The sequence below is a fragment of the Coccinella septempunctata genome, chromosome 5 (genome assembly GCF_907165205.1).
Source record: "Coccinella septempunctata chromosome 5, icCocSept1.1, whole genome shotgun sequence".
NCBI classification, from domain to species: domain Eukaryota; kingdom Metazoa; phylum Arthropoda; class Insecta; order Coleoptera; family Coccinellidae; genus Coccinella; species Coccinella septempunctata.
In genome coordinates this window covers 11,854,688-11,926,776 of record NC_058193.1, presented here as the reverse complement: position 1 = coordinate 11,926,776, position 72,089 = coordinate 11,854,688, and the positions used below count along the sequence as shown (strand labels likewise).

Genomic DNA, 72,089 nt, shown 5'->3' with positions numbered 1-72,089 from the left:
GGAATTTTGCATCAGATATATGCGTAGATAATATATTGACTCAAACCTCTCTCTCTGAGGATGAACGAGTAAGACTCGATGAAATGCTGGAGAAGGTATTCAGTCATACTTGACCGGAAATCGGCTTAACGAATCTGGTTCACCATAGGATTCGTCTAACTGATGAAACGCCCATTAAACAAAGATACTACCCCGTATCCCCTCCAGTACAGAATCAGATCGATTCCGAATTAGATCAAATGCTAAAAGATAATATAGTTGAACCTTCAGACAGCCCTTGGTCTTCCCCAATCATTCTTGTAAAGAAATCGGATAACAGCTATAGATTTTGCTAATCATAACTGGGAACAACTAGCGTTAGACAGGTCACAGTGGAGGTCTTTGGTCCACAGTTATAGTGGAGAATCGAGAAGGATACAGCGGCGGCCAGATCTGGTTGGAGACTATCCATGCCCTGAGTGTGGAAGGATCTGCAGGTCACGGTTGGGTCTCTTTAGTCACAGGAGGGCACACAGTCGCAACTAGCACTAAGAAGTTACAAGTCTGTTCGAATTTTTTTTCTTCTTCTTTTGTAGATTTATTCCCGGTAACGGGATACAGCAATGAATGAATGAATGAATGAATTGCGTTGATCATAGACGCCTAAATAGAGTCACCGTAAAAGATGCATACCCCTTGCCCAGAATCACTACAATACTCGATAAGTTGAGAAAGGCAAATTATCTCTCAACAATTGATATAAAAAGCGCTTTCTGGAATATACCGATGGAATCCACTTCAAAAAAATATACAGCCTTTGCCGTACCTAATAGGGGACTATTTCATTTTAATCGCCTTCCTTTTGGTTTTTGTAATAGCCCTGCAACGTGGCAGAGATTCATTGACAAAATAATAACCGGGGAATTAACTGAATATTGTTTTCCTTATCTCGATGACATTGTTATCATTACTGAAAGTTTCGAGGAACATCTCAGGATTGTGAATCTGCTTATATCTAGGATATTACAGGCGAGTTTGTCGATAAATCGCTCCAAATGTGAATTCTGTAAGTCTGAGATAAAATATTTGGGTTATATAGTCGACAGAAACGGTCTGCGAGCTGACCCTGAGAAGGTTTCAGCTATAGTAAATATTTCCCGACCGATTTCAGTTTAAGAGCTCCGTAGTTTATTGGGAATGGTGAGTTGGTATCGCCGCTTTATACCAAATTTTGCCCATATATCTGCTCCTTTGAATAATCTCCTCAAGAAAAATAGTATATTTAAGTGGACTGAAGAGTGCGAAAGCTCATTTCAGGTCATCAAACATGCCCTTGTAACTGCCCCTATATTAGCTTGTCCGAATTTTGATTTACCGTTCGTCGTTCAGTGCGATGCTTCAGGTTTTGGTTTGGGTGGCGTTTTAAGTCAAAAATATCCTGGCGACGATACAGTAATAGCTTACGCCAGCAGATCTTTGTCACGCAATGAAAGAATTTTTACTACCACAGAATCAGAGTGTTTGGCAGTTCTTTTTAGCCTTGATAAAGTTAGTCCTTATATCGAGGGTTCAAAAGTGACGGTAATTACTGATCATAGTAGTCTTTTGTGGCTTCATAATCTCAAAGATCCGAGAGATCGTTTAGCAAGGTGGGCTGTTGCCCTTACTCAATATGAGTTTGAAATAGTTCATGGGCCTGGTAAAGAGAATGTTGTTCCGGATTTTTTAAGTAGGTCTGTAGAAAAGGATATCAGTAGTGTACTATTTCGAGGAAATGTAAGACCATTAGTAGATACATTGTCTACGGAAAATGCTGAGACGAAAACTATCGGAAGTAGTATACCCGACAAATGGTACGCTAGTATGATATCTCGTGTCGAACTTAAAGCTTCTTGTTATCCTAGCTGGAAGGTATTCGATAAAAAATTGTTCAAATATTGCAAGGTAAAATATCCACAGTCGACTTACGATGATAGTGAATATTGGAAGATGGTCGTTCCGAAATATGACCGTTGGAAAATCATATCCTTGTATCATGATGATACCAAATCTAGTCATTTGGGTTTGAATAAAACTGTAGGAAAAATATTTCAAAGATTTTACTGGCCAAAATTGCGAGCAGACGTGTCTTCTTATATAAGAGCATGTCAGGTTTGTCAGAAATATAAAGGTATTCAGAAGGCGCCTGCGGGTTTGATGGTCACTAGGAATTATGTGAATAAACCTTGGGAACTAATTTCTGCGGATATTGTTGGGCCATTACCTAGATCACTTCGTGGGTATAAGTTTGTACTGGTGGTCTGTGATTATTTTTCAAAATTTCCATTGTTCTTTCCTCTCAGGACCACTACTACGGAGAATATAATAGAGAGAATAGAAAACCAAGTTTTCATGTTGTTTGGCGTCCCAAAACCTCTGGTAGTGGACAACGGACCACAATTCAAGAGTAGAAACTTTTCCGAGTTCATTTCGTCGTACGGAGTTCAAATTAAATATACTTCTCATTACCACCCTCAAGCTAACCATACAGAAAGCGTGAATAAAGTAATGAAAAACATAATCTCCTGTTACGTTAACGATAATCATAGGAACTGGGATAAGTACCTCCAGAAAGCTGCATGCGCTATTCGTTCGTCTCCCCATGAAACCATTAAAAATTCCCCATACTTCGTGAATTTTGGTTCGGAAATACACCTGAATGGGGAAAGTCATTGCTTCTCTCCGGAATCCGGTACCCAGGTGGAAATTAAGATTCCCGATAAATTGCCATCTCATGTGTAAGGATTTTCAAAATTGTATAAAGACATTCGAGAGTACATGAATCGAGCTTACGAACGAAGTTCGAAATATTATAATTTACGGAGACGCGATATTGGCTACGCCGTTGGACAGTATGTCTATAGAAAGAACTATGTTTTGTCCGACGCGTTACAGTATTTCACCGCTAAGTTTGCTCCTAAATATTTAGGTCCCTTCAAAATTAGAAAAAAAATATCTCCATGGACATATGAGTTGAGCGATGACAATGATAAGTACCAGGGAACGTGGAATGTTAAAGGTTTGAAACCGGTGTCGAATGTGGAATGTCATGAATAGTAAAAATGTTTTAATTATGTCAGCGAAAAAAAATAATAATAATTCTGTGTTGATAGATTTCATATGATTAGATTTATGTAAGATAAGATCTTTAAAAATTGTATCTTTTGTAGCCCTGAAGAAGTGGAAATATATCCGCGAAACGTCGGCATTAGTTGGGTTTAGTTTTTGGACCATCTACGTTTCCTATATCCTGTCAAAAATCTAGAATAACCTATAGTGTGATCGTCCGATTTTTGGACCATTTTATTTTGTTCTTTTTTATGAACAATTTTTTTTTTTTGGCAAGTGAGGGGTTGTTACGCTCCTTTTCCCCTTTCAATTTATTGATGAGTAGTGTATGTGTGAATTATGTTTATCTAGCGTATATTCGCTTAACTCGCACGCAGCCCGAGTTCGAACAAATCAGTTTTTTTTACCATTTCGTATGTTATTGTTCCTGTTGTACGGATTTTCCTTCTGGGACAACGATTAAAAGAAATGTCATTCTTACGGTAGCTATAAGGCGAGGATAGATATTATATCATTGGATATTTCCTTCGGGGATTTGAAACCCTCACCTTAAAGGGAAATTTTATAATAAGGCATCGTCATTTTTTTTTGCTGAACTCGTTAATCGAGGATTTTTGATATAAATTTCCCGTAACCTTTACGTCAACCCCACTCACCAACAAGGGTAAGACAAATATGATTCTCGAGAAGGAATATTCTAATTATTGTTTTTGTATTATATTTTAGGGTTTTTTCTTTTGTACTCCAAATTCCAAATCCTGCTATTTTATTATTGATTGGCCGTAATTAAAGCAGAGGATCATCGTGTTATACACCTCAACGAAAATTGGGTTGAATAAGTACCCCACAGGGGATTTGTATTATATACCTGTATATAGTAAATTTAATATTGTCAGCAGAACAGGCGAATAGTTAGGATATACTAGGGATAGGTTAAGATATAGGAAATATAAGAAGACTAAGAATTAGAGTAGGTTAGACTAGGTTAGAGTAAGCTATAAATAGATAACAATAGGTATATAGCTTAAGAACGAGGTTAAGAATTAGAGTAGAATAGTGTTCGGAATTAGAAAGTTTAAAATTATAGATTTAAACAATAGGGTTTCTTTTTTTTTATCAATAGATTTGGCAATTTTTAAATACAGGTGGCCAGATATTTGAATTACCTGGCGCCCACAAATTCATTGAATTCTTTATTATTTCCATACTCAAGAGGTAACCCCACCCTGAGTGAGCTGGCTGGTCACCTTTTTGTTACATCGATCCAAAATTAATGAAGTAATTTCTTTTTTTTTTACGTAACATAGTTCCTTAGGAATTGAAATGATATTTTGTCGAATCGACTACTGAAATCTCCATTCCTATCGGAACTATCGATCTGAAATTCAACATGTGCATCTCAATTCTAAAACTATGTGCAGTTTCAAGATTTGGGTCGAATTGTTCCAACAGTTTTTGAGGAATTGATATCACACTTTGCCGAATTGACCACTGAAATTTCAATTCCTATCTGAACTATCGAACTGAAATTCAACATGTGAATCTCAATCCGAAAACTATGAACAATTTCAAGATTTGGGTCGAATCGGTCTAACAGTTTTTTAGGAATTGATATCACACTTTGCCGAATAGACCACTGAAATCTCAATTCCTATCAGAACTATCGAACTGAAATTCAACATGTACATCTCATTTCGAAAACTATGTGCAGTTTCAAGATTTGGTTCGAATTGATCCAACAGTTTTCGAGGAATTGATATCACACTTTGCCGAATTGACCACTGAAATCTCAATTCCTATCTGAACTATCGAACCGAAATTCAACATGTGCATCTCAATTAGAAAACTATGTACAGTTTCGGGATTCGGGTCGAATTGATCCAATAGTTCCTTGGGAATTGAAATGATATTTTGTCGAATCGACCACTGAAATCTCAATTCCTATCAGAACTATCGAACTGAAATTCAACATGTGCATCTCAATTCGAAAACTATGTGCTGTTTCAAAATTTGGTTCGAATTGATCCAACAGTTTTTGAGGAATTGATATCACACTTTGCCGAATAGACCACTGAAATCTCAATTCCTATCTGAACTATCGAACTGAAATTCAACATGTGCATCTCAATTCGAAAACTATGTGCTATTTCAAAATTTGGTTCGAATTGATCCAACAGTTTTTGAGGAATTGATATCACACTTTGCCGAATTAACCACTGAAATCTCAATTCCTATATGAACCATCGAACTGAAATTCAACATGTGCATCTCAATTCGAAAACTGTGTAGAATTTCAAGATTTGGTTCGAATTTATCCAACAGTTTTCGAGGAATTGATATCACACTTTGCCGAATTTACCAATGAAAGCTCAATTCCTATCTGAACTATCGAACTGAAATTCAACATGTGCATCTCAATTCAAAAACTATGAACAATTTCAACATTTGGGTCGAATCGGTCCAACAGTTTTTTAGAAATTGATATCACACTTGGCCGAATAGACCACTGAAATCTTAATTCCTATCAGAACTATCGAACTGAAATTCAACATGTGCATCTCATTTCGAAAACTATGTGCAGTTTAAAGATTTGGTTCGAATTGATCCAACAGTTTTCGAGGAATTGATATCACACTTTGCCGAATTGACCACTGAAATCTCAATTCCTATCTGAACTATCGAACTGAAATTCAACATGTGCATCTCAATCCGAAAACTATGTGCAGTTTCAAGATTTGGTTCGAATTGATCTAACAGTTTTCGAAGAATTAATATCACACTTTGCCAAATTGACCACTGAAATCTCAATTCCTATCTGAACTATCGAACTGAAATTCAACATGTGCATCTCAATTCGAAAACTATGAACAATTTCAAGATTTGAGTTGAAACGGTCCAACAGTTTTTTAGGAATTGATATCACACTTTGCCGAATAGACCACTGAAATCTCAATTCCAATCAGAACTATCGAACTGAAATTCAACATGTACATCTCATTTCGAAAACTATTTGCAGTTTCAAGATTTGGTTCGAATTGATCCAACAGTTTTCGAGGAATTGATATCACACTTTGCCGAATTGACCACTGAAATCTCAATTCCTATCTGAACTATCAAACTGAAGTTCAACATGTGCATCTCAATTCGAAAACTGTGTAGAGTTTCGGGATTCGGGTCGAATGTGCAGTTTCAAGATTTGGTTCGAATTGATAATAATAATAATAATAATAAGTTTATTTCGGAAAATAAACAGAATACATCACAGAGGAGAATTATATTACAACCTCTTCGTGACTTTGAAATAAAAATAATTCTTAATATTGTTTCATGAGGATGAACGTTGAAAGAAAACAAAACATGAATATTCATATTCTCCACAAAAAATATCATGATATCCTAGGAAGGGTAAAAATTCAGTCATCATCGGGTATAGCTTATGTCGCATTCGAGTGAAGTTTCTTGTCATCATCAGGTATATTATTCAGTCGTCGTCGGGCATTTTTTTCTCTAATCGGTAAGTAAGTTTTTTTTTTTATTTTAGGCTATGTGGGAATCGGAGCCAGCTTTTTTTATAGTTCAATCATTATTAATTAAGCTGTGTATTATTTGTCTGTTTACACTGTTCATCCAAGCCTTCAATCGTCGTTTGAATTTCTTAATATTTGATATATTTTTCAGATGATCAGGGATTATGTTGAAAATTTTCGGTGCAAGATATGCAAAACTTCTTTGGCCTATACTTTTGTTACACATAGGTGGTGGGTAAGTATATCTTCCTCTAGTAGCATAATCATGATTAAGCGTTGCGATGGGTATCCTCCCCAAGATGACGTTGGACAGAATTTTCAAAGCATACAATTGCCTTACATCTGGTACTCCTGCCTCCTCAAACAACCTCTGGCTTGAAAAAGTGCGGTTTTTCTTATGGACTATCATCAGTAACCATTTTTGGATGATCTCTAAAGGTTTGATGTGTTTATTATACGTGCCGCCTCATCCCACTATCCCGTAGGTGATCTGGGACTCAACCAAGGCTTGATAGAAAATTTTTAAGAATTTTTTTGAGACCAGATCCTGAACTTGAAAAGAAGACCCCTCAGCTTGTTTACAACATTCTTTATATGTTTATTCCATCTCATTTGTGAATCAATTGTTATTCCTAAATACTTTATATATTCTGTTTCAGCTATACAGATTCCATCATCAAGAACAAGATCTCCCAGATGCGGAAGACTCGAAGCATAAGAGCTGAACACCATATATTTAGTCTTGTCTATATTTGAAGTTAGTTTATTATGCTTGAACCAATTTATTATTTCTGGAAATATCACCTGAACTTTTTTCTCAGCTCTTCCCATGTTTTCGCCTGGTATTGGATAACGGCATCATCAGCGAAGCAAATCGCACCTTGAGACTGTTTCATTTTGAGTAAACTATTTATGTAAATGAGAAATAGAACAGGACCTAATACGGTACCTTGTGGAACTCCGTATGTTATTGTCTCTTCTTGACTCCTTGAGTCTCCAATCTCCACAACCTGCTTTCTATTTGACAAATACCTCTTTAATAATTTATACATCGAACCTCTAAATCCGTAATTTTTTAATTTTTTGAGCAGTCGAATATGGCACACTGTATCAAATGCCTTACATAAGTCCACAAATATATAAAGTGAAGGGATCGTTTTATCCAGACATTCATACAGCTTTCCTGTCAGTTCTCTTATGGCATCTTCTGTTGATTTTCCCTCAATAAATCCGTATTGTTTCTCGTCGATAATATTATATTTTTTCAGGTAGTCCATAATACGTCTTTTCATAGCCTTTTCCACTATCTTGGCCAGGTTCAATATCAGAGAGATAGGTCTATAGTTCGTAACTTCGGATCGGTCTCCGCTTTTGTATACTGGCTTGATAATACCTGTTTTCAAAGTATCAGGAAAACATACCCTCTCAAAATAGTTGTTTATAAGATGAACTAAAGGTGTCGATATTTCCCACTTAATTTCTTTTAGAGTTTCAGATCTAATGGAATCATGACCAGCAGCCTTTCCAGACTTGAGCTGACCTATGATATCCTGTATCTCTTTAGTGTCGACGGGAAGCAGGTAGAAGGAATTACACTGGGAAGTATCTCTTTCTTTATACTCCTTAGGTGGATCGATTCTATCAGCATAAAGTTTTCCTATACCACTGAAATGTTTATTAAATATATTAGCTATTTCTGTCTTATCCTGGTAATAAACTGCTTCATACTTTATACGAGTATGTTGGATTTCCATTTTTGTATCTTTCGGATTTCCGCACAAATAATCCATACTTTTCCATACCGCCTTAGATTCATTTTGAGTTCTATGTACTATTTTCTGTACATAATCTTGTTTTGAACTATTTATAAGTTTTTGAATTTCATTCTTACATTTATTGTATTTAGATTTTAATATATTATATAATAACATTATTAGGATCTTTTTTTAACTGCATGTAGAGGTCATTTTTTACGTTGATTGCTTTTATCATACTAGGACTAATCCATTTTTTACGAGGAGACTCATTATTTTTTATCTTTACAGAATGTGTGTTGTTATTTATATGTTCATTAAGAATTTCAATGAAGCAGTGAGTCATTTCATTCACGTTCTCTTTTTCATACATTAGTGACCATGTTTCATTTTGCAAATCTTCTCTTAATTTTACATAGTTCACATATTTTTTTACTCTTTTTTTTCTTTTTTATGTACCAAAATTTGGTGATCTGAACCCATAGTTAGAATCGTTGAAAAATGATCGGTAATAAGATATTGCAGTACGTATCCGTTTATGTGATCTAATCGATTTTCGAGATTGCCTTTCTTGAGGAATATATGATCTATACAGGAATTTCCTGCAGGTCTAGTGCATTTATTTATGATGGTCATGAAACCGAAGGAATATAAAGTATTCCTATACTCGTCAACAAATTCATCATCTGTGAATAAATTGATATTCATGTCTCCGATCAGTATGTGTGTTTAAGCCTGGCACTTACTCTCCAAATAATTATAAAGTTCTTTATTAAAGGTATACACACATGTATCGGGAGATCTATAAATAGCTGTCAGTGTGAGATTATTTTCACCAGTTAGATTTACTTCTATTGTCATGCTTTCACCCAAAGGTATTAAATTATACGTGAATTCTATGTCTTCCTTCATGTAAACAAAAACCCCGTCATTTCTGTTGAATTTCCCGTCGTTATAAATGGTTCGATATCCAGTAATATTGAAAATTTCTAAGTTGTTTATTTGAAATGTTTCTGATAACACTATTATATCGAATTTAACTGAAAGGGTATCTAGTACTAGTAGTAATTCATCAAGGTTTTTGCGATACTTCTAATGTTCACATGAAATATCTTGAATTGACTCTGCTTGTTTTGTTTGAAAGTGTTAATATTCTCGATAATTTTTGTATCATATTAAACCTCTTGGTATTCTCTTTTGTATGGATTCATGTTCTCTTGTAATTTATGGATAAATGAATTGAAAGAAAAGAAATATTACACTGTATTACATAACTGTATTACATAACCTTAGGATCTTGTAGAGCCAGTTCTCAACTTTCTGCTTATCTTGGGTTCTTTTTTGGGTGGTGATTTCTTCTTAGGGTTTTTGTGAGTTCCTAGATTCAAGATCCTAGATCCAACAGTTTTCGAGGAATTGATATCACACTTTGCCTAATTGACCACTGAAATCTCAATTCCTATCTGAACTATCGAACTGAAATTCAACATGTGCATCTCAATTCGAAAACTGTGTAGAATTTCAAGATTTGGTTCGAATTTATCCAACAGTTTTCGTGGAATTGATATCACACTTTGCCGAATTGACCAATGAAATCTCAATTCCTATCTGAACTATCGAACTGAAATTCAACATGTGCATCTCAATTCGAAAACTGTGTACAGTTTCGAGATTTGGGTCGAATTGATCCAATAGTTCCTTAGGAATTGAAATGATACTATGTCGAATCGTCCACTGAAATCTCAATTCCTATCAGAACTATCGAACTGAAATTTAACATGTGCATCTCAATTCGAAAACTATGTGCAGTTTCAAGATTTGATTCGAATTGATCCAACAGTTTTTAGGAATTGATATCACACTTCGCTGAATTGACCACTGAAATCTCAATTCCTATCTGAACTATCGAACTGAAATTCAACATGTGCATCTCAATTCGAAAACTGTGTACAGTTTTGGGATTTGGGTCGAATTGATCCAATAGTTCCTTAGGAATTGAAATGATACTATGTCGAATCGTCCACTGAAATCTCAATTCCTATCAGAACTATCGAACTGAAATTCAACATGTGCATCTCAGTTCGAAAACTATGTGCAGTTTCAAGATTTGATTCGAATTGATCCAACAGTTTTTAGGAATTGATATCACACTTCGCTGAATTGACCACTGAAATCTCAATTCCTATCTGAACTATCGAACTGAAATTCGACATGTGCATCTCAATTCGAAAACTATGTGCAGTTTCAAGATTTGGTTCGAATTGATCCAACAGTTTTCGAGGAATTGATATCACACTTTGCCGAATTAACCACTGAAATCTCAATTCCTATCTGAACTATCGAACTGAAATTCAACCTGTGCATCTCAATCCGAAAACTATGTGCAGTTTCGAGATTTGGTTCGAATTGATCTAACAGTTTTCGAAGAATTGATATCACACTTCGCCAAATTGACCACTGAAATCTCAATTCCTATCTGAACTATCGAACTGAAATTCTACATGTGCATCTCAATTCGAAAACTGCGTGAAGTTTCAAGATTTGGTTCGAATTGATCCAACAGTTTTCGAGGAATTGATAACACACATTGCCGAATCGATCACTGAAATCTCAATTCCTATCTGAACTATCGAACTGAAATTCAACATGTGCATCTCAATTCGAAAGCTATGAACAATTTCAAGATTTGGGTCGCATCGGTCCAACTGTTTTTTAGGAATTGATATCACACTTTGCCGACTAGACCACTGAAATCTCAATTCCTATCAGAACTATCGAACTGAAATTCAACATATGCATCTCATTTCGAAAACTATGTGCAGTTTCAAGATTTGGTTCGAATTGGTTCAACAGTTTTCGAGGAATTGATATCACACTTTGCCGAATTGACCACTGAAATCTCAATTCCTATCTGAACTATCGAACTGAAATTCAACATGTGCATCTCAATTTGAAAACTGTGTAGAGTTTCGGGATTCGGGTCGAATTGATCCAATAGTTCCTCGGGAATTGAAATGATATTTTGTCGAATCGACCACTGAAATCTCAATTCCTATCAGAACTATCGAACTGAAATTCAATATGTGCATCTCATTTCGAAAACTATGTGCAGTTTCAAGATTTAGTTCGAATTGATCCAACAGTTTTCGAGGAATTGATATCACACTTTGCCGAATTGACCACTGAAATCTCACTTCCTATCAGAACTATCGAACTGAAATTCAACATGTGCATCTCATTTCGAAAACTATGTGCAGTTTCAAGATTTCGTTCGAATTGATCCAACAGTTTTCGAGGAACTGATATCACACTGCCGAATTTACCACTGAAATCTCAATTCCTATCTGAACTATCGAACTGAAATTCAACATGTGCATCTCAATTCGAAAACTGTGTAGAATTTCAAGATTTGGTTCGAATTTATCCAACAGTTTTCGAGGAATTGATATCACACTTGGCCGAATTGACCACTGAAATCTCAATTCCTATCAGAACTATCGAACTGAAATTCAACATGTGCATCTCAATTCGAAAACTATGTGCAGTTTCAAGATTTGGTTCGAACTGATCCAACAGTTTTCTAGGAATTGATATCACACTTTGCCGAATTGTCCACTGAAATCTCAATTCCTATCTGAACTATCGAACTGAAATTCAACATGTGCATCTCAATTCGAAAACTGTGTACAGTTTCGGGATACGGGTCGAATTGATCCAATAGTTCCTTAGGAATTGAAATGATATTTTGTCGAATCGACTACTGAAATCTCCATTCCTATCAGAACAACAATCAAGGATTTATACAGCTTTCATCGATTTAAGTAAGGCATTCGGCACGTCGAATCGGAGAGCGCTATGGAAAATCATGGCACGTCTTGGAGTACCCGAAAAATTCTTAGCAGTGTGTAAAAGCCTTCATACCAACAACATCGCTAGAATACAGCATAATGGTTCTACAACCGACCATTTCTCAACCAACTCTTGAATAAAACAAGACTGCGTATTAGCGCCTTTACTGTTCAATATTTTCGCCATAGCTGTGTCGATGATTGCTGACATGAGTACGCCTGTAAGAGGTGTTGGGATAAGATTCAGATTTGATGGAGGCCTGTTTAACCTGAAGCGCCTCAGAGCAAAAACCAGTACCAAGTTTATCACTGAACTTCAACATGCAGACGACTGTTCACTTATCGCTAGCAGCTCGGAGGATCTACAGATAATGTTGGACACCTATAAACATATATACGAAGCTTTAGGCCTTAGACTCAATATCGACAAAACCAAAATCCTGGTAAGTCCGCCAGAAAGCCTTCCAACAGATATCAGCCTGGAGAATGAAACTCTAAAACAAGTCGAGCAGTTCAAATACTTGGGAAGCTTCATAAATACTAGGGCTAACCTTGACACGGAAATACACAACCGTATCAATTCGGCATCACGGGCATTCTGGAAGCTTAAGGTCAGAGTGTTTCAAAATCACGACCTCAATCTGAAGACCAAGACAGCTGTTTACAAAGCAGTGGTCCTCCCAACGCTCCTTTACGGAAGCGAAAGCTGGACGCCCTACAGGCGACATATTAAACAGCTTGAACAAACGCAACAACGTCATCTAAGACAGATAATGCACATCAGATGGTTTCCACAAAGTTTCAAATGCAGAAGTCTTGCAACGCGCGAGTTGTACAACAATTGAGACTCAAGTAACGAGGGCCCGACTCAGATGGAGCGGCCACATTCTGAGGATGCAAGACACAAGACTCCCCAAAATAGCTCCATATGGCGAATTCACTGAGGGAGCCCGGAAACCATTAGGCCAGTACAAGCGGTTTAAGGATACACTACATCAATCCCTAAAATCAGTTAATGCCAATCATAGCTGGGAACAACTAGCGTTACACAGGTAAGGTGGAGGTCTTTGGTACACAGTTATAATGGAGACTCGAGAAGGATACAGCGGCGGCCAGATCTGGTTGGTGACTATCCATGCCCGGAGTGTGGTAGGATATGCAGGTCACAGTTGGGTCTCTACAGTCACAGGAGAGCACACAGTCGCAATTAGCCCTGCAAAATTATAAGTCTGCACTTTTTTTTCCTTTCTTTTTCTTTTCTTTTTGTTTTTTCCCGTTTTTCGTCTTTTTGTAGATTCATTCCCGGCAACGGGATACAGCAATGAATGAATGAATGTCCGAGAACTTCTCAAGCTAGTTTTGATGAATCTGAATACCAAAAATAATTTATCAACATGTTTTGACAAAATTGAATCACAATTGAGAGCATTAGAAAGTCTGGGCGTAAAATCAGATACCTACGCTGCGATGCTATACCCTTTGGTTGAATCATGCCTAGGAGAAGATTTAATACGAGCATGGCATAGAAGTCAGTTCTATTCATCAGAGTGCAGTTTGAAGAAGCGTCTTGATGCTCTCATGCATTTTCTCGGAGAAGAAGTGATGAATGAAGACAGAATTCATCTCGCGGTGTCCAGTTTCAAAGACAGACGAAAGCCTGAAGATAGGATCATACGTACTAGTTATAATGTACCCACTGCTTCTGAATTGTACAACAAAGGAGTTTCACGATGTGTGTTTTGCAAAAATTCACATTCAACTGATCAATGTAAGGAAGTGTTGAAACTCAGTTTTGCAGAAAGGAAACAGAAATTGTCAGAAAATGCTTGTTGCCACCTATGCACCAAATTTGGTCATATAGCTCGAAGATGCCGCTCTCGAGAAAAATGCTACAGATGTCAAGGTAGACATTGTGTTATAATGCATCTGAATTAATTTGATTATTGTGTTATAATGTGTCCCAAAAACTATGTCGAGTCATCATCGAGTTCTAATGATAGGAATTTGAAACAGCCAAACTTAAAAATTAATGAACACAGTCTGTCCAACCACACTTTTCCCGAAATTTTTTTGCAAACCATGGTAGTAGAACTGAGGGGGGACAAAGAATGTCGCCGAGTAAGACTCTTGATCGATACTGGATCCCACAAGTCATATATTACAAGAAAAATTGCCGAAGAGATGGGGTACCCTCCAGTTCGAGAAGAACAGCTAGTACATTCACTCTTTGGAGGAACCCAAACTGAATCTGTGAGTCATAGATGCTTCAGAATTTCTCTACATAGTCTTACTGAAGACTGCTGTTGCAACTTCGAAGTTTTGGATCAACCTTTGATTTGCAACCACGTAAGCTCAGTGAAGAAGGGACCTTGGCTGGATGAACTGAAACAAATGGGAGTAGAAATTACTGATACTACAGATGGGCCAATTGATGTTTTGGTTGGTGCCGACATAGCCGGAAAACTTTTTTCCGGACGTAAACAAGATTTGGATTGTGGACTTGTAGCGGTTCATACATTACTAGGTTGGACACTCATGGGAAAACTGAAATCAGAATACTCCTCTAAGACATCCCTTCTTGTAACTTCGATGTTTTCGAAAAATGTGGCCATATGTGACTTATGGAACCTAGATGTCCTTGATATTCAAGCTCCTGAAAGATCTGAATCACAACGGGAACAAAAAACACTTGTTATGGAACATTTTCTAACTACAGTTAAACGAAGAGATGACAGGCGATATGAAGTGTGTATGCCTTGGATTGAAGGTCATCCCCATTTATCATCCAATTTCGATTTATCCTATAAAAGACTCCTCGACACTGTGAAAAAGTTGAAAAAGGACAATTTCTACAACGTCTACGATAGCGTCTTCGACAATTGGTTAGCTGAGGGAGTTATAGAATGTTCGTCAGAAAATGAACCTCTTGAAAAATCATCTCAGTCTGGTCATTTTTTACCTCATCATCCAGTATATAAGCCCAGTAGTACCACAACACCTGTACGTCCAGTTTTTGATGCTTCGTCAGGAGCAAAGAATCAACCATCTTTGAATCAGTGCCTTGAGAAAGGAATCAAACTCATTGAATTAATTCCATCTATGATTCTACGTTTCCGCTTGGATAAGATAAGAATCACAGCTGATATAAGAAAGGCATTTCTTCAGATTGGATTACAACAAAACGATAGAAACTTTTTAAAGTTTCTTTGGTATGATAAAAACGGAAAAATAAAAATTTATAAACATGCCCGTGTCGTATTTGGAGTAACTTGAAGTCCTTTTCTATTGGGAGCAGTCCTCGAATTTCATCTGCAGGAAACTCTAAGAGAATCAATTCATGAAGAAAACTCCTATAGTCCCGAAGTTATTTCGAAATTATTGAAGTCATTTTACGTTGACAATATCCTTATAAGTGTACAAAACGAAGAAGCTCTCAACCAATTTATTGAACAGTCAACTAAAATTCTGGCTGATGGAAAGTTCGAGTTGAGAGGGTGGGAGCATTCTTTGCCAGAAAATGTCGAAGTCGAAGCAAAAAGTAACATCCTTGGACTCATCTGGAATCGTAAATTGGACACCTTAGAACTTTTTCTAGAATGGTTTGATAAAATGGATGTAGGACTGATAACTAAAAGAACTATATTATCTGCAGCACACAAACTGTTTGATCCAATTGGTTTCTCATGTTCAGTGACACTGATCCCAAAAATTTTGCTCCAAAGGACTTGGTCTACGAAATTGGGATGGGATTTGGAAGTTGATGAAGTAGTTCAAGAATTATTCCTGAAGTGGTTACAAGAACTACCATATTTGACATCCGTTAAGATTCCTCAGTGGATATCTTTAGATTCCACTATATTGACCACTCAATCTGTACATGTTTTCTGTGATGCAAGTGCAGATGCCTATGCAGCTTGTATTTTTCTCAGAACAGAAACTGGTGATGGTTTTGAGATTAATCGAAGGAAAATCTAGAGTAGCACCTATTAAAAAATTAACCATACCACGTCTCGAACTTTTGGCTGCAACAATTGGAGTGAGAATATTTCGAAATTTCCAGACAAACTATGAAATCAACCTTCAAGCATTTTTTTGGTCAGACTCCTCAACTGTTTTATCTTGGATCAAAAGGAAAGAAAATGGTAAACCTTTCATCTGGAACCATGTTGAAGAAATAAAACGTTTTTCTAAACCTATAGACTGGTATAATGTTCCTGTTGATATGAATTCAGATCTTCCATCACGAGGATGTTCTGCTAAATCACTAGCTGATAGAAGATGGTGGGAGGGTTCAAAATGGTTATGTGATCCAATTTCCCAATCCTAGTGAGAATTTTGATAGTAATGAAGACGAAAATAAACTGCGAAAGAAGAAAAACTGTTGTTTCCTCGTTGTCTGTGTCTGAAGATTTTGTATGGTACTACAAGTACTTTTCGAAATTCAGCAAAATCGTCAAGATGGTCGCATGGATCCAACGATTTGTCAATAATAGCAGAAAGAAAAACACTGAAGATTCAAAATTTCTGACTGTTGATGAACTGGAAGTATCAAGAAAACTAGTAATTCGTTTAATACAAGAAGGAAGTTTTGAGTCTGTAGAAGATCCCAAATTATCATCATTATGTCCCTTTACTGATAACCAAGGACTGATCAGATTGCGAACAAAAATTTCAGATAGAACTGATGCAGAGGATTTTCGTATGCCATTTGTATTCCCCACAAACCATGAAGTTGTGAAACGTTTGATTTTCGAAGAACATATAAAGAATAATCATGTTGGAGTACAAGGATTGATGAGTATTCTTAGAGCGAATTATTGGATTTTTAAAAGTAGACGCACTATTAGATCCGTTATCAGTAGTTGCATCTCTTGTAAGCGATTTAGATGCAAACTTCTCAAATGTACTGCCATAAGTTTACCAGAAAACAGAGTCCGTGATGCTGCTGCATTCGAGATTGTGGGTATAGATTTAGCAGGACCTTTGTACCTTAAATCAAATAAGAAAGTGTGGATTGTTTTATATACTTGTGCTGTCTATCGCGCTGTTCATCTTGAATTAACATCGTCCTTGTCAAGTAATGCGTTTCTACAGACATTGAGAAGATTCATCGCTCGTCAAGGTAGACCTTCAACAATCTATACAGATTGCGGAACGAATTTCATTGGATGTGCAAACGCCTTGCAAGAAATAAACTGGTTGGATGTAGCTGAAAACTGTACGAAATTACAGCAAATAAAATGGAAGCTGAATCCTCCAACAGCTGCGTGGTGGGGAGGTTGGTGGGAGCGGCTTATAAGATTATTGAAAGATTTGTTATGAACAAGTCTTGATTTCGAAGAACTGCAGATTGCTGATGAAGCAGTTTTGAACGCTCGCCCATTGACATACATGTCCGAAGATCCAAACGATTGTATTGTTCTCGCGCCAGCAATGTTCTTACAAGACATCAAAGTTGGAGTAATTGATCTTGATTTAGTTGAAGCCAAAGATCTTAGCAGACGATTCAAGTATCGTTTGAAACTAAAAAATGATTTGAACAGAGAATTCAAGTCAGAATATTTAGGCCGACTTACTCTCTTCTCAAAGAAAACCTCAACTGAAAACAATCGGAATTGGAGACATTGTTCTGGTCTCGGATTTAAAAAAAAAGAAATTGGAATGGCCCATAGGTCGAGTTGTTGAAACTATTTCTGGACGTGATGGAAGAGTGAGGTTGGTCAAGTTGAAAACTGCCACAGGTGAATTACTGAGACCAGTACAACGTATTTCATTACTGGAAATGAAAAGGTCATTAGATTCACCAAGACTAGCAGTGCCAGAAAAGAAAAGCGATAATCATACCAAAGGTGAAGAGGAACAGTTATCAAAAAGATCGTTAACTAGAGATCCGGTAGTTAGAACGAGATCAGGAAAACCTGTAAAAGTTCCTGAAAGATTTGGACATTGATTGTGTCATTACTTCGATGTATGAATGACACAAGGTGGGAGTGTGTTGGAATTAAGAGTTGTCAGGATGTGTGATGTTTTTTGAGTAGAACATGTCATAGTTGTCACATACATATATTGAAATAAAAGTTGTTGATATAAGAAGTAGATTTGGCCCTCAATTCAAAAAGGTACATCCCATATCTGATAGCTAGGGAACTACAGACTGAGGAAACATCAGTTCCAACACCAACATATAGTGATTTTGTCATACACCTTGGATGTAAAAATGAATTGTGTTATTTTTAAGAAAACCACAATTTTATTATTATTTTTTGTGCTCTTTGTTATAGCATTTTATAGAGTGCGTATGACTGACATAATTAATTTCAAAATTGCAATTTTCTGTCATTGAATATTTCATTTCGATTCATTGTATTCAATTCTCACTTAGTAGAAGAGATGGCATTGTTTTTGATTTCATTACAAGTCAGTAATTGGAACTTTGTTTATGCTAGTTGGTAGATAATATTTGAAATATTGTATCCATTACAGGTAATGACATCAGAAAAACCTATTTCTTCAATAAAGAATAAAGAATTGATTAAATTCTTATAATTTTACTTCATGCGAGTATCTATTTATTATGTGAAGTGTTTGATGTACAATAAAGATTTTATTTTACCATCTTCAACTCAATCATTTGGTAACAGTTCACTTTCAAGTAATAGCCAAAAATCTCAACACTCAGATTTTTGAATAATGGTTTTTTTTCCTTCGTGAGGATGATTTTGTTCTAATTCATGATCCGGTTGTTGTTTCAAGTTTTGTACTGTTGAGTTAATCTTAACTTTAACACATAGTGGATGCTGTATTGGACATTGGTCTGTATGCATCTCTGTATTTCCTAATAAATAAAAAATGAATATAATGCCTTACCTAGCCAAGAAACACATGTGTTTTCTGCCTGATCAAATTATACTATCTTTTCGTTCATAGTTTTTTGAAATATGTTGAAACTAATGAAATTTGTTGTGAATATTCATTATTATTCATATTATCATTGGAGAGTATCCAAATAAACTAATAAAAAGGAAATAAATAGGTAAGTGCAATGAAACTCCACGATTAGGAGGAAAACCATCTTATAAACCAATTGGATCACAATGAAGGCATTTTCAGAAATAAACATAATGTAACAATATAATATGGAAGAATCATTCAATAAATCAACTAACACTACTAATTGCAAAATTCTTCATACTGAATCGACAAACAAGAACCATTCCATTTCAACCAATGTTTCGAAAAATCTTTTCTAATATAAAAAAGTTGAAGTCAAAGACATACAAAATGGAGAGAGCTTTTCTTTGTGTAGTTATAGACATGACATGACACGTATTTGTAGTAATAACTATGCATATACATGGGCTCCGAGTATTACATTTATAGACAGAAATGATGATTATATTTACAAGGATATTGAATTCGAACATAAATGAAAAATGAGAGTATGTAAATATAAAGGGATTAATTTATAAAGGGCAAAAATAAGGGAACCAAATGAGGCCACAATTGTTTGAATCATTTTCCAAATATAGTATCGCCATTTGTGAGAAATATTATATCGAAAGGGTCTACAAAGTAATGCAGTTATTCAATTTTGACACAAATATCAAATTGGTTAGTTCTCTTTACAAGCATTATCATCTTTTATGAACTTCAGCACAAAAATATTTCAGATCGCATAAAGTATCAAGAGTTCCTTTGATCTATCGGAAATAAACGTAATTTTGAAAAGAAACTGACGGCCGTTTTCAAAAGCATGATAGAGGAAGCCATTTTGACACCTATCCACATATCAAAGAAACGAAATCAGAAGGTTTTTTTAACTTCTATGGTAATTGAAAATATGGCTGGATAGGTTAATTGAAAACGGCCGTAGATCAGAATTTGTATTATCTCGTAATATGGGATCACAACACCAACATACGCATTACAATAGTTTGTAGACCCTTACATAAAACTGTTTTAGAATTTTTCCATATAAATATAGCCGTACATTATATGATAAGCTCAAATTTTTTTTAATCGTATGAATATGAGTATGAGTATGAAGAATGAGGATGACGAAAGATAGAGCTCCACCTCAAAAGATGCATTGTTTTTTGGTGATTGTAGTAAATCGTTTAAACAACGGTTCAGAGATTCAGTCAAGCGGTGCTTTTTTGATTAGTAAATATTTAGGTTAGTTCCGCGCCTGCGCGGCTAGGGTAGAACGTCAGTGGGGACGACCAGCGTCTCCTACTTGACACGCCACCACTGCTGCACCTTCTCGGTGAGCTTTTTGCAGAGGCCAGCGAATCTCCGTCACATTGGAGCTTCCGAGCTAGCAGAAGCTTCACCTTCGCCTTCTCCCTCACCTTCTTCCAATGTAACCTGTCAAAAATAAGCAATAAATTTGAATTTCATTATAGGCTGTGCCGTATTCATTCACGCAAGTTCGATTGAGGATATCAGTAAATTTTGTTTACCTGAAATCTTATTCCAGGCCTTTGCCCGTCACCGATATCGTCAGCAGGTGGACTAGGTGGTATGGCGGCCTGATAATAATCCCTGTTCTCCTCCAACGTATCTAATATGTCTTGGGCATCTGGATGGACCAGATCAGCCCAAGTTTCCCACAATGGGTGAACAATATAATCTATAAAACCGACCTGAAATAAATGGCTAGATGTTAGAAATCTAGTTTCAATTGAAATGTGAAAATTGTCATGTTATGTTAAGGTTAATTATTTACAAATAATATTGAATTAGAATAATTTTTTGCTTTATGTTTGCATAAAGAAGATTCACCTCTGAAATGTTTGCATCATCAATATTCTGTGGTTGCATGTTAGCGTCGGTTCGACGAATTGTGTCGTTTGATTGGTGTAAATAAAAGGTTAGTTGCTATGGATAGTAGTATTAGTAGTAAACTTCATTGAAACAATGTTTGAAAGGGCTAACGACCTAGGTCTTCCTGCCATTTGCTATGGATAGGTAGTAAAATTAATTTCGAATATAGTTAGTCTGGTCAGAATTGTAATCATGATTGAGTTACAGACAGAATAAAATTATACCAAATATACAGTTGTATTTTGTATTCAGTTCGAAATCCTCATTTTTTCACTGCAAAGCAATAACAGGTTATGGTGCCCAGAAAGGAAGTAGAGTAATTTATCTTTAAAAGGAAGTTGTTGGGTCAAGACGTTGCGGCAAGGTGATGAAACAAAAGAATCGTTCCACCCAGATTCATAGAAGAACAGTCTTGTTCGGGAAGAGGAAATTTTGAGGATCGTCGTCCAGCTACTCGAATCTTCAGGCGTTCACGCAAGTGTTTAATTTTAATAACTAAACATTAGAGTATCAAAATGGATAATATAAAATCTCTAATGGAAATGCTTCTATAAAATTCTCAAGGTACTGTTAACTGTAATTCTTGGCATATTAAGTTGAATCTGATTTTACGTACTAAGAAATTGTTTAATGTAGCCCCTGGGGTTACACAGATGCCTGCAAGTTATGATTCAAGTATGACTGCTCGGTTAGAGAAAGACTTGGAGGCACAAGCTTTAATTGGTTTGAATGTCAGTAGTTAATTTCTAATAAAATTGTGAATTGTTGACAGCATGTAAAATATTTGAGATGGAGGTTTTTAGCTATTCATATAAAGCAAGTATGTCTGCTGTAAGTAATTGTATGGATATTGTGCAGATTGCAAAAATCGATTGAAATTCATTCTGGGAGGATTCTGCATTTCCTGAAACTTTTCAGGGTTTTCACTCCCAATCTTTGAGAGAAAATCAATTGAAAAAATTAAATGAACGATTTGCTCCTGCGTAAATTCTTGCACTTCCTTGTCAGGAGCAAATCAACTAGAAAAAATTTGTTGCCTGACAATGAACTGAAAATAAAGAACTGAAATTATAATTTTATATTGTGGCGATATGTAGATGATATTTTTGTGATTTGGCAATATGGTAGAGATGAACTAAATAATTTTTTTGATCATATCAACAACAAAGAACCTACAATGAAATTCACAATGCAATTAGAGCAGGACAACAAAATTTCATTCTTGGATGTTTCAATAAAAAAGTTTTCGAATTATTTTGAAACGAGCGTATACCGAAAAAAGACACATACTAATGGATATTTGAATTTTTATTCCAATCACCAAGTAATTGTCGAAAGAGGTATTATTAAAACACTTTATGATAGAGCTAATTTAATTTCATCTACACCTGAAATTAGAAATAATGAAATTGACTTCATTAAACATTTTTTTAGGGATAATCAATATCCGATAATTTTATTGAAAAAACAATATTAAATTCAAAAAGAAAAATGACTAACCAAAATCATAATAATGAGCAGAACAACCAACAAACCGTCAAGTACAACCAAATTTATTGAACGTAATTCCTTATATTAACGGCCTTTCAAAAAAAAAATAGAAGAATCGGTTCCAAATTCAAAATAAGAACTGTTCTCGAAACGCGAAATGATTTAAGATCTGTATTAACAAAAACTAAACCTATGAACGAAAAACAAAAATCAAAAAATTGTATTTACAATATTCCCTTTATTTTCATTTCATTTCATATTTCTTGGTAATCACATCATCCCGGCTAGCAGCCCCTGTAAACCAGAATGACGGTAATCTAGTCTCAGCACACTGAGGCTATGTACCCAATCTCAGTTAAGATCTTGGTCGTTGTATTCTTGGGATCCCGAGGAACTGCAGGAGGCTTGGTGGAACCAATCCCCAAAAATAGTCTTCAACAAGTCACGTGATGTTCAATAATCACAAAGTAGCAACAAAATCAATTAACTATTCACAACACTTACATCAAATTAATTTCAATTAATATCTTAGTCGTTGAGTTAGATTACTGTTTTCAAATATTTCTACTTTTTGAAGCTCCAAAATGGGACCCGTGGAAAAGTACGCATCAAGCCGTCACAACCATTTTGGAACTCCCTTCCCTGTATTTGTGAAAGATTAAAGAGTCTACGTGTATTTTATCGGATCAAAATAATAATTTGGCAAATTGCTCGGTAGAAATAGATCATATTTGGATCAATTTACTGAAAAAGGAACTGTCATCCGGTAATTTTAAAATTAAATGAATCAACGTTTCTATGCAGTCTCTGTTTCTATGTATTAACAATTAATGTCAAACAAGAGATACAATTGAGAAGATTTTTGAAAATTGATTTTCGTCTGATGAAGGAGTCTGATATAGACTGCGAAACGTTACAATACAAAATTATAATTTCAAAGTTCTTTATTTTCAGTTCATTGTCAGGCAACAATTTTTTCTAGTTGATTTGCTCCTGACCAATTAGTGCAAGAATTGGCCCAGGAGCAAATCGTTTATTTCATTTTCTTAATTGATTTTTTTTTAGAGAATGGGAGTGAAAACCCTGAAAAGTTTCAGGAAATGCAGATTGCAGAAAGCTTAGAAATGGAAGGTGAAGAGATCCAAAAAAAATGGATAATGACAAGAATATCAGGAATATTACCATCGAAGTTAAATTATCTTCGCACAGCATGGGACAATATCAGTAAAGGGGAAAAAGATACAGATGTTCTTATCGAGAGAATTCTTCTAGAAGAAGATAGAAACAGTCAGAGTGAGCAAGTCAAAGAAAATGTAAGTCATAATGCAATTATGTCAGTTCAAGAAACAAAGTCGAACAGACAAGAAAGATCAACTCAGGAGTGCTCCAAATGTGGTAAGAAAGGACATATAAAAATTCTGCAACGGTAAACCTTCTAAAAAAGGTCATTTTGCCAAGGAATGCCCGAACGGTAATAGAAATGACAAAGGTGAGAAGACTGTAGCAAATCGTAGAGCCATGGTCAGCATTGGTCTGTCAACTATCGGTTCAGATGGTATTTGCCTGGATAAAGACAAGAACGCATGGTATCAGAGTTCTAGAGACACGCAGCACATGACTTTTCATAGGGAATGGATGAACCACTTCATTAGATTCGAACAGCCAATAACCATTGTAATTGGTGCTCTACAAAACTTCTAGGAATTGGGAATCCGTCATGAAAAATCAGTGGCTTATTGTCTATAGCAGAATACTAGAATCAAAGGAGAGATGAGGACATTTGTAGAGTCAGCTAGATCTGCTATCCATGCCAGAGGGTTAAATGAGAATTTTTGGGCTGAAGCAATCAATTATGCTGTGTTTACATTGAATCAAACTGAAACAAGCTCTGTAATAGGCAAGAATCCTGCAGATCTGTGGTATGGACGAAGAATAGGTATCAACAAGTTGCACAGTTTTGGATGCGAATGTTATGTACTCATGCCTGCACATAAAAGTACCAAAGCGGAGAAGAAATCAAGAAAAAAAATTTTTAATGGGTATAATGTCGACGCGTCAATCTATAGCATTTTTATACCAGATTATAGAGATACTATAAATTCTGACAATGTAATATTTGATGAAAAGCATGGAACTGGTCCGTCAATAGAAACTGAACTGAACCCTGCAAATACACCGAATGAAACATTATCGGAAGAATATGAGTTGAATAGTGAGAACAGTAATGAGGAAAATTTTTAAGATTCAATTGAAAGGAAAACCAACGGAGAGGAAAGTGTTGAGCGGCTGTCACTAAGAAATCTTCCTGATCGCAATCGATTGAAGAAACCAGTGAAGTATGCTGACTATGAACCTGATGGATCTATTTCTGAAAATAGAGAACATGAACACGCCATGATAGGAGGAGAAATCTTAAAAATCGATATAAAAGAAGCACTGAAAGACACAAGATGGAAAGAAGATTTACAAAAAGAATATTCTCTGATGAATATGAAAACTTGGAGACTTGTGAATCCACCAAAAGATGCAAGAATTATGACATGTCGTTGAGTATTGAGAGAACAACTAGACGGAAGATTGAAGCAAGACTTGTAATACGTGGTTATGAACAAATTGCAGGAGTAGACTACAATACTTCTTTTAGTCCTGTAGCACGTCATGCATCGATAAGACTATCTTAAAGGAATGAAGATAAAAACTCTTGATATAAAAACTGCATTCCTGCAAGGAAAGTTAGACGAAAAAATATATATGTTCCAACCTGAAGCATTTGATGATGAAACTAATCGTGTATTCAGATTACAGAAGAGCTTATATGAATTAAAGCAAGCACCAAAGAATTGGAACGTGTGTCAATTTTTTTTAAATCAATTGGATATGAAAATACTGATGATGATCCATGCATTTATTATAATGAAAACCGAAGCATTATTATAGCCTTGTTTGTTGATGATGGTTTCAATATAGGATTGGAGTTGATGTACATAATGCAAGTACTAAAAACATTAACGAAGAATTTGAAATTACATTTGAGCACAGCCCTCAAAATGCATTTAATTATTTAGGAATGAGAATTTTAGTGAAGAAAGATGGAATTGTAACTAGTCAATCGAAATATACTGAAGGAATTCTTAAGCGTTTTGGTTTTGAAAATTCCAGCGCAACATCAACACCTATGGAAAGGGGAATACTGACAGGAAATGGAAATTATGTCAATGACATAAACGACATTGTCGAAAAATGAACCCTACCGAGAAGCACTGGGAAGTTTGCTATACTTAGCAAACATTTTACGACCTGACATTAGTTTAGCTGTGAACTATTTGAGTAGGTTCTGTGAGAAACCAATGACTAGTCATTGGAAGGTGGTAAAACGAATTTTTTTATATTTGAATGGAGGAGATGAACTCATTGCCTATACAAATTCAGATTATGGAGGCGATAATATCACTGGACATTCAACCTTTGGGGTTTTGATTATAAGAGGAGGACCAATTGTCTGGTATACACAAAAGCAACGTTTAGTTGAAACGTCTACAGCTGAAGCGGAATATCGTGCAGCTGTGTCATCTATCGATAAAATTTGTTGGATACGACGATTGGGACACGAACTTCGAATTCTGAATGTGGGCCAGCCTACACCATTATATATCGACAATCAATCAGAAATACATATGTTGAAGAAGACTTATGAGGGAAAAATAACCAAAGGCAGGAAGCATACTGATATCTCTCGAAAGTTTATACAGGAGCTTATTAATAGAACAATACAGTTAGAGCACGTAAGAAGTTCTGAACAACTTGTAGATATAATAACAGAACCTCTTATCAGAAAAACCTTTGAGAAGCTTAGGGAAAAATAATTAAGCAGGAGTGTTGAGGTTAATTATTTTTAATTGAATTAGAATGATTTTTTGATTCATGTTTGTATAAAGAAGATCCACATCTGAAATGTTCTCATCATCAATATTCTGTGGTTGCATGATAGCGTCGGTTCGACGAATTGTGTCGTTTGATTGGTGTAAATAAAGAGTTAGTTACCAAATATTATAGAGTAGAAAGATAGGAAACGAAGCGACTAAAGATATGTGAGCGCCATCTGTGTTTCAAATGTGTTTTTAAGGCCCTAAGACTGGTTAAAATATTAATTCGAGGGACAGATGAAATTTTGTGATATGTCAGATGGCCATTTTGATCAAAGAGGTTTTGAATGTTTTGATTTTCATATCGCCTTTTTTATATCAAGCTCGTTCTAGTTGCTGATTCTTGAAATTTTTGTCCGATTTCTTGTCGAAAACCTCAAAATATCGTTTGAAAATTCATGTATGGTGAAGAACTGTGGGTCAAATAAAACAAATTTCACTAAGGAAAATGTAAATGTAGGTATTAATATTGGTAACATGTGACTCATTCATTCATTTGACATTTATTTTACGATGTGGATAAAATTTTCAGGGTGTAAAGGCCTGCAAATACTACTAACTACACCATGTGCAATGAACATTCTACTGCAAGTCGATTGAGAACTGTTCATCCACGACAATTGTTGTATGCAAGAAGCATACCTTGCAAGATGGGCCAATTTAGGAGAAATTATGACTTTTATACGTCCATTCAAAGATTCTCAATTGCTACTCCTTCAATATATTCAGAAATGGAAAGATTTTATTGATTTTGTTTCGGGTATCGAGGAACTGTCAAATTGTTATTTGGAAAGTCAAAGTTCTATGAAACCTGCAGTGAGTGTTTCGTTTATTCATTAATCAATTCGTATACTGTGTCATAAAGAGACCATATCATAAAGAAATTCTACTGACGGGCTAATATGCAGGTCTTGTATACCTCAGTGAGGTTTTTTTTTAGTTGGGGTTCTGAAAATTCTGTAAATAATATGTAAGTAACTGAAATATGAATGCTATGATGATATATATTGAATACATATTTGTTTATATTAATTTCTGATATGAATTGTAGAAATTCAACTTAGTTTATTAATTCAAAGCACAACATATTGAACAGAAATAACACCTTTGACATATAGCAGATCACCATATACTTTTGTGTCCTAGTCAAAGCTCTATCTGTTGTCCATTTCAAGTTTTCGTGAATTTTTTAAAAATTGCAAATACAAATATAGCACATTCGACAGCGTGTTTCATTGATATCAATAGATTCTGACCAATGTTCAGATGGAAACTAACAACACCGTACTTTTGTTTTATTGCTCAGGATGTTTGTTTTATGGTCTCAACAAAGTCGATATTGAAATTCAAAACAAGGAATAGAATTCGAATTTCGCGCCCCTCTATTATAAAACAGAAAACTGTTACTAAACAGGTGTTCTGTATTGACAGTACGTTTTCAGCGCCATGTCATTGTATTATGTGTTTTCACTGACCAAAATGTAGTCGGTTTTTAGTACTAGAGATATGAGGGCGCTTCCTATCTTTCTACTCTATAATCTTCGTTAGTTGCTATGGATATGTGAAATTAATTAATTGATTTCGAATATAGTTACTCTGGTCAGAATTTTAATCAAGATTGAGTTACAGACAGAACAAACTTATACCAAGAATACATTTGTATTTTGTATTCAGTTCGAAATCCTTATTTTTTCACTGCAAATGAATAACAAATTACGAATATGGAGACATCGATCTAACATTACATTTGGAAACATTTATCGGTAAGGTGGTTGGGGTACCGTTCAAAATCGTCGTCATTAGCAGCAATGAGGCGCTATCGCGCAGGGAGAGCATTGAGAGCAATATACAGTACACTTGAACCTTGGGTGCTGATAGATTTCCTTTGATGAGGGTTGTTATTTATACACTAGCTGACCCGGCGAAATTTGTTCCGTCTTAGAGATACATAAAGTAGTACTAACCATTGGTATTTTTTCAAGCAGGATATATATTAGGTGAAATGAAAGTACAAAATACACAAAAAATTTAATTACATGGAGAAAGTATGTTGTATGAACATTGTTATTCACGAAATGAAGGTTTTCAGCCGCATGCAGACAGGAATTGAATTCTGAAAAAAGTACCACCCAGAGCAGGATTCGAACCTACGATCCCCGATTACCGGTCACTTACTCTCCCAACTGAGCTACCCGGGCTGACGTGAGGATCCATCTGCATTGTCTGGAAACCACTATCTTCAGAATTCACGTGTTAGTCTTATCACTACCGAACTGTGGCGTTCGAAAGTGTTTGGAAATGTTATAGGTGGAGGGGATCAACATTCGTTTTCAATGATCTTCTGGATTCAACATAATACATATCCATTTCCGGGTGCGTCGTCGACATATATGTTTGTTCAATGATCGGAGGTTCGCATCCAATCCCCGCTAATATAGCTATATGTGGACGACGCACCGGGAAATGGATATGTTGAATCCCGAAGATCATTGAAAACGAATGTTGATCCCCTCCACCTATAACATTTCTAATCGCTTTCGAACGCCACAGTTCGGAAGTTAAGATACTAACACGTGAATTCTGAAGATAGTGGTTTCCAGACAATGCAGATGGATCCTCAAGTCAGCCCGGGTAGCTCAGTTGGGAGAGTACCTGACCGGTAATCTACGTATGTTGTCAACGAAGTAAGACGCGCTCAGAGTTACTCGCAGATAAAATTATACTTAGGGTTAAAATAACTGTTAGAAAGTAAGTTTCAAGTTTCAAATCACGTACGTGAGTTGAAAGATCTAAGCCTGTCCAACCCCAATAATGATATATCCAATGAAAAACGAAATGACGAACATTTCGGAAGTATTTCAGAAAAAATCACAGCATTTGAGATAAACACTCAAAATTCCATTGATAACTTACGAACAGAAATCGCTAAACTACAATATCAATCTGAAATGTGCGAGAAAAAGATGGATGATCAAAAGCAGGTCGAACTCTTGAATGGTCTCGTTATCAGCGGTATCGCAGAAGAACCCGAAACAAACAATTTATGCGAAGTCGCGGCTGATGTTATTAATTCCCATATGCCGAACATTGGAATCACTGCAAATGACATTAATTACTGTTTTCGTCTGGGAAAGAAAGAAAATCGAAAATCAACGGGACCACGGCCTTTATCGATCATGTTTGTGGATAGATGGATGCGTAATAAAGTTTTCAACTCAAAAAAGGGCCTCAAGGGAACTCCTGTGGTTATAAACGAATGGTTAACTTCTGCTAGAATGAAAATCTTCAAGAAAACTTGTGAAGAAGCTGGCTTTAAGTCTACTCGGACAAGAAATGGACAAATCTATGCTATTATTTCTGAACGACCTTAAAATGTAGAGTTTCATGAACTCGCTGATAATATGGACTTGATTTGGGAGTCAACTTTGTATATGATTTAGCTTATTTCCAGATTCAGTATTTCGGAACACTGTTTCACTTTGTTTTTCTTTAAGTTCTTATCTCTCTGTTTCACTTTTCTTTTTTTTTTAAGATTCTTTATTTTCAAGATAGAGTTCGCTCTATAAATAATTTTACAATAAATAAATAAATAAATAGAAAAATTCAGATAGGATAGCTAATTGTTCATTAGGTCTTTCAAATTCACTTCCGTTGTAGGTGATTTAATCACTTTTGATGCTCGTATCATTTTCCTCTGAAATGTAAACGTATCCCACCGAATGTTAACTTCCAGACTTAAATGTGCCCATCTCAATGTTAGAGCTTTAATGGCTCACCTGACTGATTTCAAATGCATCTTATCATCAAATAATTTTGACATTGTGTGCGTCAGTGAAACTTGGTTGACTCCCAGCATATCAAATGATGATCTTGCTGTTATTGGATATAATTTTGTGCGCCAGGATAGAGAAAGTCGTGCGGGCGGAGTTGGTATTTTTGTGAGGAATCATTTGAATTTTACAGTTTTGCCAAGTGGTGCTGATATAGAGCAAATGTGGATTGAACTGAGGTTACCTGGGAAGAAAATCGCTATCTGTTCAACTTATAAACCACCTGACTTCCACTACAAATTTTTTTTGATGCATTCGAAACTGAGTTATCGCAGATTATACCAATGGTGGATAATGTTATTTGTTTAGGAGATTTCAATGTTAATTTGCTAGATATCACCAAAACTGATTCAGTTTTCGTTTTCAATTTGTTTGAGGGTCTTGGTCTAAAACAGTTGTTTGATGAGCCGACTAGAGTGACAGAAACGTCTGCCACTTTATTAGACTATATAGTTGTGGATTCTGTTGACATAAGTTCGTCTATAAAGATAGAGCCTGTTGATTTCGTAGATCACAGAATTACTTCTTGTAGTGTTAAGGTGAATGTGAGCAAACCAAAACCAAAGTTGGTTACATAACGGGATTTCAAAAATCTGAATTTCTCTCATTTTGACTGTGACTTGCGATCTATTTCATGGCGCAATATCTATTCAATATTTGATATTCAGGGTTTAATATTGAAATATAATAGTGATTGGCGCAGCATTCGAATTCATCCAAGACGCATTGAATGCTTTAGAGGACTCTAAAATCGTAATGGCTCTGATGCTAGATCTATCCAAGGCCTTTGATACCTTAACACATGATTACATACTGGCAAAAATGGACTACTATGGAATAAGAGGAATAGAGAATGAATGGTTCAGATCCTACCTATCTGACCGTAAACAGCGGGTAGTTATTGAGGCTGATGGTACAAAAACTATATCGGAAGAGGTATGCATACAACTTGGTGTACCACAGGGCAGTATTTTGGGTCCTATACTCTTTATCATCTTCATCAATGACCTATCCAACAGAATACAGCAACATATGATAAATTATGCTGATGATTTCAATTTAACCTTGAGTGCAAATACCATCCCCGAAATTTTAGACCTAGTGAAAAACGCTCTAGAAAAAACTATGCAATGGTTCCAATCCAACAGGCTATGTATGAATGTAGAAAAAACTTGTGCCATTCTTTTAAAGACTGCTCAATCTTCACAGACACTATCTCACATCCAACTCGATAACAACAAAGTTACTCTACAAAACACCGGACGCTTTCTAGGTCTCGTGATAGATGAAAATTTAAACTGGAGAGAACATATATCAATTCTATGTACGAAACTTACTTCCATCTGCTACTCACTAGGAGTCTTAAGAAATTACTTGGACCTATCATACATGAAAATGATTTATCAGGCGACATTTGAATCCAGGCTAAGATATGGCATTTTATTCTATGGAAGTGCAAGCACCATGGGTCGTGTTCTGATGATACAGAAAAGAGCTATTCGGACGATTATGCAAATGACCAGCAGAGAATCGTGTAGAGGAATATTCAGACAAAATAACTTGCTGACTGCAATTGCAATTCATATACAGGAGTGCCTTATTTTTGTATTCAAAAATAAACATTACTTCCAAACTAAATCGGTAACAACGTACAACACTAGAACAACAAAGTTGAAATATCCAAAACATAGACTAACACTGACCGAAAAGGGACCAGAATACAGTTGCATTAAATATTACAACAAGGTTACAGATCACATAAGAGAAACAACAGCACTTAAAATTTTCAAAAAACAAATCTTCAAACTGTTGGTACAAATAGAACCCTATACTCTTGATGAATTTCTAATGTATGAGATGGGAGATACCTCAAACTGTTAATTACATACCTTGACACTATTTCATTTCAAGAAGTAATGTATTATTATGTTGCTACTTAATTTGAAATAAAGCTTATTTTTTTTTTTTTCTTTGTGTGAGGGGAAAACCCTTTATGGGCACCCAGAGGGTCCGCACTCTAGGTAGTGTGAGACTCCGAGATCTTGTTTGGCTACTCAATAAAAACCCCTCACACATTCCACGGAGAAGTTCTTCGTCCAGCCCTTGCAGCGTCCCTTAACAAAAGAAATGAGCTGCAAGTGGCATCTAGAGTTCATGGGATCTGATGACATGCAGTGACCCAAGCAACACCGCCTTCTGCATTCTGTGCGCTAGTATCTCGGCCCAAGATCTGCAGGCCGGAATAATCTTCAATTCTTCCACGTAGCGTACTAGCGTACTTGAATTGACGTCTCAGAGACGTTATTGTACGTCCGAGTGACGTCGAAGACCAATAAAGACCTAATGAAGACGTCTTCGAGACAACACCGTTCTACCTGGGGAGGGAAAGTGTCAAAAAGTTGAAGCCAAAAAAAACCATAGGCCCAGATAATATTCCTTCTTATATTTATAAGGGGTGCATTGATTATCTGATGAATCCACTGCTTCATATTTTCAATTTGTCAATATCAAAGAATACTTTTTCCGATATTCTGAAAACATCGGTAATAACACCCATTTATAAGTCGGGGGAAATATGTCAAGTCGAGAATTACCGACCCATAAACATCTCGAATGCTTTGTCCAAGATATTTGAAAGGATAATATATCAAGATATAATACAAAATTCACATCTCAAGATTAATCCGATTCAGCATGGTTTTTCTAGGGGGAAATCGACGGTAAGCAATCTTTGTAGTTTTACTGAATTAGCAGCGGAAGCAATTGAAAGTGCATGGTCATCAGCTCGACACAGTATATACTGATTGCGAGAAAGCGTTTGATAGGGTTAGCCATGCAATTCTTATTAGGAAGCTGGCTGCAGGAGAGTTCTCGAAAAATGCCTGTAGTTTCGTTGACTCATATTTGAGGCAGAGACAGCAGTTCGTCAAGATTGGAGGTGCATATTCTCGATCTATAATGCAGATATCAGGTGTACCTCAAGGAAGCATACTCGGTCCACTGCTTTTTTTGATCTTTATGAATGATCTTCCTGCTCACCTGTATTTCTGTGTGGCTTTATTGTTCGCGGACGATTTCAAGCTTTTCAGGAAGATTCTTGATCTGTCAGATTGCTGCCTTTTGCAAAAAGACCTAGATGAAGTAGAGCGATGGTTTAAGATGAACAAGATGTCTTTGAATATCAAAAAGTGTCATGTTGTTAGCTACACACGGAAAATGAATCCGATACAATTCAATTATACAATCGGTTCACAAATAATTGAGCGCAAATCAAAAACCAAAGATTTAGGTGTCATGTTTCAGCCGAATCTAAAGTTCAATAGCCACTTTGAATTATCAACCGCAAGGGCATATAGAATATTGGGATTGGTCTTCAGAAATGCGAAAGATTTTAATTGTTCAACTAACACTCTGCTGTACAATGCCCTTGTAAGACCTCATCTCCAATATGCCTCGGTAGTTTGGATGCCGTTCACAGTCACTAACATAGACAAAATTGAGAAAGTTCAGAAAAGGTTTCTGCGCTATTTACACCTGATAAAATATAATGAATATCCATTTAGAATATCGTACCAAAACATGATGAAAGATTTCAATATGATTTCACTAGATAATAGGCGTAAATTCAAGGCTGTGACCTTTATGTTCAAAGTTCTGAATAATGTGAGCTACCAAGATTGTGATTTTGTGAAATTTATTAATTTTAAGGTTCCCAAATTGAATTTGAGAATTTTAAACAAAGAACCTTTTCATGTAATACCTGGACACTTATCTCCTGTAAATTGTATGATGCATATGTGCAATGAAATTGTAACAAAATTTGATGTGGATATTTTCAATACTACCATTAATGAATTGAAAACTATACTATTGTAGGTTAGAATATTTTCTCTGTATTGTCTCTGTTCTGCATTTGTAATTTACATTTAAGGTGTTTATGTGGAATTAAATTGAATTGAATTGAATTGAATAACTTCTGTTTTCTATAGGACCGATTTAAGTACAGTATTACATTGGTAAGATCAGAGGCACGACGACTCAAAGTATTCGTCCCTCACAGGTTGGGAGAAATTTAGGACATCACTAATATCACGGAGTGGAGATACGTATTTTCGAAAGAAAATGTAGCTGATGATACCACAAAAAAAAGGTATCTTGGGACAGTCAGAGATGGATGAACGGTCCTGATTTTCTGCGCAAAAATCTTGAAGATTGGCCAAGACAGGATGAAACTGCGAACTTCAGAATAGACCCAGACACTTTGGAAAAAAAGTTCGATAATATTCTCATTATTTCGACCAAAACAATTTTGTCGACACCTGACATTCGAAGATTTTCAAAATGGCAAAGATTGTTTCGAACTACGCCTTATGTCTTAGATTTATCGACATTGTGAAGGGACAGTGTACGGAAAAAGGGAATTTTCAGTTGAAGAGATCAACAGAGCTGAAAACCTTCCCTTCAGAAAAGTACAAAAGGAATCATTCATGAAAGAAATAAATGGACTGATACAAGGTAATCCCTTCTCATCGAGAAGCAGACTCCCAACACAATTTTTTTTTTCTTTTCACTTAAAGGCATCGACTGCTATGGTCATAAGCCTTGAGGAGATCATTTCTCTCATCGTCAGAATTTCGTATGAAGACCTGTAGCTGAGGCTTTATGCAAAACAAAGAGTGTATAGGGTAACTAGACTAAGCAATGTATAAAAAATATGACTAGAGTGAAACATGACTAGATTGAAATATGACTAGAAGAAAATATGACTAGAATGAAGGTGCATGAATATGACTAGGATAATTGAAATTCATATTTTTCCCATCAAATGTGTCCTCTCTAGGAATTTTATAACTTTTTCTTCATGCTCAGGCTTTTCCATTAAAACAGTTTCAATAGTGTCGCTCATGTTCAGTTCATTTCGTACAGCTCGGTATTTTTCATATTCTAACAATAAGTGATGAACTGTGAGTACTTGGTTACACTCCTGGTATCTAGGCTGATGAAATCCTCGTAGCATGTAGAGTGATGTGAGATTTGTATGTCCTATCCTCAGTCTGGTCAAAGAAACATCTTTTGTACGACTGAGCTTTTCCTCCGTTTTTTTGACAGCCCTTAGTTTGGCATTGCTTTTGTCCCAGTCAGTTTGCCACTCAATCATAAATTTTTCTTTGTAATAAATCTTGAGGTCAGTTTGATTGACTCCACCTGAACAATTGTCTACGTAGTTCATGGTTACTGCTGCTCTTGCAGCTTGGTCGGCCATTTCATTATAGGTAGGAGTTCTAGGGAACTCCGGAATGAGAGGGGGGTCCAGACGAATACTACAGATTTTGATTGCTCCTTTAGCCATGTGAGGGAGGCCTGGATCTGAGAAATGAGACAAGGAAACCTATTATTTTGGATCCACGACCAGTGGCGGCTGGTCCGTGAGGGCTACAGCCCCCATAGAAGAAATCACAAGAAATCAATCCTTTTATATTATTCACCTTCCCATACGTTCTTTTATGAAAATATTACATTCCACGGTTATTTATATAATTAATTAATGTAGAACTTTCATGCGACTCCTGCAGTTTTGCTTATTTCAATCATAATCTAGCAGTTCGTCCCTGCATGGGCGATGAATCGTATAGCCAAGAATTCTTGCATTCGGACAGTCATTCGGCTCTAGCCGTGTCGTAGAGTGTCGGTCAGACACGAAGTTTTAACGAGTAAAAGGGCTACGATAAATGTCTCCCCTATCTTCAGTCTAGCCGCTAGAGCATTGACAACCTAGCGTGTGTTCGTATTTGTTTACGTTTTGAAATAATGGCGGACAATAGTGTTCAAAATATTTTAAAAACTGATTTCGCGAGGCTTTCGCTGGCGGAAAAAAGCCGTATTAAACTGCTGGGTAGACCGACTCTCGATTTAAATTTAACCCAGGCAGATAAAACTCCAAAATCTTCTTACACAAGACGATTCTCAAGACCAGTGTATAACGTGTATAACAAGAGATAACGTATGGGCAAGGGCAGGATTTAGAGATTTGAAGCACCTCAATGAAAAAATTGAGAAGCATGAGCTATCTGCCCAGCATATAAATTGTTCGACAGAATTAGCTTTTCTGGTTACGACTAATATCGCTGCTCAATTAGATTCAGCTTACCAGAATAATATTACTAAGCATAACGAGCAAGTAGATAAGAACTGGTATGTTTTAAAAAGAATTATATATTGTATCAAATTTTGCGGAAATCTGGTTTTGAAATTTCATATTTTTATTATTATTCTAAAAGCAGCTCCCTAGTGAACTAGATCACTAGCCGCCACTGTTCACAACACAAAATTACGAAGCTAATAGTCCAAAAATATCACGGAGATGTTTACCATCATGGTAATTCACACTAAGAAGAAGCCGGGAAGAAAGGTGCGGAGCTATTTTCACATTCATGAACCCTCGAGCTGTACATTTAGAAATAGCTCATGACTTGACAACTAATTCCTCCATCAGTGTTTTTCGACAATTCGGCTGTCGGAGGGGTTTTCCAGATGAAATTTATTGTGACAATGGTTCTTGTTTTTAGAGTGCTGAGAAGGAAATTACCGAAGAATTCACGAAAATCAAGAAAAAAAAATTTTGGATTTCACTGCGATGAGAAAAATCAAGTTTTCCTTCAATCCCCCTCTTGCACCCCATACGGTTGGGAGCTGGGAGAGATTGAAACAAAGTATCAAGAAAATAATGAAAGAAATTTTAAAATGCAAAAAGTAAAAAAGGAAATCTTGTGGTAGTGTCGATCAGAGTAGTGTTTTGACGGATCATCAGAGTATTGCGGAGGAGTTTTCGAATCACTTCATTTCCGTGTTCAGTCCAGCTCATTCTGTCAATAATGCCGTGCCGATGAACAATAATTATAGTTCACACCCCATAAACTTGAACAGTATCCAATCTGAGGTTGTTATGAAGAAGATCAACGAGTTACTCAATAAACCCCCCGGACCAGATATGCTGCCAACATGCCTGCTGAAGAATTGTGTGCATGGCCTCGTTAAGCCACTACACAAGTTATTCAATATGTCTTTGAGAGAGGGTTGCTTTCCACAAATATGGAAAACTGCATTAATTGTTCCAATACATAAATCAGGCAATAAACAACTATTAGAGAACAACAGACCTATATCTAAACTGTGCATTATTGCCAAAGTTTTTGAATCGATTATTTTCGATTTTTTATACAATGAGATTAAAGGCCTTTTAAACGTTGAGCAGCATGGGTTCATGAAGGGGCGATCTGTTGAAACCAATTTATTTTTGTATACCCAATTTCTGCTTGAGCACATGGACGGGGGTTCTCAGGTTGATGCCGTTTACGCCGATTTCAGCAAGGCTTTTGACAAAATTGATCATGCTACCTTGATGCGAAAGCTTGCTGTATTTGGTGTGCACGGTGCTCTGCTTGATTGGTTTGCTTCTTATCTGGTGGGCCGACGTCAGTCAGTTTTGATCAGTGGATGTTTCACCTATTATGCGGATCTCACTTCTAGTGTGCCGCTGGGGTCACATTTGGATCCCCTGCTTTTCAACATCTATATTGATGATATCGCAGGCTGCTTCAGATTTGCCAAGTTCTTGATGATGAATATTGTCGCGAAAACTTTCTGTTTCTCAATCTCAGTAAATGTCACCACATAACTTTTTCAAGAAATAAAAACATTTTCAGTACTCAATTTAACATAAACAGTTTTGTTCTGACCAAGGTGTCGCTGGTGAAAGATTTGGGAATCATTTATGACTCAAAACTATTTTTGACAACCACATCGATTATGTCTCGAGAAAGGCTAACAATATGTTGGGTTTCGTCATCAGACTTTGTAGGCATTTTCGTAATCATCAATCCCTCAGAGCGCTATACATGGCTAATGTCCAGAGTGTGTTGAGCTACGGATCGGTAATTTGGAACCCTAATTACAATATCTATATTGATCGACTAGAAAAAATTCAGAAAAAGTTCATTAATCATGTCAACAAAAAATGTTACAAACATATTACTGATGTTCAGGGACGAGTAATGAGGGAATTAGGGTTAACTACTTTAGCTGACCAGAGAATGTTGAGGGACTCAAGGTTTATCTACAAGACGGTCAATTCTTTCGATTCCACTGAAATAGTGAATATGCTCAGTTTCAATGTACCTAACTATTGCACTAGAAATAAGTTTTTATTTCATATAAATAAGAGTTCTTCTAATTACCATATCTATTCACCTTTGATAAGATGCTGCAAAACTTATAATTCTCTGTCTAGCCTCGCTGCCGTTGACGTTTTTTCTGATTTTTTATCGGCCTTCTCTGGCACTTTGAAACGATTACTGAGAAATAACTGAATTTATCTTGTTTTTGTATTTTTTATTCATGGTTCAGATGGGTGCACTGTTTTCATTGTTATTGTTTTTTTTTTGAGTAACATTGTAATTGGATAATTAGTAAATACATAATTTTGGGTTCGTCCCGTCTTGTATTACTTCAAATAAATAAATAAATAAATAAATAAATAAATAAATAAAATAAATAAAATGCAGATACCTCCAGAACATGTACTCCGGACATTACTTTTAGAATGTGAAAGTATTCTCAACTCCAGACCACTGACTCTTTGATAGTGACAATAAAGAATAAGAATAATAATCTTTATTTAGTAATAGATAATAGTTACAAATTCTGAATATCATCAAGTAACAAACGAAAAGTATTGCTCCTTAACATAAGAAATCAACAGGTATATCTGTTACAAGTCTTCAGTGCACCAGGTAATTTATTGTAGCATATGAAGCCACCAACCAGAGTGGAACCCATTGTTAAATCAGTACCATATGTCCCGACAAAAAGGCTATTTTGGTTTCTGGTGTTATACTGATGAACCTCAGAAACATACCGAGTCCTCCTGTACAGATAATCAGGCATCATACCATGTTCAATTTTGTAAATAAGATCAAATGTTTGGAATTTAATTCTCTGCCTTACTGTCATCAAATTCAATGCCTCCAACATTGATCTGATTGATGTTCTTCTATTGCATCTGAGAACCATTCTCATTCCTCTATTTAAAACTATCTGCAGTCTTCTGATGGCATTAGACTTCAAATTGAACAAGAGAGATGCACAGTAGTCAAGGTGTGGCAGAACAATGGACCTAAATAACATGCATCTAGTCTTCATATCTATTTTACTGCTCATCCTAGAAATGAACTGAATCTTCTGTGCAAGTTTCTTTACTAAATGATCCGCATGAGGCCCAAAATCGAGACTGCCACCGAGTATAATGCCTAGTTATTTGATTGAGTCAACTTTCTTCAATATATTGTCTTCGATTCGGATTACTAATCTCTCTCCATTAATGATTCGCAATATGTTCTGCTTTCCAAAAATCATGTAACTTGATTTATTGAAATTGACCTTCAGTTGATTGTCGTTTAGCCAGTCACTCAGAAACTCCAAATCTTCGTTAAGTAAAGAACATAAAATATTGATGTCTTTGCCGATTATATAGAGCATGGTATCATCAGCGAATAATTTTATTTTAAAATTTTTCAGATGTTTTTTTATGTCATTTAGATATATTAAAAACAATATTGGTCCCAACGTTGTGCCTTGTGGCACGCCATGTACAGTTCCCTTGTTTTTATGTAAAGCATCTCACTAATATTACGTTTGCAAGTAAACTTTTCTCTGTCGAGAACTGTGATATTATTAAAATCAAATTGATGTTTCCTTTAATGCATGGTTAGTAAGGGCTGTCTTGTCTATGTTGCGTGCACTTTTTAGATCTGTTTGATGTTGTTTTATTCTTTCCTTCACATACTGTTTGGTCTGTCCTATGTAACATTTTTCACAGTCCAGGCAGGGGATCTTATATACTACCCCTGTTTGCAATTCTGAGGGGGTCGGATCTTCGAGACGAGTGAAAAACTTTTTTGTTGTATTCAAGTTATAAAACGCACACAGACAATTATAATCATTGAAAATCTTTTTTATCTTATAAGAGAGGTCTGGTGTAAATGGAAATTTAAAATATCTCTTACTACTCATCTCAAGGTCCAACCCAACATCAAGATTATTCACAGCACTAGTTAAATGTTCAACAACTCTTTTTATGATCTTATTAATGAAGTATATTGGATAATTATTGTCTATTAGGATTTTTTTAACCACTCTTAAATTTTCGGCATGGAAACTGGAGTCTCTAAGGGTTAAGGATTTTTTTACTAAATTATAGGCTACATTTGTTTTTTGGGGTACACTGTGGTTACTATGATAGTTCAGTAAGCGATTGGAGTTTGCTGGCTTATAGTACCACTTAGACAACAGTCTATTATTTTCATTGATGATAGTAACGTCAAAACGTCAAACAATATTGGTCCCAACGTTGTGCCTTGTGGCACGCCATGTACAGTTCCCTTGTTCGAAGATAACCCATTTATGAATTTGACCCTTTGTGACCTGTCAGTTAAATACGACGTGAAGCATGCCAAAACAGTACCCCTCATTCCAATTTTTTTCAACTTTTTTAGTAATAATTTTCTATTGATTGTCTCAAAAGCTCTCTTGAAATCAATAAATGCTGCCAATACGATATTGTTTTTATCTATTGCTTTCAACCACTCATCACAAATATTTACAATGGCAGTCTCGCAGGAATGTTTAGGTCTAAAACCCGACTGATCCTCTATGAGAACATTATTTTCATTAAGATATTTTATCAATTGATCTTTAACTACTAGTTCTAAAACTTTTCGTAAACAGGTAGTGTATGAATGCCTCTAAATTCTTCACAATTTTTTGCATTTGAAACTTTTTCAATTGGTATGACTGTAGATAACTTCCAAGATTCGGGAAAAATACCGCTCTCAAGTGACGCGTTAACAATATCCAGGAAACGATTGCCTGCCACATCAAATGCATCTTTAAAAATATCAGTTGTTATGTCATCAGGACCAATCGTTTTTTTAATGTCTTTTATATAATTTTTTAGTTGTTTCATTGTTACCTTCGTAAATGTCGAAAATTTGGCACATTCATCAATTTCAGACATACAGTAAAAGAGATCTTTTTTTTTTAACCGTACTTAGCACAGTGTCATCAACACTACTGACAAAAAATTCATTGAATTCCTCGGATATTTCAGAGGCCTCCGTCAAAATTTGATCTTTGAACTTCACATTATCTGTCGAATTAACCGCTTTATTGGAAAATAGAAATTTCAAATTTTTCCAAATATTTTCATTTGAACTATTCTTTATTATATCATAATAGTATTTTTTTTCCGATGTTCTTAGTTTCGCTGTTACTTCGTTTCTCAATTTTTTATAAATTTCCCTTTGTTCGCCACAACGTGTGAAAACTGCCCTCTTATATTAATCATCACGTTTTTTCATAAGCTGTCTAATCTCTTCATTCAACCAGTGCAATACTCCCTTGTTCTTAACGACAATCTCAGCATTGAGGCACATACTATAAAATATTTTATGAATAAAATCAACGAAACTGTCTGCCAAAATATTCACATCAGTGGGGGTATTATCCCAACTACATTTTCTAAGGTCGTTCTGGAATTCATCGGGTATATATTTATTATATAAACGTTTAGTTATGGAAGTACTAACAAGAAAAGAATTCAAAGGTCCCAAATTAATAGATATTATTGAGTGATCCGACAACTTAGGAGTCTTGTGAACAGTGTGGTCCAGACATCTATCATTAGTTATGACATAATCAATAAGGGTGGAGCTGTCTTCAGTGATCCTTGTATAATCATTAACAATTTGTTTGAAACCTGACTGATCAATCATAGACTTACATTTTTCCGCGTAGAAAGAATTTTTCTTGAAGTCCAAATTAAAATCACCGACACAAACAAATCCCCCCTGATACGTTGAAAACTCCTCAAAAAACTCACTTACAAAATCCAAGAAAATCGGTACGCGAATCCCAGGAGGGTGATATTAAGTTGTTAACAGCAATCGTTCCTTACGCACTTTTATTTCTACGGCAATAAGCCATAGGTATGATTCGGAAATTGTCGTTACAACGGTGTAAACAATTCCATATCGTAAATAAATCATCACTCCTCCAGTTCTTTTGTTATCTGATGCACAGTTAAGAGTCATATACCCGGGAATACTTATTTCGTTTGACTGTATATCGTTTGTGATATGGGTCTCACACAAAGAGATAATGTCAGGTTTCCACTGTTGAATGAAATGAACGATTTTATTCTTATTATTAAGGAATCCCTGACAATTAAAATACACCATGTTTTTGTGATTGGATTGCTATATTTCACCAAAATTGATTTTTTTTGACAAGCTGTCAACAATTCTTACGTAACAAGGACAATTCCGATCATATGCTGTGTGATCGGTTTGCAGTTTTATGCCTAATTTTTCAACCTTCTTTGTACAGTTAATACATTTTTTTTCGGTATTTTTGCAATCTTTTGAGACATGATCTTCTGAGCAATTGGAACAAGATCTTTCATTTTTACAGTCCTTCTGGAAATGATTAAAACCCGCACATTTAAAGCAACGGATTATATTATAATAGTCGCTTATGAAACAACTTCTCCATCCTATATTAACTTTATTCCTATACTTAATGAACTTATAAACAGAAGAGTCCACTTCCATAATTATATTCGCAGTGTTCTTTCGTGATTTAGGTTCAAACTAACGAATAATTTTCATTTTATCATCAATATTTTCATCAATTTGATTCAAATCATTCTGAAAGACTAAGCATTCTACCAGTTCTTCGTCATCGTAATCCATGTATTTACTTTCGGCTCCTTTGATGATGATTCTCGGATTTTTCATGGAAGCATCCACAATTTTGTATTTATCGCCTAATCTCTCATTTAATTTTGTAGTAATAAGATCCTTTGTTTCATTGTCCTTGCAATTAATGGCTATACCTCCACTTCTTATACTTTTGACTCCATCTATACCGATTTTAAGTTTAGCAGGATCGATCTTGTCCGTAACCTCTGACATAGTTAAATTGCTTTTCTGATTATTGATGGGTTCAACAAGTAGTACTTCTGAATATGATCTTCGGGACTCAGCAAATTCATTTCCTATTTTAGTTTTCTCTAGAAGTTTTATTATATTTTCCTTATCTTCAATAAACTTATTTTTCGCTAATAATAATTCCTGTAGTAAAGATATGGTATCGGAACCATCACATTTTAAACAATGAAATTTCAATTTACGGTTTTCTCTCTTCATAGCAAGAACCTTAATTTCAGACTTCGACAATCCGGAATATGATTCACAAATTTTCTTCTTGCATCTATTACATTCAATTGGATTCCTTTCCAATGAAACGGTACTACAAATCCCGCACTCCATGGCCACCTTTACACTATCACCATATCATCTGTCCGATAACTTTCCGAATGAACGAGCAAATTAATATAGTTTTTTTCACGATAATAATTGTTCTTAATTTGGTTCGATATTTTCATCCATGACATAAATAAATAAAAAGAAATATCGGGAATGTGGACCTTTATTTCTGCCAAAGCTACAAAATAGTTGCCGACGTTTCGAGGACCTGTATATCCTCTTTTTCAAGGCTGTAAAATTAATTGAGTTTCAGGTACATAATCATCAAGGAAATAATGTAGGCATTACCAATATTCTGCTATGTTAAATGCAGTCAAAGAATACTACACAAAGGAACATCTAGCCAAATTAAAGCAATATAATATCAAAAATCGCACGTGCACATTAAAGCTGTTAAATTATAAAACCATAACCTCACAAACTTACAAAAATACTGCGCAGTGGACAAAACCACTGAGCCGTCAGTAGACTACACAGAACTAAACAAAAGAAAAAAGAGAAGAACACTCATGGGCTTAATTATTCTTCTGAAATACTATATTAAAAATTATATTCAACAAAATTACATTTCACTACTTCACCTATTATCATCCTGTCATGTTATATCTAGTAAAAAGTCATACACTAAACTAAGGTTCTTAACATCTTCCCTAAAGTTTACAGAGTTGTTCATTTTTATGTAAAGCATCTCACTAATATTACGTTTGCAAGTAAACTTTTCTCTGTCGAGAACTGTGATATTATTAAAATCAAATTGATGTTTCTCCTTTAATGCATGGTTAGTAAGGGCTGTCTTGTCTATGTTGCGTGCACTTTTTAGATCTGTTTGATGTTGTTTCATTCTTTCCTTCACATACTGTTTGGTCTGTCCTATGTAACATTTTTCACAGTCCAGGCAGGGGATCTTATATACTACCTCTGTTTGCAATTCTGAGGGGGTCGGATCTTTGAGACGAGTGAAAAACTTTATTGTTGTATTCAAGTTATAAAACGCACACAGACAATTATATTCATTGAAAATCTTTTTTATCTTATAAGAGAGGTCTGGTGTAAATGGAAATTTAAAATATCTCTTACTACTCATCTCAAGGTCCAACCCAACATCAAGATTATTCACAGCACTAGTTAAATGTTCAACAACTCTTTTTATGATCTTATTAATGAAGTATATTGGATAATTATTGTCTATTAGGATTTTTTTAACCACTCTTAAATTTTCGGCATGGAAACTGGAGTCTTTAAGGGTTAAGGATTTTTTTACTGAATTATAGGCTACATTTGTTTTTTGGGGTACACTGTGGTTACTATGATAGTTCAGTAAGCGATTGGAGTTTGCTGGCTTATAGTACCACTTAGACAACAGTCTATTATTTTCCGTCTGTATGTTTCGCGTCCCCAATATTATGATGAAAGTATTGTAGCGGGTTGCTAGGACAGGTGTAGCAGGTAAGTATATACTAGGAGTTCACCTAACGTTTCGCCAACTTTATTTTGGCTTCATCAGAGGCTGAAAATACGGAAATTACAAATTTGCAGAAGTTTAACATGTAAAACATTAAAATTTAAGTCATTAAAGCATACAATATCAAAATACACGACAACACAATTACACAATTGTATCAAAATAACATCTTCACAGGCACAACAACACAACGACAACACAACGGTATTACAAGGTTTTATTGGGAAACACTTACAGTCTCTTATTTTTCACCTTTGTCTGTAAGTGTTTCCCAATAAAACCTTGTAATACCGTTGTGTTGTCGTGTATTTTAATATTGTATGCTTTAATGACTTAAATTTTAATGTTGTACATGTTAAACTTCTGCAAATTTGTAATTTCCGTATTTTCAGCCTCTGATGAAGCCAAAATAAAGTTGGCGAAACGTTAGGTGAACTCCTAGTATATACTTACCTGCTACACCTGTCCTAGCAACCCGCTACAATACTTTCATCATAATATTGGGGACGCGAAACATACAGACGGAAAATAATAGACTGTTGTCTAAGTGGTACTATAAGCCAGCAAACTCCAATCGCTTACTGAACTATCATAGTAACCACAGTGTACCCCAAAAAACAAATGTAGCCTATAATTTAGTAAAAAAATCCTTAACCCTTAAAGACTCCAGTTTCCATGCCGAAAATTTAAGAGTGGTTAAAAAAATCCTAATAGTTGAATGAAATGAACGATTTTATTCTTATTATTAAGGAATCCCTGACAATTAAAATACACCATGTTTTTGTGATTGGATTGCTATATTTCACCAAAATTGATTTTTTTTGACAAGCTGTCAACAATTCCGTATTTTCAGCCTCTGATGAAGCCAAAATAAAGTTGGCGAAACGTTAGGTGAACTCCTAGTATATACTTACTTGCTACACCTGTCCTAGCAACCCGCTACAATACTGTAACGTTTTCTTCGCTTGATTAAAACGTCCAACTTATTAAAATTATTTATTTACACTCAATACACATATAACTCACAAACTAACTATTACACTGCTATTTATTTTCACTCTTGTTTATTTGCACTAGTCGCTTGCACTGTTACTGTACTTGTACTTCCTACCTGCTCCTCCGCTGGGCTTATATAGGCGCCGGAAACATTCAGGTACCTTCGCGAACCTTTCGCGATTCTTCCAGAAGGAAGCGACCGCCCTGGTTCTCGAAAGGTCCGACCGCAAGGGCCGGACTGGTTACACTGTCCCCTCCTTAAGCCTGTTCTGTCCCAGAACAGATTTAGTGAATTTCTCCGAGGACCGTGGCGAAACTTGCAGTCATCACCATTCCTACAGTAGCCATTCTGATGGAAGTAGCACTCCACAGTTTTTCCAGGCTCCCTGGCCTGCTTTGGGTTGAAACTGCACACCAGGATCCGTATACCAGTCCCCTGAAATACCACCTCCAGCATGCTTCGCACAACTCGCCAATTCAGCTGGTCCAATCCACAACCGAGCTTGGGAACAGCTAATTTCCTAACTCCAAAGCGTTGAAGGTCTTCTTTCAAGCTATGCAGTGCCGTCCATAGATTCTGATAGGTTGGCTTCTGATAGGAATGTCGCTTGGTGACTAGGTAGTAAATGAACCGACCTTCAGCCTTCAATTTCAAAACTTTTCCGATTCTGGGCTGCTGTCGCAATAGTTGTTCCTGACGTCCAAATTTATTTCTGAATACTCTGGCTATTCCTTTGCTCATACGAAGGTCCTCCGCTACGCAATGAGCGAGAGAGTATTCCTCAGACACGGTAAAGAGATCTTGATGTACTTCCTGTGTAGCGCCGAACCGTGCAACGCGTGTCTCACCATAACGATCCATAAACTTCTGGTAATCGCTGCTACCTTGCATCGGGACTTCCACAAGACGTACCTCTTCTTTGTCCTGCGCGTACGGGGCTAATCGGTTGAAATGGACAACCTTTGGTTTTCCTCTGGGGAGCTTCCTTATCCGGTAAACTACATCATTTATCCTCTTGATTACTTCATACGGTCCCTCCCACTGCCTCTGCAGCTTTGGTGAAAAACCTTTCCTCCTTTGTGGATTATGTAGCCACACCAGATCTCCAGCGGTGAATCCACCTTCAATAGCCTTGATGTCGTAGCGCATTTTCATTCGGTCACTTGCTTGCTGCATTTGATTGCGCACCTTGCCATGAATGTAATCCAGCTTGTTCCTTAATTTACTAACGTAGTCCTCCCCAGCTACGTCTTCTCCAGGCTTACATCCAAACTCTAAGTCGCAAGGCAGTCTTATTTCTCGGCCGAACATTAAACTGGATGGAGTTTCCTTGGTAGATTCTTGAACCGAAGATCTATATGCCATGGTGAATAGATGTAAATATTCATCCCAATCCCGCTGGTGATCAGAAACTACTTTGGCCAGATGTTTTCCCATGGTCCGATTCATTCGTTCGACCATGCCGTCTGATTGTGGATGAAGAGGTGTAGTCCTTGTTTTATGAATCCCCAATTTGCTGCATACTTCTTGGAATAACTTCGACTCAAAATTTCGGCCTTGATCACAATGTAGCTCCAGAGGTATTCCAAATCTGCAGAAGAATTCTCTGACCAATTTATCAGCCACCGTACTTGCCTCTTGATTAGGAATACCGTAGGCTTCCACCCATTTCGTGAAATAGTCCATCGCTACCAAAATGTACTTGTTTCCATGGTCTGTTTCGGGAAAGGGGCCAGCGATGTCGATAGCTACTCGTTCCATGGGAGATCCGATGTTATATTGCTTCATTGGTGCTTTTCCTCTACCATAAGGTCCGTTAGCAGCAGCGCAAACCTTGCATCTTCTACACCAATCTTTAACGTCCCTCTTACAATTTGGCCAATAAAATCGCTGCCTGACTTTTTCCAACGTCTTGGTTATCCCGAAATGTCCACCTGAAGTTCCATTATGTAGTCTGGTCAGAATGTCTGTCACACGGCTCTTTGGCACAACCAACTGAAGTCTCTGCTCAGTTCCATCTTCATTTTCCCAGCAACGTTTCAGAAGACCTCCATCAATCTTCAATGTTTCCCATTGTGCCCAATACGACTTTACATTCTGGCTCAGTCTGGATACCTCTTCCCAAGTAGGTCGTCTATCGCTTTTCTTCCAACTCAGGATTACTTTCAAGTCGTTATCTTCCTCTTGTGCTCTTTGAATTTCTTCAGGTAGCCAGTCGTCCTCGATTACGGTGGTCCGCCTTAAATCGATCTTTTCTTCCAGGCGCGAACAATGGCTGCAATTCTCAGGACAAGGTCTTCTTGATAACGCGTCTGCATTGCGATGGTTAGTCCCCGCTCTGTGTTCAGTGTCAAAGTCATACTCTTGCAGCCTCTCAATCCATCTAGCCACTTGTCCTTCCGGGTTCTTAAAACTCAGGAGCCATTTCAAAGCAGCATGGTCCGTTCTTAGTAAGAATTTCCTTCCGTACAAATATTTGTAGAAATGTTCTACGGACTTGATGACTGCTAAAAGTTCTCTCCTGGTCACGCAATAATTCCGTTCTGGTTTGGACAACACCTTGCTGAAGTACCCGATGACTCTTTCCTGTCCATCCTGGACTTGCGATAGAACGCCGCCAATGGCTGTATTACTGGCGTCGGTGTCGAGCACAAATTTACCTTCAGCCCTTGCGTAACCAGAGCCTTTTTCAATCGTTCGAAGGCTTCAGTGCAATCATCGGACCATATGTACTCCTGTCCGTCTTCCGTCAATTTCGTCAGCGGCTTGGCAACGTTGGCAAAACCAGATACAAATCTTCTATAATAAGTGCAAAGGCCTAAGAAACTCCGCAACTCACTTTTGTCTTTCGGTATAGGCCATTCCTGCACTGCGTTGATCTTATCCGGGTCAACTTTCACACCTCCCCGTGAAACTACGTGTCCTAAATATTTCACTTCTGTTCGAAACAGATTACATTTTTTAGGACTTAGCTTTAGGTTGGCATCACGAAGTCGCTGGAAAACCTCGGATAGGTTGCGTAAGTGATCTTGGAATGATTTTCCCACTACTATCACATCATCCAGATACACCAGACAAGTTTTCCAGGAGAGCCCTCTCAATATTGTCTCCATCAGACGTTCAAATGTGGCAGGAGCATTGCATAGACCGAAAGGCATAACTTTAAACTGCCACAGACCCGTTCCAATGCTGAAGGCAGTCTTTTCTTTGTCTTTTGGATCCAAGTCAACCTGCCAATACCCACTCTTCAGATCCAAGGTGGAAAACCAACGTGATCCCGAGAGTGTGTCCAGGGTATCGTCAATTCTCGGTAAGGGATAGCTGTCCTTTTTCGTGGCCTGATTGAGCTGCCTGTAGTCTACGCAGAATCTAGTGGTTCCATCCTTCTTCTTCACTAATACAACGGGCGATGTCCAGGGGCTATCGGAGGGTTCAATTACACCTTCTCTCGCCATGTCTTCAATAATTCTTTCAGCTTCTTCTCTTTTTGCCAGAGGGAGACGTCTAGGATGCTGTCGGATAGGTTGTGCATCACCCGTATTGATTTTATGCTGCACAACATCGGTCTTCCCTGCTCTTCCGTCAGTGGCAAAAACGTCGGAGAAGGTTTGAACCAATTTTCTCACTTCGAGTAGTTGGTATCGGTCGAGCTCCTGACACTTTGAAGTGAGGAGGGACACCAGTTCTTCAGAATTCCTTTGTGACTTTGAGATTTCTGCAGTACTTATCCCACCCGAAATATGGTACACTGGTACACCACGTCCAATCAAGGTATCCTTCTTCAGGGTGACTGGAAACATGTTGACATTGAGCAGTTGGATGGGAATGCTGTCTCTTATCCTTACCAAGGTCTTCCCAAGTAATAGTCCTTTAGCTAATGTTGTATCGTCACAGGGCTCAATTACTCTCACGCAGCCACTCCTCGTTACGTCGTCACATCTACCAGTCACTATGCCTTCAGTTCGCCCTGGCAACGTGATGTCCTCGGTCAGTCGAATCCGATATATCTTGTCCTCCACATCATTGAATGGAATCTCTTCACTTCCTAGCCGAAGTACATCACTCTTCATATCCAATTGGCATCCAAGCTTCTTAACAAGGTCCAATCCCAGAATAACTTCTTCCGTGATTCCAGCTACCAGAACTTCGTGGCTAATTGTTGTGTTTCCCAATTCAATAGTGGAGACGATCGATCCATAAGTCGGTATTTCTTGTCCAGACGCAGTTCGGAGTTTGATCCTAACTGGGCGAGTCTTGAGTCCTTCAGCAATTTCTGGACGCACAATGGTTTTGGTCGAGCCAGTGTCTACCAGTATTTTCACATTTCGATCATTTATCTTTCCAGGGATAATTATGCTTGATAAATCCTTAGACATTATTCCTCGGATAATCACTTCGGGGGCATTTTTGGCTTGGGTCGATTTATGCCCCTTATCACCGACCCCTTTTAGTTTCCCTGCTGTGACTCTTTTTCCAATTCTGGACAGTTTCGCTTGAAATGCCCACTTTTGTTGCAGTTCCAGCACACAGCATCCTTTTTCCTAACTTGTGATATTCTGCGGATTTCTTCTCTGACAATGTCCTCAATAGATCGGTCTGTTTCTTGGACTTGTCTGACACGAAGGTGTCCCCTATGCGACGCTTGCTTCGCTGCTTCGATTTCCAAAGCCTGGGCTAAGGCATCATCTACGGTTTTAGGGCGTGCTAGTCTCAGGGCTTGTTGTATTTCACCATCCTTTATCCCATCCACGAATGTCTGGATTGATAGCTGTTCCAGGAAGCTATCTGGAGCAGATGGATAAGCCAGCCTGACTAATCTCGCCACATCAGCTTCAAACTCCTGGAGATTTTCCCCTGTTTTCTGCACTCGGTTCTTTATTTGTGCATGGTATACTTGTTGCAGATGAGCATCGCCATATCTCATCTGAAGTTTCGATGTAAGAACTTCGTAACAGGCTTGTTGACTCTCCGGGATCGTCTGTAGAATGTTGAGTGCCTCTCCTCGTAGAGCTATAATTAATGCAGTGGCTTTTTCGTTGTCGGTCCAATTGTTCGCCAGCGCAGCAGCTTCAAACTGTTTTTGATATGTCGACCAGGGTATTTTTCCATCAAAAATTGGAGGCTTGATCTTCATTCTACTACCTTCGCCGTCATTTTCCGCTTTCGCTGTGCTGTAGGGTGTTGAAGCCAGAATATCTGTTCTGTTTGACATTCTTTTCAAGGAATCTATCAATTTGGCATGATGTTCAATTAATCCTGCCATCTCTTCAAATTTTCCATTAACTTCATCATAAACCTTGTCAAACTTTTTATCAACTTCGCCAAATTTTTCGTTCACTATATCAAACTTTTCGTCTACTTTATCAAATTTTTCATTTATGGTTTCCAGTTTCTCATCCAATTTATCTGTTAGTCGACTCACCACATCATTACAATTTTCCTTAATCTGGTCCATTTTTTCATTCAATTTACAAGAGTTCTCGTCCATTTTCTCATTCAATTTTCGAGAATTTTCTTCCAACTTACAAGAATTCTCGTCCATTTTCTCATTTAATTTTCTCAAAAAGTCCATTACCGCTTGAGTCTCCATCGCGTTCTGCAGTCTTGTGGTCACTGGCATGAACTCCAAATATCCAAAATTATTTATTTAATTCGAGCGATGTTGAACCGCACACTTGACACCAATGTAACGTTTTCTTCGCTTGATTAAAACGTCCAACTTATTAAAATTATTTATTTACACTCAATACACATATAACTCACAAACTAACTATTACACTACTATTTATTTTCACTCTTGTTTATTTGCACTAGTCGCTTGCACTGTTACTGTACTTGTACTTCCTACCTGCTCCTCCGCTGGGCTTATATAGGCGCCGGAAACATTCAGGTACCTTCGCGAACCTTTCGCGATTCTTCCAGAAGGAAGCGACCGCCCTGGTTCTCGAAAGGTCCGACCGCAAGGGCCGGACTGGTTACAATACTTTCATCGTCTATTATTTTCATTGATGATAGTAACGTCAAGGAATGAAGGACAACTCAAGTATCACCCAGAGTGATTATAAATTGTTATTTAGACATAACAGTGCCACACCAAAACTATATTGTCAGAGAAAGGTACATGAGCCCAATGTATGTCTTAGACCTATAGTAAGTAGTATTAATTCACCAGGATACAACATTGGTAAGTTCTTACACCTTATTCTCTCACAAGTCTTGTCGACTTCGACCTTTAATATCAGAAATTCTCATGAATTGGTTGAAGTGATACAGAATATCGTGGTACCTGAAGGTTATATTCTTGTATCATTCGATGTTGTATCCTTATTCACAAATGTACCAAAAGAGTTGATTATTAGAGTAATTAGAAAGCGGTGGAGGTATATATCCAATTTCACATATTTAGATGAAGATGTGTTTATAACATTGGTTGAAATAGTCTTTGATAGTGGTTATTTTGCATTCAATGGTACCTACTTCAGGCAAATATATGGCACAATAATGGGTGACCCAGCCAGCCCATCATTTGTAAATCTTGTAATGAATGATTTATTTGAGTTTGTAGTTGACCAAATTCCATTTGCTGTTCCCCTGCTTAGACTATATGTAGACGATACCATCGCTTTAATACCTAAGAATAGTTGCAATTTCCTACTACAATTACCCAATTCATACCACTCTTCAATTAAGTTCACCATGGAAATGGAGAACCAAATGTGTCTGTCATTCCTTGACGTTACTATCATCAATGAAAATAATAGACTGTTGTCTAAGTGGTACTATAAGCCAGCAAACTCCAATCGCTTACTGAACTATCATAGTAACCACAGTGTACCCCAAAAAACAAATGTAGCCTATAATTTAGTAAAAAAATCCTTAACCCTTAGCGACTCCAGTTTCCATGGCGAAAATTTAAGAGTGGTTAAAAAAATCCTAATAGACAATAATTATCCAATATACTTCATTAATAAGATCATAAAAAGAGTTGTTGAACATTTAACTAGTGCGGTGAATAATCCTGATGTTGGGTTGGACCTTGAGATGAGTAGTAAGAGATATTTTAAATTTCCATTTATACCAGACCTCTCTTATAAGATAAAAAAGATTTTCAATGAATATAATTGTCTGTGTGCGTTTTATAACTTGAATACAACAAAAAAGTTTTTCACTCGTCTCAAAGATCCGACCCCCTAAGAATTGCAAACAGAGGTAGTATATAAGATCCCCTGCCTGGACTGTGAAAAATGTTACATAGGACAGACCAAACAGTATGTGAAGGAAAGAATAAAACAACATCAAACAGATCTAAAAAGTGCACGCAACATAGACAAGACAGCCCTTACTAACCATGCATTAAAGAAGAAACATCAATTTGATTTTAAGAATATCACAGTTCTCGACAGAGAAAAGTTTACTTGCAAACGTAATATTAGTGAGATGCTTTACATAAAAATGAACAACTCTGTAAACTTTAGGGAAGATGTTAAGAACCTTAGTTTAGTGTATGACTTTTTACTAGATATAACATGACAGGATGATAATAGGTGAAGTAGTGAAATGTAATTTTGTTGAATATAATTTTTAATATAGTATTTCAGAAGAATAATTAAGCCCATGAGTGTTCTTCTCTTTTTTCTTTTGTTTAGTTCTGTGTAGTCTACTGACGGCTCAGTGGTTTTGTCCACTGCGCAGTATTTTTGTAAGTTTGTGAGGTTATGGTTTTATAATTTAACAGCTTTAATGTGCACGTGCTATTTTTGATATTATATTGCTTTAATTTGGCTAGATGTTCCTTTGTGTAGTATTCTTTGACTGCATTTAACATAGCAGAATATTGGTAATGCCTAGATTATTTCCTTGATGATTATGTACCTGAAACTCAATTGATTTTACAGCCTTGAAAAAGAGGATATACAGGTCCTCGAAACGTCGGCAACTATTTTGTAGCTTTGGCAGAAATAAAGGTCCACATTCCCGATATTCCTTTTTATTTATTGTTCTTAATATTTACCACAAATATAGTTCAGATTTTCGTATTCACTACATCAAAAGCATCAAACTGGTATATCTTCCAATTTTCGACATCAAGTTATAACAACAAAATTCAAGGATTTATCGGAGCAACCAATAAACAAACCTAATCAGTTAATGTGCTCGTCACAGAAGAAGACAATGAGGTTCAGTTACCGGAAAATTCGAGTAGACAAGAGTAACCGATGTGACCGGTGCTGTGGACAGTCAGATTAGAGTGAGCGTAGCGTTGAGAAAAAGATTAGGTTAAGTCGTCAATTGTCGAATGTGAAGAACATTCTTTCTTGAAGATTACAAAAATAAAATATTAAAAACTAGAAAGTCTAATTTTTCAAAGTCAAATCAAAATAAACATCACAGACTCGTGTATCACTCGATTCGGACGATGCAGAAAGTTTGACACCATACCGTTTCTTGATTCCCTTGGAATCAAGACCTCCCATATTATTCACCATCATTCACCAAAACTGTAGAAAAAGACTTGAATTTGATGTCTTCTTGGAGAGCTGCACAAAGGTTAGCCGATATGTTTTGATCCAAATGGTCAAGAGAATATTTACCTACGTTGATCAGAAGCAGTTAATGGTATAGAGAGAATGGAGAAAGAGGCTACAACTGGGAGACGTTGTTATAATGGTGGATCCAGATGGGCCTAGGAATTCATGGCAGAAGGCTGTTGTTATCAACGTCTACCCAGCAAGGGATGGAAAAATACGACCAGTGGATGTTTTAGAAACTCCAACAACACCATTTATCGAAGACATGTTGCAAAACTTATTGTTTGAGATATTAAGAAGTAATGGCCCATTTCCCAGATTAATTACTAGGCATGAGAATTATTGTATTTTTCATAGAATCAAAAGATGTTGTTCATTTCAACTATAAAGTATTCATGAATGGATGTTTCCAAGGTTTCCAAAAAAAAATATATTGAAAAAATATGTATTGACACTGACGACAGATTTTCATTTTCACCATATTTTAAGAAGAAATCGACCTTCGACAGGATATAAACCTATTAATTGAAAATAAAGACTAAAACAGAGAGAGAAAACACATCGGAAACACATTATTCAAACGCGACGAGACCCGATGAAACGTGATGCGTGTTGAGTCGAATCAAATGTATTGTTTTCTATAGACCAGAATCATACTATGAATACCCTATGCGACGCCACGCGCGTACAATTCACCCGCACCAGACGCGTCAACTCGCGTCGCGTTTTATTAATGTATTTCCACCTTTATTTCATGTTGCGTCCACATGTAGCGTTTGTGTAGGTACGCGTCAAAACGCGAGTTTCCCTATTAAATTTTCGGTTTCCAGAGTGTTTGTTTTTTTTCTAGTTTGAATTACTTCATCCAGAAAATATTTCAGCAATTTCTTTCCAACATGTATTTTTAGTAGGTATGTATAAATTGGAATACTTGTTCGGGAGATTTCATATCCCACAACAGAATTCTCTATTTCACATATTCACATCCCATTCAAAATTTGAAAAAAAGTGTGTGAAACAAGTTGGAAACATTTCCTAAATACGAAAAATAGTGCTTTTTCCAACTTGTTGCACAAATACATATTTGAAATATCAATGGAAATTACAATTCCGAAGGAATTGTCGCTCCAATAATGTGAGGTACTTATGAACTTAATATTTCATTCTTCCGATGCGCCCGGATAGGCGCTCGAACTAGAGTGTTGTAAACTGTACAGAACTACTTCTTTTTGTATTGAAATATTTATATCCCTTCATCGATGAAAATTTCCATATCAATATTATCGCGTTCCATATCGAAAACTCCACTTCCGTTCTCACGCAGCCATCAACGCTTGAATACTGGACGCTACCATTGAAGCGAATTATTCATAACGAGTAAAGAATTCTTCGCTTCTAACTCAGATTTTATTTTCATTCATGGTGGCAAGAATCCATACTCACGCTTTTAGGTATATTTTCCCTTGACGGGGATGCATTAGAAAAATATGTGGTTTATTTCCAGAGAATTTAACATCCATTGACGGGTTTCAGCGCTTTCATTTTGAGCTTATTGGTAAAACAAATATGTTAATTATATTTCAGACTTATGACCAATCCTGTATATTTTATAATATAAACCTACCTGCGATTTTTCAATCGTTGCCGAGTGCCTATCGCACATGGGACTTATATCCATTTTGGCTTCCCTTTCTTTATCGCCCTGTTGAAAAAATTCTTCCATAAGTCGTTCGACCCACTGTTTATACAACGACAATGGTTTCGTAGGATTACTCAGATCAGCACAATGGACTAGATTTTCTAATACTTGAATACGGTCAGTGTAGTTGTCCAGCAACAAAACCTGAATAAAAATGAATAATGATATTTCTTACAGAGAAATTTGTGACATCATTCGATATGTGAACACTTGGGAGAATATTTCCTTACCCCGGACCCAGCGACTTTTTTGGTCTCGACCATCGTTTTTAAATCAGCAAGCAGACTCATGTGCTTGGACATATCTGTGCTCAGCACCATGTCTATAACCATTTTACGCAGGGTCTGTCTCTGCTTCTTTGTCATGTTACAGAATATATCACATCCATCGTTCTGCAATAATTTGAAAGCCACTGCCAAATGGTGGTTCTCCAACACGGATTCGTCGTTATACATCAACGCCAACTCGCTGCTGGAATTGATCAAGAATTGGTTCGTCAAGCCGGGATGGTCAACATCGTGAATGCAGGCCGCGAACAGGGCTGCGGTTATTTCGAGGGGTGTGAAGACCGACTCCAAAGCTGGAGTATTCAATAAAACATGAGTTCCTGAAAGAAAATTAGGTCAAAAAGAATTAAGCTATTGATTAAGGACAAAGCATATCTGCTTTTCATTGAAACGCTATAGATTGGTTGGTAAAACTTTGACACTATAAGCCTCGATGAACGAAAATAATACCGAAATTAAAATGTGAATTGGATGCGACAAAATGGAATCATGGAAAAAACACTCGACACACATTATTTTATACGGATGTGTTGCTCCACCTGTATATTGTCACATGGTGCTTGTTCATCATTCCGATAGTGGGAGTTGAGCTGCACCCATGGAGTTAAAATTACTGCATAATGTATTTTCAAAGAAAATCAAATTTCGTGTTGCAAGAGTCAACAGTTCAATCACTTTCGAACATATGCAATGTTCGATTTTTAAATTTTCAGTCAAATTCCATTGAAGCCAAAGCTAGAAGTTATTAGATACGGCGGATTTTTATTTCGTTTCTCGAAATTTATAGGAAATTTGAAAAAATTCACATTGAGCATTAATTCATCCAATTAAAACTGTATTACATGAATAAAATGTCGAGAATAAGTATTTGACAGAAATCCTGATCATTATAATAAGGTTAAATATTTTACCTAAAAAATAACATATTAATATTCATTATTGTTAAGTGATGTCATTGTTCTCGATTTGGAGTAATAAACATAGAAATCAAATTATATAGGGTCTTTCACGAGGAACCTCACCCATATTTATACGGGAAACTACTGAACGTATTTTCATGAAATTCAGCACTTATAAGTATTTCACGATGCTGATGGAATCTAAAATATTTTCAAGGCATGAGCACCTCCGGTTTTTCCGGAAATGACGTCAACTTCCGTTTTTCAAATTAGAACACCATTTTTTTATTGCAGAAATAGATTCCTTAGAAAATTTCAAGTTATTTTGATGTAACATTTTTCAGTTTTGGTTGGAAAATTCTCTCTGCGCGGGAAAATTCGAAAAAAAAAATCGAAAATAGAGCTCCGCTGAAACAAGAAAAACTTCGAAGTTTTTGTGTGGAAAATTTTCATTTTTGGGATTTTCCAAGATGTAAGATTGATGTATCCACTTTGAAAATCGAAATCGCGATTCATGATACAGGGGGTGAAAAAATCGCTTTCAAAGTTAGGGATGACAAAATCGTGAAAAATCAATTTTTTCAAAGAAAACCTCATTTTTTTATGGCAGATATTGAATCTACGTTAAAAAATAATGTTAGTGTATGCATCACACCCTTGCCCTAAAGTGGATATTTTCTGAGTTATTCACAAAAAACTGTTTTTCGTCTTGAATTTTCAGCTATTTCTTTTCCCTTCACGCCAAAAAGATGAAATTTTCAGGAACTGTTATTTGAACCATGCTGTAGATTTTTCACATCTTCTTGAAACCGACTTCAAGTTACTATTAGGAGAACCATGGCAAACTCTCGCAGTTATAACTAGAGAAGATGCTCAAAGTTTTGACCGTTAATTTCTAGACATTTATTTATAAATTTATATGTCTCAGGAATGCTTCGTGCGTTGCCCTTCTTATTTCATCGGGAGGAAGAGATCTGCAAAAGTGTTTAAAAACCAAATTGAGTTTCAAAACTATCAATCTAAAAATCTAAACAAACCTGAACGCATTTCTGATTCGTTCTATGCAGTCCTCTTTATCAGTCAGGGGAGTTGAGTAGACAATATTTTTTATCCTACCCTAAACATAATAGTCTAACGGAGTTAAATCGGGAGAACGTGGTGGCCAAAGATGTGGACCATTGTTCGCCAACCATCGATCTTCAAATAGCCTGTAGAGGATATTTGACACATTGAGTGAATTGTGTGGAGGCGCGCCATCTTGTTGATACCATAAGTCATTATGGTTCTGTACTAGCGGCTCAATTATTTGAGTCAATATGTCAGAATATCTATCTCCTAAGGGAGAACATTCTTTAAATAATGCAAACATGTGTAGTGTTCTATCTTACCAGTTCCATCATAAATGTGAACATCGAGAATTGCATTATTTTTGATGGCGCAAAAAACATTGAAACTCCAGGTCTCTTGAAAGTTCCATTGTCTGAAGTGGTGGTTGTTCTCTTCATCCCAATAATGACTGTTATGCCTATTGAAAGAACCATTCTTTGTGAATTCAGATTCATCTGTCCAAATTATACAGTCCAAAAAGTTTTCATTCTCTTGAAATCGAATGATCATGGCTTCGCAAAACTCTGTTCTCCTGACGAAATCAGTTTCCTTCAAATGCTGTACGCCTATTGAATTTATATGGGTCCATTTTATGTTTTTTTTATATTCTCCAAACACTCGATTGAGATAATCCCAGATCAATCTCGGCATCTTTGAGAGAATTTTGAGGATTCACACGAAAATATGCAAGAACTGTAATTTCGTTGTTCTCATCTTCTACTACACTTTTTTCTCTGTGTATAGTTTTCTTAACGAAAGATCCGACATTTCTCAAGTTTGTCATGGTTTTGTTAATGGTATCTCTCGTTGGTCTGGGTCGGTCAGGAAACCTCTCAATTAACAGTCGAATCGTTCTATCTACAACTTTATTACATTCTCCATGAAGTAGAATGAGATTTAAATAATCTTCAGTGGTAAAATTAGGCATAGTGATCGATTTTAGAACTTAATACGAATTATCACCAAATTAATAGTAATCACAAAATGCTACTGAATAAAGAGGAATTTGGCAGATGTAATTAATGATATCTATCATTAAAAAAAAAAGAATGTAAAACATGGTAAGTTTTTGCATATGGTTCATAAGGAATTATTTATTTATCACTGGAGAGAAAACCGATGGCCGATTAATTGAAATAAAAAGGTTTCCGATACAAATTCGAATCAAAATTCGCCATCTATTTAGGAACAACCTGTAACTTTTTTCTCTTGCATATTAGGGTAGTAAAATCTAAAACATGGTTTAAGTAGCGCTTTCAGACGACTATACTAGCGTCTGATTTTGATTTAATCGCTTTGACTGAGACGTGGCTGAATGCGGGTGTGTTTAGTGAGGAACTTTTTGATGATCGATATGTGGTGGTTCGAAAAGACAGAGATACGTGTCAAACTAGGGGTGGAGGTGTTCTTCTTGCACTTAAAAGTGATATAAGATTCGAGGTTATCAAGGCGGATACTGAAGCTGAATGTATACTGGTTAAATCAATATCAAGAAATTATAAATGTTACATATCTGTTGTCTATTTTCCGCCTAACTCAGAGTATGATATACACGATAATTATTTTAGTATGTTTGATAGAATGCTATTGGATGACGATGATTTATTAATTTTCGGTGACTTTAATGTACTACAATAACTTTCTGAACTTGTTCGACTTGAAACAACATAACGATGTAGTGAATTTCATGGGTCGCAGATTGGATTTGATTTTGTCGAACATGTCAGTGTCTACTGTGATTAAATCCCAATGTACTGTTGTAAACGAGGATAGATATCATCCAGCACTCGAATTTTCCGTCGATTATTCACATTATAGGTCAAATAGTGGATATGACAATGAATTTAGTTATAACTATTCAAGAGGTGATTACATACTCCTCTATAATCTTATGTCACAGTGTGATTGGTCAGATGTAGTTCGATGTGATGATGTTAACAAGAGTATAAACCTTTTTTATGATATAATGTACAATATATTGGACCAAGCTATTCCCAAATTCAAAAGAAGTAATTCAGTCAGTGCAAGACGTAAATTTCCAATATGGTTTTTGCTGATTTGAAACAAAACATAATGAAAAAAAAATAGACTTCATAAAAGGAAACATATAGGTGTTGAATTTACGGAGTTGAGGAAGAATATTAAGCAACAAACGAAGCTTGAATATGTTGAATATAAAAAACAATTAGAAATGAATTTCAAGAATGATCCTTCCACTTTTTGGTCATTTATGAAAAAGAAAAAATCTCAGAATAAGGTATCATCAATGATGACATTCAGACAAGAGTATCTCAATAACGCGGAAAGCATATCGAATGCCTTTGCTCAGTTCTTTGAATCAATTTACACTTTGGATTCTGATTGCTACGACACAGTGTCCGATTGGGGAACTTTCAGTTTCTCCTTAATAACAGAGGACGCTCTGAGAGAAAGTGTCAAAAAGTTGAAGCCAAAAAAAACCTTAGGCCCAGATAATATTCCTTCTTATATTTATAAGGGGTGCATTGATTATCTGATAGATCCACTGCTTCATATTTTCAATTTGTCAATATCAAAGAATACTTTTCCCGATATTCTAAAAACATCGGTAATAACACTCATTTATAAGTCGGGGGAAATATGTCAAGTCGAGAATTACCGACCCATAAACATCGCGAATGCTTTGTCCAAGATATTTGAAAGGATAATATATCAAGATATAATACAAAATTCACATCTCAAGATTAATCCGATTCAGCATGGTTTTTCTAGGGGAAAATCGACGGTAAGCAATCTTTGTAGTTTTACTGAATTAGCAGCGGAAGCAATTGAAAGTGGTCATCAGCTCGACACAGTATATACTGATTGCGAGAAAGCGTTGGATAGGGTTAGCCATGCAATTCTTATTAGGAAGCTGGCTGCAGGACAGTTCTCGAAAAATGCCTGTAGTTTCGTTGACTCATATTTGAGGCAGAGACAGCAGTTCGTCAAGATTGGAGGTGCATATTCTCGATCTATTGCAGATATCAGATGTACCTCAAGGAAGCATACTCGGTCCACTGCTTTTTTCGATCTTTATGAATGATCTTCCTGCTCACCTGTATTTCTGTGTGGCTTTATTGTTCGCGGACGATTTCAAGCTTTTCAGGAAGATTGCTGCCTTTTGCAGAAAGACCTAGATGAAGTAGAGCGATGGTTTAAGATGAACAAGATGTCTTTGAATATCAAAAAGTGTCATGTTGTTAGCTACACACGGAAAATGAATCCGATACAATTCAATTATACAATCGGTTCACAAATAATTGATCGCAAATCGAAAACCAAAGATTTAGGTGTCATGTTTCAGCCGAATCTAAAGTTCAATAGCCACTTTGAATTATCAACCGCAAGGGCATATAGAATGTTGGGATTGGTCTTCAGAAATGCGAAAGATTTTAATTGTTCAACTATCCCTCTGCTGTACAATGCCCTCGTAAGACCTCATCTTGAATATGCCTCGGTAGTTTGGATGCCGTTCACAGTCACTACATAGACAAAATTGAGAAAGTTCAGAAAAGGTTTCTGCGCTATTTACACCTGATAAAATATAATGAATATCCATTTAGAATATCGTACCAAAACATGATGAAGGATTTCAGTATGATTTCACTAGATAATAGGCGTAAATTCAAGGCTGTGACCTTTATGTTCAAAGTTCTGAATAATGTGAGCTACCAAGATTGTGATTTTGTGAAATTTATTAATTTTAAGGTTCCCAAATTGAATTTGAGAATTTTAAACAAGGAACCTTTTCATGTAATACCTGGACACTTATCTCCTGTAAATTGTATGATGCATGTGTGCAATGAAATTGTAACAAAATTTGATGTGGATATTTTCAATACTACCATTAATGAATTGGAAACTATACTATTGTAGGTTAGAATATTTTCTCTGTATTGTCTCTGTTCTGCATTTGTAATTTACCTTTAAGGTGTTTATGTGGAATTAAATTGAATTGAATTGAATTGAAAAAAAAAAAGTAACAGTTCCTGAAAATTTCATCTTTTTGGCGTGAAGGGAAAAGAAATAGCTGAAAATTCAAGACGAAAAACAGTTTTTTGTGAATAACTCAGAAAATATCCACTTTAGGGCAAGGGTGTGATGCATACACTCACATTATTTTTTAACGTAGATTCAATATCTGCCATAAAAAAATGGGGTTCTAATTTGAAAAATTTGATTTTTCACGATTTTGTCATCATTTCATGAAAATACGTTCAGTAGTTTCCCGTATAAATATGGGTGAGCTTCCTCGTGAAAGACCCTGTATATTATTACAGAAGAATGCTAATCCAGTAGTAAGAAATGCGGCAAAAAATTGGCAGTGGTCGTTAATACGAATGCGCATCATTAGTTTATTTTCTAGCAGAACGTTGCCGAGCTTCTGTATATTCTGTCGATCGAATCTTATGAAGAGGGAACAATTCATGTAACGAAGGTATGTCGGACAACAACGCGTTTTCTTTCAGTCATTTGATTTTTCAATGTTGCACGACCTGCTCGGAGGTAAGGAGTTTTAAGTCGCATTTTCTGAAATGTACTTGTGTATTTGTTTATTATATTAAAAATAATAAATGCAAACAAAAAACTCAAAACTTGAATAAATTATCGAGTTCCACTGATAGCGAATTCCATTAATGGTATATAGTAGTATTGCACTAGATCAGGATATTTCAAAATTGTTGCACGGGTTTATAATATGCACTCAATGTTTAGGTACCTGCTCATCTAATGGAATCTGCGATAATATCGAATTGCATTGGTGATATTAAGTTTAGATCTTCTGGAATTTTTGTTGTGAGTTCCAAATATTTAGTAAGCACCAGTTGTTACCATGGAATTCGCTATAAAACTCCAATCTTCTGCCAATTCACGGTTTGGTCAAACATTCAATGAACACTCAATAATACCTCTACCGACAAATTCAGATTTGCACTCGACACACCTTACCTCCGAGATCCTGATATATTTTCATTCAAACCTGCAACATCATTGTACTGATTTTCTAACAAGGCATATATAAACACAATTAGTCATCCATGCATGTGTTCAATACCGAAAAGAAGTCCTGTATGAATCGAAAAATAAGTTTTTTTAACGAATGAAATATGTTTATTTTTCATTTATACCAAATAAACAATTCGACTGAGGTAGGAAAGTCTATGCAACGTTCGAGTTGAAATGAATTAATGTCGCGCATTCGCTTTAACGACAACTGTCAATTTTTCGCCGCATTTCTTACTACTTGGATTAGCATTCTAGAGTGAGTATATATATTATGATTTCTATGGTAATAAAGGAATTTCGTATCAATTGAATTCGTGAAATCAATTCATTTTCCACACCTTCGCACCTAAATTAATATGTTAAGCTACAAGGTGATACACTTTTAATATCCGTCATAAAAACCACTTTCATGAATAGCTGCAAAGTGTCAATTGCGTACAACAGATGAAGTGATACCGTTCTATACCTAACCTTGTGACGTCATCACAATAATCCATATATTTTATGGAATGATGTTTAGTTGATACCAGAAAAACATTCGCCAAGGTAGTGGAGGTTGTACACGCAGAGTTTTTCATCGTCTATGGCAGTTGATATTCATTCAATATTATTGTTAATTGTTCTGCACAGTGTTTCAATTGAAACCCAGCTTTATTCACGAAATGACGAAATTACGCAGAAATCACCCATAGCTTCGCTCGCGTCGTAGTACAGCTTTAACTTACTTATAGTCCACGAGGTGGTGTCACTTTTTTATTAGTGATTTATCTCCAACTCGAAAGTGATTAATTAGAGAGTTACACTATTACTGTACTCGAAATCGAAAGTCAGTCCGCGCGACCGTGGTGGGCGTGGGCGTGGGAGGCGGTGAAACTCGCCGGAAAAATCTAAAAAAAAAAGTGATTGATCTTCACGTAAAACATTGTGCTAATGTAAATTATTCATGATTATGAGTGAAAATGGGCGTTTATCACTTTCCCGATGGTGGAAACATGGTGGTCGGAAAAATCTGAAGTGGCCGATTTTCACTTGGAATTTTGAAGAATGATTATTGATCAAAATTATTGATCAAATTGAACCTAAAAATGGACGTCAGTCACGTTTACTGTAGTGGATTATGCGTCAGTCAGGCTTCCAAAGTCAAGGGCTTCCTTTGGCGCGCTGCACATTATGCAGTTCGACTGACGCATATTCCAATGGCATCGTGCCGGCTGACGATTATTTATCGAGTGTACATATTAATTACTTGTTTATAGAGGGTGTTTCATCATAAACTGGACAAACATATATAGTGGGTAAATGACACCGGGAGAATCACTTTTGCCTTATGACATATACCCCGTTTTCGACACATAAGCGAGAAAATGGGTGTTCAACGTCGTATTTGAGCATTATTCTAATGAGTGTGCTAAGTTTTGTATAATCCTCAAAGTAACGGTTTCTGGTCACATCGGAGTATTTTTGAGTGCTCAAATCAGACAAGATGAAGAACTCCGGAAAAAAAATTCAAAATGGCGGAAAACCTTCAATGTTCGTTAGAAAGGGGGATGGCGTATACCAATACTGATAAGGCAGATGCATTGGCGGACTCGATCGAACGAGAATCGAGAATAAATTAAAGGATAGACGACGATAATGAAGATCTGGAAGTTCTGGTTGAAGAAAATGATGGAGAAATGGATGAATTACCAGCGGCTGCTAAAATAGACAAACCAACATCGCCAAATGAAATCAGGGAAATTAGAAGTTTGAAGAAGGGAAAAGCTCCCGGAAGCGATAAAATAACGAATGTTATGTTGAAGAAATTACAAAGAAAAGGTATAGCCGCTCTAACAAATATCGCGAATGGAATTATGAGGACAGAATACTACCCAGAAAAATGAAAAACAGCGGAAGTCATAGTGTTCAATAAACCATTCAAAGAGAAGAAGTTCCCACAAAACTATAGACCGATAAGTCTACTGTCGGCGTTAGGAAAAGAAGTAGAAAGAATTATAGCCACGAGGCTAAATGAGGAAACCGAAAATCTGAAACTAATACCACCAGAACAGTTCGGATTCAGAAGAGAGCATTCAACAGAGCAACAATTATTAAGGCTTACAGAATACATTACAGAAAGATTCCAAAATAAACAAGCTACAGGTCTTCTTTTACTAGACGTCGCCAGAGCATTCGACAGAGTATGGCATTAAGGATTAATATACAAGATGAGATGTGCTGGATAATCGATCAAAATATGCAAGTTGATCCGGAATTATCTCAAAAATAGAAGATTTTACGTGAAAGTGGAAGGAGAATGCACCACAACAAGAGATATAGAGGCTGGAGTACCCCAAGGGTCAGTACTTGGGCCACTTCTTTCCAAATATACATTCACGATATTCCGAAGAATCAAAGAACCATGCTGACGTTTTCATGCTGACTACACAGGCATAGCAACTCGACACCGCAACCCAGAAGTAATAGAACGAGTTCTACAAGAAACGATTGACGAAACAAATGACTGGTGCATAAAGTGGAAAATCAAGCTCAATGGACAAAAGAGCCAAGTAATATTACTATAGAAGAGAAGACTGCGATCCACAACGAATCTAGAAGTTGACGGCGAAGAAAACGACTGAAAAAATGAAGCCAATATTTAGGAATAACGCTTGACAAAGGACTTACTTGGAAAAGTCATATCAAACAAGCAATCGAAAAAAGGAAAGCAGCGATGAATAGACTCTACCCTCTAATAGGAAGAAGCCACATGTCGAAAGAGACAAAATTGAATATAATCAAAGCCGTTGCTAGGCTTCAACTGACTTATGGTTCAGTTGCCTAGGGTTCCGCGGCAAAGAGCCACATCAAAAGAATTCAGGCAACTGAAAACAAGCTGCTACGATGTGCAATAGATGCACCTTGGTTTGTCAGGAATAGACGGATTTATAGGGACCTAATATGGGAAACCATAACGGAATTCATGAACAGAAAAGCAGAGAAATTATTCGAAGCCTAGTGCACTACGACCCAGAGGAAGACAAAAGGAGAATGCGAATTCACCGAAGGAGACCAAGAGATCAATTAAGAAGAGATCCCCACACTTGTTTTCCCTCAGGAGAGGTTTGCTCGTCTGTCTTGCAAATTTTCCCCCTGCAACACAAAAAAAAGATGATCCATCACTAGTTCAAAAGTGACGCCACCTCCCGTACTATTATTCTTTTATATATTCATAAAAAGAATTCAGCTAATAACCGTCTTCAATCATCTCATTATTCCAGATGAGGAATCAGGCGAACCATTGTGTGTAGAAAGTTTTCGGTGGGTCCAAGTGTCTACTTTTTATGAATAAACGTCTTAACTTTGTTTTAAACTGGGTGAAAATTTCGAAGGGACTTAAGGACTTTGGGATAACGGCATAGTATTCCAGAAGTTAGCAGCTACTATTCATTTTTCTTTACAATCTTCAAAATTCGGTACTCTATCCTGTCTTCCGATAGTGTTGAAGGGGTTCACTGATAATCATTAGCCGTAACCCTTAACCGCTTGTTTCACCAATGTTTATGTTTAATATATATTAGTCTTCGAGTTTATTATGTTATAATTATAAAAGAAGGTTTGATAACCAACAACAACATTTCTCCGATCTTAGTGATTTTGTCCCAACCAATAAGAATAATTTCTTGATTTCCTTATCCTTATCTAATCGAAAACCAATGTGTGGAAAGTGCAACAACTGGAGAGTCATATCCAATAATGCTCCAATTACGGGACAAAACTGGATTGAACTTACCTTGCGTTACATCCGCAGCGTGCAGAGAATTATGGAATGGATTGTCTTTGACATAGTGGTCTTCAAGGGTCATCATAAATGTGATGAACGTCTTCGAAGGTATTTTGAGCGTATTTAAAAGGTCACGGGAAGTGAAAGTTGTCCATGCCACACACGTTAGGGGCCTTCCGTTGCTTAAATAACCTAAAAATGAAAGTTGATTTGAGTGATTAATATAATATAACACAAGAACATCCAAATTCATCAATTTATTATTTACCTATCGGCTGATATTTTGCAGTGAAATATGACTTGAAAGTGTACCAAGAGTGTATTCATTTGGAGTTTTGAAAAATATCAGATTATTAGGTCCAACGTCTTTTCAGATACAATGATAAGTTTATTTATTTTTACAGTGTGAAATTTTTATATTTCTGAAACCATAATGTCAGTTCCTCGGTCAGTACGTATCTATGAAGCAGCTCCTCTTCATAGCTTGATTCATAAATATTGATACTACAAACAAGCAAGTTTTTTGTAACACAACATTTTTATTCATTATTTCTTTATAGTGTGAAGAGGCAGTTTTAGCTCCGCCACAAAAGGAAATTTCTTCACCGATATTTTCTTTATAGGACCTAACAATCGCAATATTTTCGAAGAAAACCGTTATATTATCATAAGGGGGATTTACCGATTGATATTATGTCATCGTTTCCCATCGATCAGTCCCATATTTGTAGCGAAAACCGTATGTCTTTTGTTTTCACAATTCATATATTTTATAAGTCTTTCCGTTCAAACGTACTTTTTCTGTCATTTTGACTCGAAAAACGGTCTTTCAACTTGTTCCGTTTTTCCTTCTCTTCAATTATTTCTGTGTCTTTCCCAACCAGTTGATTGACCGAACAATTTGAGTATATCCAATGGGTAAATGAGTAACCCATGGTGGGGACAGTTTTTCCGAGGAGAGGGGTACTTCTTCGAGGCCCGGTGCCGGTCAAGATCAGTAGGAATTGAGATCGATAGGTGAGTGAGTGACGACAGTGAGAATCTGTTTTCCGAACTAACGAGATTATAAACTCCAAGGCAAGTAATTGGTGACATTTATTTCTGCTTTATTGCACCTTTGTAGAGTAATATCCTGTCTAGACTTTTTGCTTGGCTGAAAATCTGAATTAATCGTAACTTAATCTAGCTATTCCCTCGATATAGATTTCTTTCCGTTACCGTAGGGTGGTATTTGGGTTCCAGGAGGACGTTGGGCTCCCTTACTTCACCGATACTTCATTTTTTCATCATTTCGTCCCTATTTCTAACAGTTTAAATTATAGGTTATAGGTTGGATCCATCGACCATAGAGATGGATTTCTGTGACCGTCATACACCGTCACCGCCGGACTCTGTGGTTGCTATTTGACAGTCAGCCATCTTGAAGTTACTGAGAAAGCGAGAGAGAGAGAGACCGAAGGTAACCGACTGGTGTACGTCCGTACCGATTTCTACCGAGAGGTGGAGTTACTGTAGGCTTTTGAATTTTGACTTGACTTAATTCAGTTTATTTTCCGATACCTTTTATATTTCTCTGAAGTTCATTAAATTTTGACTCGCCTTGATTCCGTGTATTTTCCGAAACCATTTACATTTTTCTGAATTTTATTTCCTTTTTATTGGAGTGACCGTGCTGAATTAACTTGTAATTATTTTACAAACCGTCCTACGCCGACTAGGCCCACCCGTTGACATTCATGATTTTATTGTAACTGTATATTTTTTGTATATTGTTTAATCCAATAGAAATAAATAGTTGAACATCTATTTTGTTGCCAATTATTTTGCCAGTGAGTGTATATTTTTTAAATCAGTTTCATCTAGGAGTTTAGTTAGAAGAGGAAAGTACTCTTTTTATCGCCTAAAGACCGTTGAAAAGCAGACACTAAGAAGGCGATACCTCCCTAGTCTTCATCAATACCCTTCTCCACTGATACTCGAGTCTACCCGGGCTCTCTAATTCTTGAGAGATTCTGTGAAAGATGAGGGGTTTTAGAGATTGCCCCACTGGCACCCGAGCAAAGGTAAGAAGCGGCCAGGGTACGAAAAAGTCTATCACATCTGGCGCCCGAGCAGGGACTTCTGCTGTTCTGTGAGTAGTTGATGTTACCGTAACCGTCCGTACCGTTTCTTTTCATTTCTTATCGAATCATAAAACTCTACACTGGCAAATTGCTAGCCGTTCTTTGTTTCTTGTATATGCCCATAATGTGCATATTGTAAATAACTCTTCTGATTGCTTGGTGCCGTGAAATTGACTGAAAAGCGACGAACTGACATAGGAGTTAAAGGCTGCGCCGTAGGACACACCGTTCAGGAAAAGAGAGCTCACCTGAGAAGGGCCATCCATTCCGAATTATCGTTCATACCAAAAGATGACATTGACCAGGCACCGGAAATTGGTTTTTGTGGTGCCAAATTGTGCAGCTTAATGAGAGAGATATGTGAGTTTGATATTGATAATGGAGACAATGAGTTGCAGCGCATTAGAAGCTGGCTACTGAACGTTCAAGGCCGACTGAGAAGTCTATCCCCGGAAGCTACCAGTCTGCTTCATAGGAAGACCGAGCTGGAGCACTTTCTGAGGGTGGCTATGAGATTGCTGGAGAATACTCAGTGGTTGGGTGGTGTTCCAGGAAATCCGCCAGCGCACCGTCGCTGATTGACCAGGAACTACCGGACATCTAATCTAGGCTTGGTCCAGACTTGATTTCATGTTCAACAACCGTTGGAGAGGCAGACTTGTTGAACTTGGGAGAAGATGGTGACATATCATGACCGACACCCCATGGTGACAGGTCGCAGCAAGACCGCCAAGACTATTCCATCGTTTCTACCGTTCCTGTATGGAAATGGAGCCTGATATTCGATGGGTCAACCAGCGTGACCTCATTCCTGGAGGAAGCTGAGTATCTTGCGGAGGCTAGAAGGGTGAGCCACAAACAGTTGTTCGAGTCAAAATACGAACTGTTACGTAAGGATGTTATAGACTAGTACATTCCCCGGAGAGGTACATTCAGCGACTGGACAGATTTCAAGGACCAACTCCGAGAGGCCTTTCTTCCTCCTGATTACGAGGACATTCTACTAGAGGAAATCAAGAAACGCACTCAAAGAACCGAAGAACGACTCTTGTTGTATGTAACTCGAATGCAAAATCTGTTTCAGAAACTGACCGTGAAGCGACCGACCGAGGAAGAGCAGGTGAATATCATCAGACGACGTTTACTGCCAGAATTACAAACCGCCCTGGACTCCCAACCAACTTCAACGATAGATGAACTGCTCCGAAAAGGAAACGTTTTCGAATTGGTCAAATGGCAAACTGCTAACTATGCTTCGCCACAAATACAAAAAGGTCTCATCAACAAACCGCATCTTACCTTCCAAAATCCCTCACCGAACGTCCAACCGATCGGAATGCACCCCAGCACACTGTCCGAACCGTCCGAAAAACTGAAACTTGTTCAAAACTCTACAGCACGTCAGAGACAAGATGAACCGAAGAATACCGTCCTAATGCCAACCGAACCCTAGTGCTGGAGATGTGGTGGTAAGGGCCATCTCCGAACACAGTGTACATCGCAACCGATACTTTTCTTCTCTCGATGTTGTAAGAATGTAATGTCCAGAGATTGTCAGTGTCCGTTACCGAGGAACTTCTCAAAACCGGATATCTGTCAGTTACACACAACCCCTTTCCCGGTTTTGCGGAAGGACACCGGATCAACCAGGTCCTTCATCAGCAGTGAAGCGGCTGCATGAAGGCGGCTGTAATGAAACTGAATTACTAAAGGACCAGCTCATGACACAGGAAAAGCAGAATCAGTTACCGTCATTGTTATCGTTACCGTCACTGCCGAATCCAGCGTTTCCCGACTAGAGGATTGTATCAGGAAAATTATATCGCCATTTTTGCGATTCCGATGATTTTATAGAGCCTGAACTGGGAAATCCCTGGAAGTTATGTATGCTGAAAGATGACCGAAGAGAAGTACCTCTCGAGAACCACGACTGACCGGACCGACCAACTGCTGGACACTTGGGAATAGCAGAAACAAAATTTCGTATAGCCCGCAGCTACTATTGGCCAGGAATGTTCCGAGAAATTGCCCAATATGTCTGAAAATGTAGCAAGTGTCACCGATACAAGGTTCCCCAGCAGAAGCCGACAAGGAATCATTCCTATGTGGTGGAAGAACCTTGTGAAAATGGATGGAATTTGGACCCATGAGAAAAGCTGTCCAAAGTGGTGGTTCAGGCTTCCGATGAAAATGGAGTAAATTCCGCCTCAAAACACGAGTCAACCGCAGATCGCCCAGCATTCTTGAATTTTGATGGGGAAATGCGTTCACCGAACGCCACATTTCCTACCGAGATTGCTAACAAGGATCGAAAGGATCACACCTAACCGGATACCGAACCGTAAGTTGCTTACCATGTTAATGATCTGAACCGTTCTGCTGAGACTTTTGAATTTGTCCGAACCGGATTGGCACTAGCCTTTGCCCAGCAAAGTCACTATAACCTACGTCGTAGGGACGGGCTTCATAGGATTGGACACCAAGTGTACCGAAAAGAGTATCAGTCGAGAGCGAGACGTCGAAGCGAG

At 36.8% G+C, this 72,089-nt stretch overlaps 2 protein-coding genes across 2 annotated transcripts; one reads left to right on the top strand and one right to left on the bottom strand.

The window, feature by feature from the left end:
- The first annotated feature begins 14,295 nt into the window (after positions 1-14,295).
- On the top strand, positions 14,296-15,489 carry LOC123314007. Its single transcript, XM_044899119.1, has one exon. The coding sequence runs from the start codon at positions 14,296-14,298 to the stop codon at positions 15,487-15,489; it is 1,194 nt and encodes a 397-aa protein (XP_044755054.1).
- A 3,783-nt stretch (positions 15,490-19,272) lies between these two features.
- Positions 19,273-67,691, bottom strand: LOC123314006 (cAMP-specific 3',5'-cyclic phosphodiesterase-like). The gene is made up of 5 exons (XM_044899118.1): positions 67,448-67,691; positions 56,585-56,961; positions 56,280-56,498; positions 20,679-20,861; positions 19,273-20,583 (listed from the first exon to the last, which is right to left on the bottom strand). The coding sequence occupies exons 1-5, from the start codon at positions 67,689-67,691 to the stop codon at positions 20,515-20,517; spliced, it is 1,092 nt and encodes a 363-aa protein (XP_044755053.1). The 3' UTR covers positions 19,273-20,514.
- Between the last annotated feature and the right edge of the window lie 4,398 nt (positions 67,692-72,089).

Excerpts from the sequence above, each read along its gene's own strand:
- LOC123314007 (XM_044899119.1), top strand. The coding sequence starts at position 14,296 with ATGGTAGTAGAACTGAGGGGGGACAAAGAATGTCGCCGAGTAAGACTC.
- LOC123314006 (XM_044899118.1), bottom strand. The coding sequence starts at position 67,691 with ATGAATTTGGATGTTCTTGTGTTATATTATATTAATCACTCAAATCAA. Across the intron at positions 56,962-67,447 it reads CGCTGCGGATGTAACGCAAG|GAACTCATGTTTTATTGAAT; the intron begins GTAAGTTCAATC and ends ATTTTCTTTCAG. Across the intron at positions 56,499-56,584 it reads AAAAAGTCGCTGGGTCCGGG|GTTTTGTTGCTGGACAACTA; the intron begins GTAAGGAAATAT and ends ATTTTTATTCAG.